Source organism: Buteo buteo, chromosome 17, assembly GCF_964188355.1.
Source record: "Buteo buteo chromosome 17, bButBut1.hap1.1, whole genome shotgun sequence".
NCBI lineage: Eukaryota > Metazoa > Chordata > Aves > Accipitriformes > Accipitridae > Buteo > Buteo buteo.
In genome coordinates this window covers 14,906,983-14,979,071 of record NC_134187.1, presented here as the reverse complement: position 1 = coordinate 14,979,071, position 72,089 = coordinate 14,906,983, and the positions used below count along the sequence as shown (strand labels likewise).

The 72,089-nt window shown below is 41.6% G+C and overlaps 1 protein-coding gene across 1 annotated transcript; it reads left to right on the top strand.

The window, feature by feature from the left end:
• Nucleotides 1–19,349: 19,349 nt before the first annotated feature.
• Nucleotides 19,350–40,692, top strand: TRIB2 (tribbles pseudokinase 2). Its single transcript, XM_075049118.1, has 4 exons — nt 19,350–19,451; nt 20,421–20,833; nt 24,842–25,134; nt 38,323–40,692. The coding sequence occupies exons 2-4, from the start codon at nt 20,564–20,566 to the stop codon at nt 38,789–38,791; spliced, it is 1,032 nt and encodes a 343-aa protein (XP_074905219.1). The 5' UTR covers nt 19,350–19,451; nt 20,421–20,563; the 3' UTR covers nt 38,792–40,692.
• The last annotated feature ends 31,397 nt before the right edge of the window (nt 40,693–72,089 follow it).

The following is a 72,089-nucleotide window of genomic DNA, read 5'->3' as shown; positions in this document are numbered from 1 at the left end:
GCCAGGTTGGATGGGGCTTTGAGCAACCTGGTCTAGTGGAAAGTGTCCCTGCCCATGGCAGGGGGGTTGGAACTAGATGATCTTTAAGGACCCTTTCAACCCAAACCATTCTATGATTCTATGAAATGACAGCCCTTACATGGCTTGTTTATGCCTGTAATGTGGGTGAGAATTTTACCTATGGGAATACATTCCTTTTTGGTACTATTAAATATGGGTCTGTAAAACCAGGGATCACTCCATAATTTCTTTCTAGAAGATTGTAATAGTCCACATTTATGCACCCTGAATTGGCATGAATGCACTCAGTGTGAGGCCAGATGAACCCTGCTACTTATGCAAAAGCGTTTTTAGAAAGTGTGTGCCTGGTTTCTAGGGCTATGGCCCAGCCGTGCATTCCCTAGGACACAGCAAAAGTAATACAGCTATTTGCAAGGTGTGTTATCTCTCCTAAGACACTGGTCTTCCTGTTCTTTCTTCTGTTTCCGAAAATTTTCAAACAGGGATATTATGTCTATTCCTCTGTAAGAGGCATGACTAGCAGTGCATTGGTGACAGCAGTGGTAATGGTGGTGATAGCAACCGATGTTGACTCTGAAATAGTTGCTTATATTTGCTGGAAAATCCTACGCTGTAAAGCCTTACAATCTTAATATCTGGCAGTTTCAATGTTTTGATAGGAGTCAGAAGTGCTCAGAGCTTCTGAGGGTCAGGTTTCTCAGTGAGGTGTCATGTATGACTTGGGTAATCTGTATTTGAACACCTTGCTTTGAAAGGTTTGGCCTCATCACTTACTGTTGTACTCTAATGAAAATAAGAAAGGCTTTTTGACTGTTATGTACAGCTCTAATGAAGGTATGTGTAAGCCTGTAAATTTTTTTTCTGGTCTCAAGAGACAAACAATTTAACTGCAACAGGGTAAGGTCGTTTTTATGATCCCAGCTTTCTGGATGCAGTTAGTTTCCTTCTCTGTACATCACCAACTTCTTGCAATACCTTTGATAAGACAGGGACAGAAAAAGGGCCAGATCCACAAGAGTAAATAAGTTCCATCTTCCACAAGATGAAGTAAAGATACATACATGAGAGTGATGGTCTCGTAGAATATAAACAGAGAAGAACTCAAAACCTCCAGTGTGTTTAATATGTTTACTTTTGTTAAGGAAACACCGTGTGCTTGTTTGCAAGAGAAACCTTCATTCAAACATACAAGGGGTAATGATCTTACTGGTGTGAGTAGACTCTGTTTATATAGGATTGTAGGAATAGGCTCTTAAACAGCATCTTTTTCAATTTTTTAAAAATCTAAGTTTCTTTTAAGAACAACTTTAAGGTATTACTAAGTATTACATTTTCACAAGAAGGCATAATTCTGCTCTCCATTAAAACTATAAAGCTGCTGAAAAAAAAATATTATTTCATAACTTTTTTTACTTTTTAATCTAGTTTTCTAAGGAATAGGGGCCAACATAACCACAATGCACTTACCTGTCCATCAGTTTCACTATCATTCTGTCTGCCTGGCTCCACAGATAGGTTTTGGACCTCTTGAAAAATTTCAGAGAAATAGAAATTTCAAAGGTATCGTATTGCTAAAAGTGTTTTGAAAATATGGAACTGTGTAGGACAGAGATATGATGTTAGCTGTCCCCAGTGGTAGTAAGGATGCAATGTGAGCTCACTCCTGATTATACATCACAGCATCCACACAACAAAACAGAAGTGTTGCAACCATTACAAAAAATTCACCATGAGTTTGTGCCTTAGTCAATGTTGGAGAATCTATTTATTAGTTATAGTGTCCCACTGGTGTGGTTTCACTGAGTTGTAGCAAGAGCTGAACTGGTCCTCCAATTTTAGTGGAACTCAATTAAAAGTTTTACCTCTGTTTCCTGTTTATTGTCAGAAAATATTCCACAATTTTGTAAAGATGCTAATTTTAAGTCCATTTTGATTGTCTACAACTTTGTCTATGATACATTTCTGTCCCATGAGCGTGATGGACATTGTTTGAAGGATTTGAGGTTCTCCTGCAACTGCATGTGCTAGCAAAACCTCAATTTTTTCAATACTCAGGTAGGCTGTCACCCACCCCTAAGGGGACATAGGCACCACTCCAGCTTTGAGCTCCATCCAGGTGAAGGGTATGGCTGAACTGAGACTTCAGTTGACGGTTCTGTGATCACCATGGCTTGTAACACCATTCAGTGGAAACTATAAAAAAGGCACTTAAATCATCCTTTACAAATAGGTCTTCTAAAATCCAAGGGAGCATCCAAGGGAGATATTTTCATGACGTTGGGTTTCTGCTCCTACTGGGAGAGACAACGTTTCCTTTGGAGAGAAGCAGGGACCAGATGGGAGTTGTGTTTTTCCAGATCTTGTCCAATTCACTTCAAAACCCTGAGTATACAGTGAGGTACTGCTGACTCTTAAGATGAAGTAAGTCTCATCTCAATTACTGGTCAAATTTTACCAGGAAACTATTAAAATAATTTCAAGCCAATTCTAGAAATATTAATTGATACAGAAAACTAAGGATAAACCTAGAAGAAGTGGGAACTTATTCTTAGGCCTTATAGTGTTTGTAGATATTTAGCATTCCTCAATCTGTGCAGCTACTATTTCATGAAAATGAGACACACTTTGCAGTTGAATTGCTCTTTAAGCAGAGGAAGTTCCCAGTAGCTGCATGTCTAACACAGAGGTTGAAATCAAGGTGGTGGCTCCGCTGACTCAAATGAAAGAAGACGGTGGCTCCCATGACAAGAAGAAAGGCAGTGATCCCTTCTTCTCCGGGACTCTAACTCACCAACCCAATCCTGAATAATGATAGTCTTGGGATGACAACACTTTAAAACCACTGCCTTTCATTTACATACACTTAAAATACACCTAAATTAAAACAGGACCCCCCCCAGGTTTTTCTAAAGATTTAACTATCATGCTTGTGAACACATATTTTCCATTTCAAATATAATTTGATATATGTAATACATGGGATAATTTGTCAAGAAGATTGCAGGGGTTATTTTAACTTTTTCCATAATTTGCAACTCAATTTATTTGGCTTCTTCAAGGGTTAAGACTTTCAGGGGCATGACTTTCTGTTAAATGCTACCTGTGCCACATTAGCCAGGAAAGCCTCTGTCCTTCAGTGGGTCTGATTCCTGCAAGACAATCCACTATACAAACAGTCCCAGACCCTGCAGACACGTAACCAGGTCTACTCTTAACAACATCAACGTGAAGTTACATATGTGAGTAAAATATGTGGATATGGGCCAGGGTAACGTCAAGGGACATTTGCCAGATCCTAATTGAGCAATAAGACAGGGTGTAGACTCTGATCCCATGCTTTGGTATGCTGCTAGGCAAAGGGCAACAGCTCTGCACTATCACTCAACAAGGTGTGCTGTCATTGCACAATAACTCCGTACTGTGTGCTGGGATGATTATAGAGTGCTATTTTCAGTGTATAGAAGATATTTTATTTATGTATATTTTATTCTGCTGACATGCAGAGGAAATAGCTGCTTGGTGAATGTCACATTATAGTAAGTACATAGTCTATTTTTAGCTAGACAATAATGTGAAAGGTACTGTTGTTTATAGGCCACCGTAGGTGTGCATGGTCTTACATACAAAGGCTGGATGGAAGACTTAAAAAAACCAGTGCCTTGTTTCTGCAATGAGTCCTGGGCATGCGGAATCCTACCTATGTGTGACACTGTGGAGAGGAGTTCAGTGCCTTGCTACCTCCAACACTAAAAGTATACCTATAGCAAAAAATTCCCAATGCATTTTGTGAGGAAATCCAGGATATCTAAAAAGATAGCTCTGCTCCTTGGAAAACAATTTCTCATAGGAAGTAGCATGAAATTGTTTTCGGCTTCACAGTTATCTTGTTTATTTTGCTAATCCTCACAAAGATTAATAAAGGAATGATGAGACAACAGCAAACTGTAAGCACAGGAAGAGACTATTGCCTAAAGCATCTGGATATGATTATGTAAACATGATGTAATAAGAAAGCTGAGAGATTTAAATTGTGAAATCTCTTTTATTCCCTCCTAAAAAAACCACTCTCTTAGAACATTTACCTTATTCCCCAAGTATCCTGAGTAGTTAAAGCACTGCAATTTTCACTGCAAGTTCCTTGTTACTATTGATCAATCTGCCTTAGATTTGATCTTTCACTCAAAATTTTCCCGGCATGTATTCTGGTATCTGACCCTTTAATTTTGAGAGAGAGAGGCAATTATAAGTTGAAGGGGATGTTATGTATCTAACTGCTATAGGTACTATTTTCCTCTTACCTGCTGGTAAATACAATCAATATTTTGAACATTTATTATATGGTATGTTTTCTTTTTTTCTGTCACTAAAACAGTGACCTCTTCTTTAAGAGCAAGAAGCTGAATATTGTTCAGAGTGAGCTAGGCTACTCACCCCAGCCGACAACTGTGCTACTCACTAAAATTTCCAAGAGATAAAACTTTTAAGAATACTGTTCTATCATATATAAATATTAGTAATTTTAATATTCATCCTACTAGTTTTTAGCTTTTTCCTCCCTCAGCAATTCCATTTTGTACAGAGTGCTAGCTGTACAGATTAATTTTTTTTAGCCTTTTTGTTCAAAGCAAGGACTCCAGTTTTATTAACAAATCACCTTAAATCTGTACTTTGTATAAAATATATATTAAACTCATTTTGACTTCTTTGTGGTTCTCTCTCCATGGATAATCATTACAGAGCTTGTCTGCATAAGGCTCCTGCGAAATTCTGTGATATTACTATCTGGCAACTGATGCAGAGACACCTGATAATGTCTAAATTTGATCCTTATCTCCAATCAAGTGATTCAGGTAAACAGAGGCAATAGGAAGTGTTTTGCATCTCCTAAAGCTGACCCACAAAACGCAACATGCTGAAGGAGGCTGTCCAGAGTGAGTCAAAAGGAATCCTCACCCATCCTCACCCTGCGGCATGTAGTCCCTGGAGCTAGGGGTATATCAGGGATGTGTGCGTAATTGAGCAAGCCTTACATCTTTCAGGCTTTACCTGAGACAAGTTCTTAGACAGCCAAAGAAATGGTGCTATTCACTATGGTTTCTATAGCAATCTACTGGGCTTGGGTGCATACTTGGGAAGGGGGGGACCGGCATTCAGTCTGAACACATGCAGACCCAAAGGTTCCGTAGGTCAGGACAGTGCCGTGCCCAGGTCATACACAGCACATGCTCATCGTCGACCTTCTCTTGAAGCCAAGCCACCGGGAAACCCCAAACTGATATTGAGAAAGATGCAAAGGGAGACCAATGGCTCAGTAACTTGGATACTTTATTAAAGCAAGAGAAATATGCACCTATTCTGTCATTTTGTGCCCATCTAATAACGTAGAATGGCTGGAGAGTCCAGAAGAGAGAAGGAGCTGGACTGGTTCCTGTTTGGCACTTCTGCAGCATCCCCTGTAATGCATAGAAAATCCTGCTTAGCCTCAGTAGCTCTTGGCAGAACATGGTTATTGCAGAGGCCTCTTCTGTGAACTTGGGTCACATCTCTACTAAGCACATGCAAAAGGAGAATATTTTGGTGGTAGGAGGCTAATGATTTGGCCAGGTAGGTTTGTTTCCTGGGGCCACAAAAACATTTCTCTGGTGGTAGGACAAAAAAACCCCCTCTCTTTTCCTCTAGCTTTTGCTGCTTAAGCACAGGGCTGAAAAAGCCTACCAATGACATATGTGAGGCCAAACATAGACTCCATTGTCCCTTTTTTTTTTCCTCAAATGCCATTTTAGCTGAAATTTTCCAAAAGGAAACACATAAAAAGAGGCTGAGACAGATGTCTGGCAGGGGTATTTTCAGTTCAGTTGGTTGGAGTCTGATAAAGTTATAAACAACAAAAAACAACATTCCTCTTGACTAACACAGTTAGTCAACCTTAACAACAGACAGTCAACTAACTTTGCTCATAATCGTAATAAGGAACTACTGAATGCCAGACTATTACAATTTTGCCCATAATATTAAGATATAATAGATAATTACAGGTATCAAGATGGGCAGCTGTTTCTCTGAATTAATATTGTACTTTCATTTTTTTTTCATTTAGATAAGACACCAAAAATATTAAAAATGAGTAGTCATTCATTATATAATGCAGCAGCTGAGCGGTAGGTGGAGGAATAGTTGTTTGTTCCTACTCCTAAGCAAACACACATACAGTTTAATTTTTTAAATTCATTTTATTTTGATGGCAAAAAAGTGATCTCTAATGACACAGAGTTTTGACTTCTTTGCAGTTTTTCCTGTTTAATCTCTGAAAGCTGATGTAGCTCATTCCAATTGCCCACAGCATCAGCTTTATTCTCTTGAAAGAACTTGCTCTCTTTTTAGTTTTCCCTTAATGTTTTGAGCCCTTACCAGAAATGGTAATCTTCTTAAGGTGTTGGCAGGAGCCATAAAATTCACCAAAAACAAAGCTCATATCTAACCAAGTATCCCATTATCAGGACCACCCAAGAGATCCAGATTTGTCACACAGTATATTCCTTTATATGATTTTCTAGGACTAGCAAGGAAAAAGAATTTGGGGTGTTGATTAGTCAGGTTATGAAAAGATTATGAAGATCACCCTACTTAAATAACACAGTCTTTTGGCTGTTTTGGAGCAAATACATTCAGGTCTGTCTGTTTATTATTACAGCCAGTCCATTTATCAGGGTTATTTGATTGCACGCAGCCATCCTGGTGCTCAGTCCCATGCCTTGCACTGAGGAACTTCCCTTGGTAATTTATGACCAGCCTTTGCCCAAACTCCCCTCTCTCTGTGTGTGCTGGCCCTGGGTCCTGTGCCAGATGGAAACCCCACAGGACCTGCGAGGTGCTACTGCACCTCTTGGTTATAAACCTTTCTCCTGAACACAGCTTTGCCAGCCGAAGCCTTGATTACTGCAACACGTTTCCCGGACTAAGCCACATAGGTGCGTAGCTGTTACCCCGTGATGGGATGGGGAGGGCAGAGCATTCCCAAGGAACTGGTCTGAGGATGCCTGGTCTGTCCTGCATGCAGTAAGAGCCCAAAAATCAGTTACGAGCATCAGTTTCACTGTTTATTTCTCTTTTTTTAGAGAAGTGAAAGCCCAGCATGGGGATGGCTCTGGAAACTCTGAAGTATTTTGATTGTTTCAGCACAGGTTGGGAGTTGCCGCTGTAGCACCTATTGAAAAAACAGTGGTTTGCATCACAAGACCAGGATGAGACATAGTGATACTTGAGCTAAGTCACTGCCGCTTCCCAGCACAGTTCAAGGTGATGACTAGTCCCAGAGCAGCTGGCATCCCGCTATAGGAAAGATCACTTCTTTCACTGTCTTGTACAGTAGTGATTATAATCTGCCAGATCAATCTTTCCTTTCCTGGAGCTGAAATCTCTGTGACTGACAGAAGATCATATTTGGAGGCTCCACAGTTCTGAAATTGGCTTATTCTGGAAATCTGCCAGTGTCACAGCCTGGCAAAGGAGAGGGATCAGAATTACACTTGGCTATTCAGTCTTGCAAACTGTTGCATCACCGCTGCAGGATGTTACAAGCTTTTGAGTTTAAAGGACAGCTCTTTACTTTAGTCTTAGGTTCATTTCCATTAATTTCCACATACCTAAAACCTGGAAAAAATATACAGTTCTCAAGTCCATTGCACTTTGAAAACATAAAGTTTCTCTGTTCAGTATTCCTTTGTCCATCTTAGCTGAGGAAACAAGGAAAATAAGTAATGTGAAATGCCTGTAAGTAGCAGACTGGGGACCCACATCGAAAGATTAGATGACAACAGTTATTCATTCATGCCTCGTGAGACAGAAGTAAAATGACTTTATGTTCATTTCCTCCCCACACCTCCACCCTTTTCTAAGGTTAACAGAAAGGATTCCTGTAGTACATAAGTTATTTTAAGATCTTGAACAACTTACAGATCTAACATCTTTTTCCATGTGTATAAATAACCCCACCTGTTGCAGTATCATATATATGTGATCATTAAAATAGATGCAAGTAAAAAATAGTAGTATACTACATTTCAATCTAAAAATTATTCTAGGAACAAAGCACAGATATGAGACACAGGCTTTTCCTATTTCAAAATTATAAAGGGGATTCTCCAGTCTGAGGTGGATTTTCCAGTGTCAAAAACCTATTATACACTCATCAAAATTTTAAAAGTTACTGAAAATTGAAAAAACCAGAATTTTTTCTTGGCCAAGCTGTTGAAGTTCATAAACAATGTTGTGTCACTGTGCAAAGTAGGGGTTGCCACAGTGGTGCCAGGGACGTGTCAAATTTTTCTCAGCTTCACAAATTCATGTGTCCTCTTTTACTGTTGCATCTGAAACAACCGCAGTTCTCCAGGAGTTAATGAAGTGCTTTTTCCCCATTTTTTCAATAGAGATCTGAAACACAAACTGAGAAAGCTCAAAGATATTTTGTGATAAAGTAGGCACAAGACACAAGAAGACACAAAATCTGCTCCAAACTGTTTGCAGGCTGATCCTAAGTACAGCGGAACAGCCACACTTCAGATAAGAAAGAGATCTGAGACCAAACTTCCTGCAACTTGTTCCCAGTGAACTAAAAAGCCATGGTGCGAAGGTGGTTATTTTTAAAGTGATATTTTGGCTTCTTTGTTTGGTGGTCATATCACATTTTCAGCACCTAGAAATCCTCCACTTATGACAGTGTCTGAATGAAATGTTGTTACTGACATAACAATTACCTCCTCACGATGTAGCTTTCAAGTTATGACTTAATGTTGAGAAAAATGTGGGCTAAATGAGTGAAATAACTCCAGTACCTTCAAAGGATGTGGTTAGAATAGTCTGTAGGGGTGGGAAGAGAGTTTTCCTTTGCAGTTGGTAGAGCAGCAACAGCAGAGTGGCTGTACTGCAGCTTCTGTACTGCAGCTTCTGTACTGCAGCTTAGGGCTTTTAGCCCCTGTCTGCTGCACCCACACACGATCTGGTGCAGTCACTTAAAAAGCATATAGCAACCTCTCAGCTCAAGAAGTCCTTTCAAAGCAAGCTTCAGTCACCCAGGGGGCCAGCAATCTGTAGAGGCTGCTTTTTCTATCCCTGAGATAGAGTATCACATTGGCTCTGCTGCACTGGGACCACCCTATGCCTATGGTGGAGAAATAGGATTTGCTTTTCATTAATTCTGTTACCATAAAAAATTCCTGTAGGATATTCTGTAGCTAGAACACTGAATCATTTCTGAAACCTCCTATTCAAATATTTGTTTTATATGGCAATGGTATTAGTAATGTGCAAGTTTTATGCACTGCTATTTCCTCCCACACCCATTGAAAACTAACAAGAGCCAGCCTGTCAAAATAAGCATGTGAATTATAGATCAGCTATAACATGCTTCAAATAGCCAGTGTTCCAGCCTAGGTGATACCATGTAACTCTGCTCTCCCTGTGCTTGTAAAATCGCACAGTCTACAATTCACCAGAAAAAGCCTACAAACCGAAGTCTGGATTTATCCCATCTCATTGGAGATACTTCAGTTGGGTGCTTAAGAATGGAGAATTTTCTCCTATGGTTGATGGAAAGAGACAGAAACCATCCTTCTAGCTCACCTAGGATTTAACTGGTCCTTAAAGAGGGCCATTGCCGGCTACCGATGGAGCCCGAGGTGTCTCTGATTTCAACTTAGGTACCTCAGTTATATACTTCATTTTCAAGAAGAAGAAAAGGAGCCAAGGCTACCTCTGAAGTTCCCAAAAGCTTGCAAGAAGGCTGAGCTCCCTCTTTCCAGATTGGCCCCTTTTCACAGACTGCATCCATATGTTGCCTTGGAGGTTGGCTCTGGCATTACTCTGTGGTGCGAGCTGCTCCCAATACTGAGCACCTAGTATGTGTATTGTCCTGTAGGCTATATTCAAAACGATCAGGAAATGGGAGCAAGTAATGTGTCTGCAATGTTTGCTCATGTGGGGTAATAAAAATGAAAGCTGACTCTGAGGAGCTGCAGAGGGGCCTTATGCTACAGAATGACTGGGTAATAAAATGGCAGAGGAAATCCAATGTTGATAAATGCAAAGCAGTTCACAAGGGGGAAAAATAACCTTAACTGCATGACCCAGCAACTGGCTCTGCTCTGGTCTTAATCACTGAGGGGACACAGAAACCTTGGAGTCATGAATACAGCAGCCATAGTCACAGGCTGTCACATTCAGCATAGCAATTAGCAGTGGTCAGAAAAGCAAGTCAGTATCAGCAACTATTAGAAAGAAATACAGAACAAACCAGAAGCCAACAGTGTGTCACTATAAATCCATACCGCTGCTGTATCCTGAATATTGAGTGGGATTCTGGTTTCCCATCCCAAAGGGTATAGCAGAAGCAGAAAACTAACAGTGAAATGAGATCTTTTTATAAAAGGAATTATTAAATAGACTGAGATTCTTCAGCTGGGAAAAGAGATGGGATATAATACAGGGTCTATAAAATCATGAATGGCAGGGAGAAAGTAAGTACAGAATTACTGTTTGCTGTCTCCTCTAACACAGTAACGAGGGGGTATCAAATGAAATTAGGAGGCTTGAATGACACAAGTTCAAACAAAGAGTTACTTTTTCGTATATACAATTAAGTTATGGAATGCCTGGCCACAGGATGCTGCGGTTGCTAAGAGCACATGATGGCTCAAAAGCAAATCAGAAGAAATCGCTGAAGAAAAATTCGCTGATGGATATCAAATAGAAAGGCACTGCTGCTGGTTCAGCGAACAAATGGGCTGCAAATCACTGGGAGAGGGGCCCGAGAGACTGGTATGAGAGTGTGTCATTATATGCTTGCACTGTTCTTGTCCTCTCCCACGGATATTTGCTGTTGCCCCGTGTCAGAGGAGATCCTGCGCTAGATGGACCACTGGTCTGACTTTGCGTGACCATTGTTACGTTTTTAGTGTACCTACAAAACTCCTATGCCTGAAGATGAGAAAAGATCATTCTAAGTAAGATCATATACCTCTTTGTCTGGTTGATGTCATCACTTAAGCAAATGGAGTGTGAAAAAATGCTCATGGAAATCCAAACAGGAAGCACTTTGCAAACAAAAAGGCACAGGCTGGTGCCTGCAGAGCTGCTACTCTTCATGCTCCATGGGACCTGAAAGAGACCTCTGCTACCTGCAGCCAGGGCACAGATGCAGAAGGACAATGAAATGAGCTGATTCTTTTTTTTTTTCCTTCTCCAGTTTATAGCAGATCTGACACGTATCATTTGAAAGCTAGGACACACCTGAGCAGTAGCAGCACAGCACTGAGCCAGAATCATGACAGTAACTCTCCCTGGCTAATATGTTCTGATGAAACCCAGGCCAACACTCAAGGAAAATTCTCCGGTTTTAGTGCTCTCACAGACTTCAGTCTTCAGTGCCAGCAGCATGGTAACACTGACAGTGTATCATGAAATAAGGCTTTTTTCCAAACAACCCAGAACTGGCTCATCTAACCAGCCCTACCTCTGGGTGTAGGATGACCTTCCCCATTAGCCTTTTAAAAGCCTTTCACTATATATGGCACTTTCAGTCTTGGCAAGATAATTCTGAAGGGAGAGCAAAGGGATGTCTCATGATGCAAGTACTAAAGCATTCTTGGATTTTCAAGAACAAATACACAAAACAACTTCCTGACTCAGAAAGAGCTGTATCTTGCATGGGAAACTTCTGCATTAGACCTTATCCTGACAAGGAAATATTAATCACAAAATTTAGAGTTTGTATAGGTAGAAGTGATAATGACTTGGTTTTATGTTTTATGTGCTTTTAAAATGCATTTTACATGTTTTACATGTCAGCAGGATAAAGTCCTAACCAGTAAAATTTATATTCATTGCCTTAAAAGATCCTGTTCCACAAAGCTGAAAAAATGAAGAGATGTATCAGTCAGCCTAGAGGAGAAAATTTAAACGAACAAAAATGTGAATAATAATTTACAGCATCTCAGAAAAACTTCATTAGATCTTCAAAAAGCCACAATTAAGAAAGACGTGCACACTGGCTGAAACCAACGTCCTTCTGAGGAAGGACTGGAAGAAAGTTAGTATTTTGCCAATACTTCTGCAGACAAAATAGAGCAACCAGGTAACTATAGGCCTGTCAGTTTGACATCTATTCCAGGCAGAGTGATGGAGTTGCTGATAGGAAAGTAGTCAATTAACAAAGTATTAAAACAGTGCAATTGAATTAATGGCAATCAACACAGATTAATGGAAGAAAGATCTTATCAAATTAATGTGCTATTTTCATAAGACTACAAATTTGGTGGATAAAAGCAATTGTGGTAATATTGTATACTTTGACTTTGGATGCATTTGCCATACAGTATTACAAGAGATTCTGACAGAAATCGGAACTAATATGCTGAACACACCTGGCCAACCAAATTGTTTTAAAGCTGGCTAGCACTGGATCTAACAGCCTCATGTGATGTTGGGCTATCAGAGAGTGCATTCTGCCGGGACTGCTTATCAGCCTTGTGCTTATTAATAATGCTATCGGCAACGCGAAAGAAAGCAGTGCCTTTGCTAACAATATTTTTCAATGAACCAAAATTCGGAAATGGCAGAAGCGGATAATGCCTTTTCAGCATTGCTGAGAAGCAGGTGCAAAAGAAATAACAGGTGTTTTGCATGTAACCCAACAGAAAGGATCTATTTAAGAACAAGTATCTCAGGCCTTACTCAGATAAGAAGAGTTCTTCTTTGTGAAGCTGAGACTGAAAAACAAACTGGGGGTCTAGGCAGACAACCAGCTGAGCCCCAGAGTCCTCTGAAATCACGTTGTCAGAAGGGCCAATGCAATCTTTTTCTGTGTGCGGAGGATAGCATCAAAGGTGAGTAAAGAGGTTGTATTACTGATGCATTTGGCATTGGTAAAAGCTATTAGAATAATGTCAGTCCTGATGTCAGCAGCTCAAGAAGGATGTTGGCAAATTGGAGGTAGTTCAGAGAAGAACCACAAGAGTATGAAAGAAAAGAAAAAAAAGGCTGTAAAATGGAGTGACTCCACAGGGTAAGTCTATTTAGACTTAGTGTATCAAAGTAAAAGCTAAGGAATAACTTGATCACAGTGTAAGTGCTTTCATGTGGAACAGACACTGTCTAATAGGGGAGTTTTCACTCTGGTAGAAAAGTATACAAGGAAATCCAATGGAAAGCCGAAGGTGTATAACTTCAGTTAGATTAAGGATAGGCACCTACTGCAACCATTTACCTTTCAATGTGATAGAGCTGGATGTCTCTTCTGTCTAGTCCTTCTCAAGTCCTGCTCTTGTTCAACAGGAATCAACTCCAGGTGAGCTGATGACCCATGTTGAAGAGTCAGAAATGGTCATAAGATGGTTTATGCCCTTAACACCTGTGAATGCAACTGTGCAAAACTATTTCAACATACATTTTTAAGTAAATAAAACAAAGATGTTTCTGAATGAAGAATGGGATCCAAATTTAGCTAATGGGAGTTTCTTGCATACATCAAGAAGTTCTTTGTGAGTGATGGGGGTGGTGTTTCTTTCTAGATCTGCTTTGGGAACCTGCTCATTTTTCGGTGCTACACAGAAAGCTGGCAATGCAAGATTGCAATGAGGTTTTGGAGAACAACTCCTAAAAGCACATCCAGTTGTCTTGTTTCCATCTCACATTTGCCTCCACCAGCATGATGCTGATGGGTGCAACTGAGGTAGCAAAACCTGCCTAAGAGGGTTCTGGTTCAGGTTATGTGTTTGTCTGGAAAATAACTTCCCAAGGCAACTTATTACTAAAGTGAAAAATGGATGTTATAGCTCCCTGAAAGGAAAGAGACATTCCTGGCAACTGGCTTGAGTGTGTTCAATCCCAAAAGGTTAGGAATAACTGGTCATAAATATTCCATAGTTTCTCTTGCATATAAGAGTTTCCCTGGAATGTGCCAACATAGCGCTTCTCTTCCTGATCTTACACCCATGGGTGTGCTCTACTCACCTGGCCTATTTCAAAGAAATAAGCCCACCCTTTTTCTTCTCTTAGCTATACTAGTGTAAGTTAAAATGCAGGGAAATATAAAAGACATGCTACTTACATCTGACCAGTAAGGGAGTGCTTTTCCTCAGGCAATTTCATGAAGCTAAAAGAGGGGGCCGTTCAGAAGAGGATTCCACCACGTAAGATTGATTTCAATTAGTGAGGGATAACATTGATATGGATATACATAACACAACCACATTTTAGCTTCTATGAATGGTACCATCTATGAATAATGAGAGCTAGTGGTAACAGAGAAATGGAAGGTCTGACTGGGGTAGCCAACAGCCCACAGTCTTGACAGTCTGATTTGGAGCGCAATGTTGTGATTTAGAAGGTCAATTTTCTTTTGCTCATGCTATCCGACACCCATCAGCAATGCATCCGACATGAAGATGGAGATTTCTAAACTACCAGGAGTAGCTAGGCTGGGAACGTACTGTGGTCATAGCCACAGCTAAAACCTGGGTATGTAACACATTCACTTTGAAAAATCTAATACATTACTGGGATCCAGAACCAGAGACAAAGATCACTGATTCTTGAGCCAAGCACTGCTTTGCCTCTTAGCAGAACAGAGGCAGAGATTTGTCCTGCAGACCACTAAGACAATTCTTAGGTCCCAGGTGAGTAAACATATGAAGGCAAACCTCACACCATGTCAGTTAACAGCTTTTTTTTCTTTACAATATCTGTACAATATAACAAGAAGGCAGCTTGCAGAAATGTTGGACCTGCTTCTCTCTACCTTATTTAACTGGCTTCTGTACATAAATTACTTTCTGGAGTGTTTTTTTTATTGCACTGTAGTCAGTTGTAAATCTTGCACTGAGTTATTCAATAACACCTTTTTTTTTTTATTGTTTGAGTGAAGAATGAAGCCTAAGGCTTGATTCTGACTACAGATATGGCACATAGGTATTTATCCTTACATACTTTGTTGTATCCTTATTGCACATGCATGTAAGCCCCACACATGCAGTTCATGCAAATGGCTACATTTCTTGTCAAGTTACCTTTTGACAGCAGCTTATTTAATAAAAAATGGACTCACATACCAAAAGTCAAAATCACACCTCTTTTTAAAGAACAGATGCTCGTCTCCATGTCTTTGAATTGCCCTTTTTGATGTATGGAGAAAATATTTGTCTGTTTACTCTCCCATGATTTACCATTTTTCTTAGCCTTCCTTACTAACTTACTGAAGTTCTAGTGTAAATTATTACAAAAAATGATTACAAAAAATAGAAAACCATATCCAAGTTGGCATGGGGATCCAGCCTTGACAACTGGTGGGGAGGTACTTGCAAGCATATTTTGAGCTAGCTACTTGGAATAATTTTGCTGGAATGAGACTGTCTTCTCAATATGACAGTTCTCAACACTTAATAGCTGTTTAATGTTCCCAACAGGCTCAGCCCTGCACTCTGTAAATCAGCAAAAAATAAAATGAAGGTCTTTATTTTACCACTTCAAATATGATTATCCTTTTTGTTCTGGCTTGTGTTTGTATGCTGATAATATATTTTCTGTAAAGGGACAAGGAGCAGACTGACCTGGAAAAGGAAGTCTTTTTTATGTAGAAGTGTCTTTGATCACTCACAAGACTTGTGCTCTGATCTAAGCTCATTGACATCAATGGAAGAAAGGCTGCTATTGGCTTGGAGGGGAGGGTTGGCTCCTGTCCACATGGAGTCCATATATGCAAAAGCAGATGCTAAAAGATAAAATATATTGAAAGTCAGAGTTACAGAAATAATACTTTTCTTTGCACGAGGTTAGATTTATAATGCACTTTTCACTTAGTATTTTTTTCTTAGTCCCTGACACAGGAAACTCCCATTTCTACATCTATCGTTGCTGTTTACCTGCAGATAAACCTTGGATACAGAAAAGGGGAGAGCTTGGTGGATGCTTTCCATAGCATGAAAATGGAAGGCCTTCTCCATAGACTCTCCTGGGACACTGAAGAATAGAAAAATGAAAATAAGGCTTCTTATTAACCACCCCCCCCCGCCCCCAGCTGCATTTCCCTCAGGAAGAGCCATTCCAGAGAGGGAACTCAGCACTATAGTAATGGAGACGGTCATCAAAGAAGTGGATAATTGCAGAGTCTGTTTAAAAGATAAAGAAATTTCTAATGGGATTGTGTCTCTTGGTGAGAGTTTCCAGACAAGGTAGATCAGCACAATGAAGTCCAAAGATGAAAAGTCAGTCAGTAAACAGTCCTGAAATGAATCCTCCCCAGCTCACTTGGGGGAAAGAAGGCAACCTTCATTCTGACATGTATCAGTATCTTCAGCAAGGTCATGGGGAGCTCGTGACAGTTTTGTCATATGCCATTCTGCTGGCTACTTCTTTCGTACCATTGATTCAGTAACTGGTTTATATTCAGAAAATTTTTCTCATTCAATTGAATAAGAAAATTTAATGAAATTATATTTGCCACTACCAACACAGTTTATTTCAAACAAGAGTCTCCAAGTACTGTGAACATGACATTTAGGTTTGGGCCAGCCAACGGCATCCCTCCAGCCCAGATATTCTGGCCAATATGTTTCAAGTCAAGCATCTCTCTCCCATTTGGTTAATGCCTCCTATGTAAGCACCACAGCTATGCAAGACAGGCAGCAGTTAGACAAAACCTCACTGCTGACTTGGTCTTCAGACTTTGATCTGACTTTTAGGACCTGATTCCTTTTCACATGTTACATGTTATGGGCTGACGTTGCTCTACAATTCCAACTGACTGACGTAGACTTAGATCAATAAAAACAGGCTCAGGATTTTGTACACCTAACGTCTCTATGAGGCATATAAAGATTTGCTCATTCAGAGCTTATTCCTTTAACATTGGACTGAAATGGTAATATTTTCATCCACGTATCTGAGAGCAGAAGCAATGTTTACGAAGTGTTAGGTTTGGGGAAAGATGCCATAGAAAAGGAAAGTAAGATTATTCAAATATACTGGAAGAGCAAAATTCATCCCATGGATAGATAACTGTGTCATTCCCACTACATGTATCCTTCCATGCCTCTTATGGTAGTAGAATTAAATCCAGAAACCAAAATTTATAACCTCTTCCTTCCAAACTTGCATATTTATGGCAAGTGTATCCCATTCCACCCTGAATCACTTCTTCAGTTTCTATTAAAAATCAGGAGTTTCCAACTAGAGGCTTAGGATGGACTAGTTTTTTCACCCCTTTCTCTTTCACTCCTTCCTCCTGCTGGGCTTGGAGTCTCTGGGTAGCCTTTCCAGAGTTGCTAGGGACTGTGGCTCCAGCTGATGCTGGGTAACTAAGAAAGTTAAACAGAAAACATTGGTCTAGAGAACAAAGGTTGATGCAAGAGCCTAGGTCTCTCATGCTTTGTCATAATCAGAAGGAGTATGTAGGGGGAGAGGAAGGGAGAAATTGTGTAAAAAGCCATCTACTAAGAAAGAATGTTTGATTTGGATCACAGGATGTGAGACTGGAGAATGTATTGCATAACTTCATGGCTTGTCCTTATTTGCAATGATTCAGTATCCGGCACTGCTCATCCCATTTCTAAAAATGGTATTGAAAAGTTACAGAATACTCAGAGGTGATGGGAATAAGTGAGGGATGGGAGGAAAACACCTTTTCATTTTTCAGCAAATAGCAAAGACCGGGTCTGAGGTCATCCTACAGGTCATTGCAGATCACTGATTCTGTGTCCTTCCCCACTACCCAGGGGATATTCACCGGGTCAAATCCCCTCTGTTGCCAGAGGCTCATCTTCTCCATGGCAAACTTAAGAGCATGACAATCCTTTCTCAGTGGTATTTATCTTATAACTGCATAACAGGGCACGTACAGCATTTAGTGTGGAGGACAAGAGATGAGGCAGGTGCAATGCTGTGGAGGGATGGCTACCCCTCACCACGGCCATTTCTGAAGGCTCCCCTGTCAAGACTAGCCTCTGATGGAAGAATCCCTACAGCCTCTTTGGAGCCCCGTTCAGAGGTATTTCTCTCTACCCCAAAGCTGGCACCTCCGGGACAGCCTTCTCTATCAGGGTTATTTCATTATTAGCATGCTCATTTCTCCCTACCCCTTGAAAACAAGCATCATCCAAACCCTTAGGTCCTCACCCCAAAACAACTCTTCTCCCATTTCTGACCCTCCCCTGTGCTGATGTTGCAAAAGGGGAGCCAGGACACGGCCAGCCCCTTGGCATCGCCCTGCAAAGGCTGCAGCTCTGGGACAGAGCCCTGCTCCCCCCCTCCGCCCCCTTCTCTTCTCACTGTTGTTGGGTTTTGGTTGGTTTGGGGGTTTTGTTGCTTTCTTTTTTTTTTGGGGGGGGGAAGGTTTTTTGGGGTGGTGGTGGTTTTATTTTTACAGTTAAAGGGATTCACAACCAACACCCAGACGAAAACTAGGGAGTAAATGCCAGGCTCCTTAGGAGTTCAGGGAGCCACTCATCAAACTTTAATATATATCCAAACTCCTGTTATTTAAACAATGAAAGGGCAGCGGATGAAAAAACCTAGCAGACCGCAGTGGTGCTGGGCGGGGACAGACCAACCTCATTCATGGCTTTCTCTGTGCAGGGAGAAAGGGTTTACGTTTTCCCTCTACCCCCCCCCCCCCCGCCTTGTCTTAATTTTGGGACGGATTAAGACAAACCCGGAGCCGGGAGAACTCCTCCCACCCGACTGCACCGGGAAGCAACCGCTTTTGCTCCCGTAAGTACGCGGAGACCCACGCTGCCCGGAAAAAACCCGATTTCTTCATTGAGAAAAAAAAGCACGCCCGCCTCGAGCTCCGGCGCCAGCCCGTGTAATAATTAATAACGCACCCGGCGTCCGCGTCCGGGCCGTGGGGGCCGGGCTCCTCTTTTAGGGGCGTTCATGCCATTATTAGTGCTGTTGTTATTTATTAATTTGCTATTCTATTGAAACTAATCAGTTAACACCTCGCCCCCGACCCCAAGGGCAATCAATCCCCCGAGAGGCTGGACCTGCCGGAGCTCGGGCGACGGGGGCGGGGCGGGGAAGCCGCGGTCGGCATCCCACTGGTGCATACTGGTGCCCACTGGTGCAAGGGGTCCCGGCTCGGCGGGCCGCCCCCAGAGCCCCCCCGGTGCAGCCCGGCGGGGCTGCGGAAGGACGGCTCACCTTGTTTACCCCGTGCGCGGCGGCGCCGGCGGGGAGGGGGGGGGGGGCGGCGGCGGGGGGGGCCGGGGCGGGGCGGGGCGGGCGGCCGGGGCGGGGCGCGGCGCGGTGGGCGGCGGGGCCGGGCCGGGCCGGGCCGGGCCGGGGCGGGCGGTGGCGGCGGGGCAGTCAGCCTGCGCGCTGGGCACCGTGCGGGCGTGCGGCGGCCGGCAGCGAGGCACGGAGGCAGCCAGCGTCCCCGCCACGTAAGTAGCTATTAATACGCCGGGGGGAGACGATGCCTTGCTGAAGGGGAGCGGCGCGGCCATCCCTTTCCTCCCCCTTGTCCTACCCCCAAGGGGGAGAAAAAAGAAAAAAAAAAAGCCAAAAAAAACCGAAGCAGCAAAATCTGCTCCCTGCAATTTCTTTTTTTTTAAACGATTCCAATTTATTCCGCACTCCCGGCCTTTCGCTTATTGCCCTTCCAGCCCCTGCAGCAAGAAGTCAGCCCCCTTCTCGCCGTGCTGGTTTTTCTTTTCTTTTCTTTGTGCGTGAACTACACTAAAACCGCCGCGAAGGCAACGAGCCCGCAAACAAAAATCCCGCTGCGCAGTGGAAACGTGCGAGCGTTCCTCTTCCCTCGCCCGTGGTTGCACTTTTTGTTCTGTCGAGGCGGCCACGACAACGACAGCGCGTTTCTTTTCGCCAGCGCGGAGCGGTGCGCGCTGCCCCGCGTTCCGCTGCCGTTCCCCGTGCCTGCGCGGCTGCCGCCGCCGGGGCCGGGGCGGCTCTGCCGAGCCTCCCGCCGAGCCGAGCCCTCTTTTGTCGGCCCGGCCGCTGCCCGCTCCAAGTTAAATGCTCCCTCGGTATTTCGCGGGGCATTTTCGGAGCGCCCCGGGCGCCAGCGGCGAGGCTCACGCGCCATCTACAGCCCGGCGGCGGCAGCGCGGCTCTGCCTCGCCGTAGGAGAGAGAAAGGACGATCCCCGCTGCGCGCAGCGCGTTACCTAACCTTTTGTTTTCGCCCGCCCTGCGCGCCCCGCGGGAGCAGCGGCGGCCGCCGAGGCCCGGCCGCGCCGCTCCGCGCCGCCGCCGCCCCCCCCCAGGCACCGGCCGCCGCCGCCCCCCCCCCCGCTGCCGCTGCCGCCGCCGCTCTGTTCCGCGCCGCTCCGCTCCGCGCCCGGCCGCCGGCGGGAACAAAGGGCCGCGGGCTGAGCGCTCTCTCCCTGTGCCCAGGACGCGGCGCTGAGGCTGGTCGCCCGCCGCCGCCGCGCTCCCGCCCCCCCCGCCACACAAAGGCAGCCGCAGCTGGACGGGCGAGGGACCGCGCTCCACGCCAGGGCTCCGGTGCAGCGTCTCGGCTGGTCTTCTCCATACTCATGAACATACAAAGGTCAACCCCTATCACGATAGCACGGTATGGGAGACCGCGGAATAAAACCCAGGATTTCGAGGAGCTCTCGTCCATACGGTCCATCGAGCCAAGCCAGAGTTTTAGCCCGAATCTAGGGTCGCCGAGCCCGCCGGAGACCCCGAACTTGTCGCATTGCGTTTCTTGCATCGGGAAATACTTATTGTTGGAGCCTCTCGAGGGAGACCACGTTTTCCGAGCCGTACATCTGCACAGTGGCGAGGAGCTGGTTTGCAAGGTAATACCTCTCCTCCTTGTTCTCCCCCCGGGTTAGCCTGCTGTCGCGTGTTGGTTTCCCGTGTCTTGCAGGAGGGCCGAGCTCAATTATTAAACAGTTGAGAAACAAAAGGCAGGGAGACAGCGTTAAAGGCGCATCCTGTAACTTTTCCCTCTCTCTAGACAATGGCCACGTTATAGCGGTGGCCCGGAGCCAGTTCTGCCTTTTCCCCGGAGGATATTGTTCTGGAAAGAGCCGTCCTTTAAGTAGGTCTTAACGTGAGTTCAGATCAGGAGAAAGCCTCATCTTCCCCACTCTCACTTTTCAAAATGGAGTAGGGAATCCCCAGCTAATTTTAAGGTGTTGGGACCTGCTGGCTTCCTCGATTTTTCCTCTCCCTTGTTCTGTGAGTTGGGGTACCGAAGAGGATGGAGAAGCGGGGCGGGGGGAGATTGCCAGCAGCTTTGTCTTAGAAGTGATTTAAAAAAACATCCACGTCGAATTAAGCAGCCTGAGCTCCCTCACTGTGGAGGTTGTTTGCAAACAGCATCCTCCCCCATTGCACAACCGAGCAAGAATAAAACCTGCACACCTACGGTTTTTAGAAGAGCAGACAAAATAGCTATCCCACTCCTCGTAGCCTGCCCGCTTTTCTCTGCCTCCTCCCAATTTGCTCCTACTATTCAAAGGTGAGCTATGGGAAAAAGAAACCCCTGTGTGTGCACATCTGTGGAGGGATGTTTTTCTCTTTTCGGGCTGAGGGAGTATTTTCCTTTGTTCCTAAATTCTGATTCTCATTGTCTGTAGTGACAGACTTATGCCCGGCAAACGGAGGCAGTACCCAGTAGTTGTTTTTATAACTACGTAGCAAATTGCAACCTTGCAAGGCACGCTGCAGTGTTTGTATTGTTCCCAAAATATGGAGTTGTGCCATTTGGCTGTCTTGGGCAAATTTCTGGTGTCAAACTAACTGCGAAACGGAAAAGTAGACTTATTACGGCTTATTTGTGTTTTGGGGATTAATGGTGGTATTACTGACTGTTTCATACTTTCTCATACTTGATTCATAAGAAGTTATGAACTAGCCTGTAGCAGGGAAGTGAAAATAATTGCTTCTGTTCGCTATTTGTAAAGGTTGGAGTTCAGAGGACAATTTAAATATGCTTACTGATCGAGTTATGAAACCTGATGTTAAGGCAAGCTAGGACTTTGTGTGATTATTTAGGGGGAAAAAAGGGCCCGTGACACTGCAAAGGACTAATATTGCATGCTGAACTGAATGCTTTTGTTACTAAACTGAAACAGAACATGAGAATTTCTAGAATGAAAGCCCTGCTCGGTGCAGTAGTACAGTAGTACAGCACTCTAGGACATTGGCATCTTTTCATGAAATAAACAGAGCCCACAAAGCTGCTGCTCTGCCTGAAATTATAGGTGAACTTGCATAGCAAGTAGTAACGCGGGGGCTATGCTCTTCTTTGTTTCCTGTTTGGTTTGCAGGATTAAGGCACTGTTTTGATAACAGTATGAACAGCGTAACTGCAGCTCACAAAGGGTGGACTTTATTTTTTTTTTTCCTTCCCTTTAAGCTGTATGTTTTTGAGCCGGTCCTGACATTTGAATAGTATCAGTTTTTCCATATGTGCGAGGCACTACTAGCTGTGCTCCAAAAATACGATCTCAGCCTGAATTGCTAGTTTGTGAATACGCAGTTGTCAGTCCTGAACTCGGCTTAATTTAATGCGGGCTTTAAAATGCCTGCAGTATCGTGACTACTATTTGTCAAGTAGCCTTCCGGCTAAGAGACCTGCTATCTGGTATCTTATTGAAGATGCTCTTAGAGATTGCTTGCAGAAACATTGGTTTGGATAACAGACACATACTGATGATTCTCAAGATTCATTTGGCTGCACCCACTGACTATACAGATGCCGTTATTTGCTTCAAGGCTCTGTGGCATCCAAACAATGGTAACTTCTCGCTTCCAATTCCCAGCAAGAACTAAATCAAACTGCAGCTTATTGGACATTTGCTGAATTGAGGCCAGGGATCTTAAAAGCTGTGATACAAAGAAGCCCTTTATAAAAGGTATGGTAGACTGTGGCAGTATGATAGCTTCCCATCTCCCCCCTTTCAAATGTAGTGCTGGTACATATCCAGACCTACTTACTTAACGTAGTCTGAGAACCACAAAATGTAACTAATTTATATCAGGATAATCTGGTTAGGAGAGAATTCCGGAAAGGCTTTTTTTTCACATGAGGGTTTGAGCTGCGTGAACGTTTCTACTTAAATTTTATTTTATAGCAGCCGCTTATACAAGAACCATTCACTTACAATGCAGTAGTTACAAGTTTTGAGATCCAAATGTCAATGAATTCTCCTCTGGAATGAATTACACACCAGGGATTTTAGCAACACTCCCTCCCCACCCCGGTTCTGCTTCCCTGGTGCACTGTGTCGCCAAAATGCCTCAGTGCTAATCTCCCCCCGTCACGTAAAATGTGTTGGATCTGTTTGGCAGTCTGCCTTTAAGGTTGGTTTTGCCTGTGCCAGAGTATAGCAGCACAGGTGTGGGGTGGGGTGAGAAAGAGGTGTGCGAGGAGGGGGTGTCCCAGTTTCTTGGGGTTTGGGTCCTTTTCTGCGGAAGGAATTTGTTAGGATTGTGCTCTGTAGCGTTAAATGACTCGGGTTTTGAAGCCTCAGGTAGAATTTTGATCGAATGGTATCTCTCTCACTCAGTTTTGAAAGCTTTTTAAAGCTTCAAAGAAAGCAGGGAGATGTGCTTCTTGGAGAGGATACAGATACCCGCTATTGGAATACAAATACTAGAATAGAAAAAGAAGAAAAACAATTGCAGTTTAAACCAGTTGGGTAGAGACCTATACCAGTTCTTCATTTTTATGTTCAGTTAGAATGACACGTGACTACCTTAAATTCTTTTTACCAAAGTAACAAAACACCCAAGAGTAAGTTACATATTAATCGAATCTTTATGCTGGTGGAAATGCTAATTCCTTGCTTTGTAGTACCTCTGGAGCAGGTATGATTAAGAATAACAATCACTCCTATGAATACTTTGCTCATATTCTCTTTTAGCACACTGACTTCTGTTATTCTCAATGAAGTCTTTATTTTTTCTTGTAATGCGGGCATTTCTCAATTGACTCAAATACTGAATCATTTGTCATCACTAGATTATAGTAACTTTTTATATTTGGGTTTCCCAGCAGCCGTCTTTAATTCTTACAGCTCATTCATAAGATCAGTGATAACACACTTACTAGTAAAGGGACACTTTGCTTTTAGTGGAGCACTTGATTGAAATGCAGAGAGTTCAGGGTAGTTTTGTCTTTGCCTTTTGAAGGATGTTTGTCTGCACTCCAACAGGCAGGGCTATTTCCCGGGTTGTCCTTCTGATCTTATAAACAGCCATTGTAAAACTGAGACTTTGAAAGTGAAAGTGACTTTGCTGTTTGTCGGAGATGAAAGAAAGACAGGAAGTAAATATGAATAGCAATAGATGATATTCTAAACCTGAAAATCCTTAAGGCTTTAATGGGTTAATAAAATCAAGAGAGAGAGGCATTTGTATCAGGGTGCATTTAATATGATGGCTTCTCTCAATACAAAGCTACTGGCTGTATTCTCTATGAGTTTATTTGGATGGAAAATAGAAGATAAACACATTTCCTGAGTACTGCCCTTATACGTCGCTGGTCTTCACAGTTTAATTCAGATTACGTTCTCAATTTGATGAGCTATTAGCTAATGAAACTATATTCTTGCTACAAGTTTTGAAGACTAGCCTTTCCTGTCAAGGTTACTCGTATCTTCTGGCTGCGGCTGTGTAGTCTGTTTTGTTTTGTCCTCAGTGCCTTGAGCTTGTGACATCCTGTTTACATCGGTGCAGCTTCAACAGCAGCATAAATTGTACTCAGAGATGGTTCTGTTAACAGAATTAGATGTACCATAACTTCACCGTCCTCCGTGTCGCTAACCCTGGCTTTACTGTCATTATTTCTGCAGGTGTTTGATATTGGCTGCTACCAGGAGTTATTAGCACCATGTTTTTGTCTGCCTGCACATAAAAATATCAACCAAATTACTGAAATAATTCTTGGGGAGACAAAAGCGTATGTGTTCTTTGAAAGGAGCTATGGGGACATGCATTCATTTGTTCGTACCTGCAAGAAGCTTAAAGAAGAGGAGGCAGCCAAACTCTTCTATCAAATAGCTTCTGCTGTTGCACACTGCCATGATGGTGGACTGGTACTGCGAGATCTCAAGCTGCGAAAGTTTATTTTCAAGGATGAAGAAAGGTAAGAGTCTCCTTTACTTTACAGGTGGGGGTGCCTGAGGTCAGGTATTCAGTTACAGGATGCTGTGCCCTTCATTGTCACCGTACCATTCGTTTGTGGTACGCAAGGTGTTACACCTTCTTTATTTTCCTCTGCAACCTGATCACAGGATGGATGTGCCATTTTACCTTCTGGCTTAGGCTTTAAAGTAAGTATGGAGTGTGGTTTGCATCTGTGCCTGGCCTCTGCATCTCCACCTAGAGGAGCACCCTCATTCCTGAGGAGGGGACATCTCTGGGAGGAAGGCGCTGCAGAGATGGCTGGTGTAAGAGCTCCGCTGTCATGAATGCTTGCTGGTGTTAAAAGAGGAAAGGAGCAAAAGATCCAGTATGTTAAAGAGGGTTGGGGACTGAAATAGCTCATTCCAGTGAGGAGGCTTGAAGAGGAAGAACAGCTAAGTGGTTAATGCTGACGCAGGTTGGAGGGAAGGGCCATCAGTGCTTCGAAGGACTGCTTTGAGGACAGCTGCTTGCTTTCTGTGCTGGAAGGGTCTGGAGGCTGCTTCTGAGAGTATTATGTGGTCACTACTCAGACTAAAACTGCCCTGCTGAGTGGGTGCCTGTTTTTAGTATGAGCTGTTGTGGTACTTGGGGAACTGCTTCTTTTCTTTTCTTTTTTTTTTTTTTCTTTTTTTTTTTTTTTTTTTTATTATAATCTCCTCCCTGCACACCCTCCTCTCAATAACTGAGTGGTAAATGATTTGGGGAAGGAGTATGGGAGGACAGGGAATGCAGTAATGCTGGATGCTCTGGGTATATTGTTGAAGTGATATTCCTGATGTTACATCATGTGTTTGCTTGCAACTTCCACATAAGGCACCGGAGTAGTAAACACTGCCAGAGTAATGTCAGGCTTTCAGAGAGGGATTAAATTGGAAGATGACCATTATGAAAAAAAATGAAACTAAATGGGGACAGGGCCTGCCTTTGTGCTTCTTCATGTCTTGGTAGAGGATGGGGAGATGTTTTTCCCTTTTAGTTAAATCCTATAAATTGTCTGAAAGCTTGTTCAAACTGTTGCAGAGTGAAATGGATGTTCTGGAGAACTTTGTTAAAAATAACCGGTGCATATCAATTCTATTTGGGGCTGTTTGGGGAAGTTATAAGCAACAGCTGAGGCACATAAGTTTTCTACAGGCTCAGTAAGTCCATGATCTGAGAATTAGAAAAAACTAATACACAATTCAGTCAGGAAAGAGAAGTTCCCCTGGCCATAAAATAAGTGACATCCATCTACCCTGTTTTAACTATTCTCTACTGAAATTTTATCACAAGCTGAGTTTTGCAAAATAAACTTCTCCTTTTAATCTCCTTACAAACTGAAAAATAAAAGACATCTTTTCACTTCTTAATTCAGTTCAGCAAATAGCTATTCCTTATTTTTCTACCACAGCCCCAATATATATGGTTACCCTTTTCTTATCTTCAAATAAAAAAGCCTAAAATGAAACTAGCTTAATGTCCATTCAGGCGAGTAATGCAAAGCTGAGAGATGTAAACTGCACTTTCACAACTTTTACTCCGAGTTTAATAATTAAACACCATTATAGCACCTCTGATGCAGATAAGAAGGAAACTTGTAGAAAATAGTTGAGGGAGGGATAGTTTTCTGTCATAGCTGATAACGTCCTAACGTTAAAATGGATTTTTTTTTTCTTTTCCTGGGGATATATGCAAACTTCTGTGGTTTTGCATGAAGGACAGGACTTGGAAAAGCCGCTGCAAGTGAAGGCAGTGTGAGCTGAGGGCAGTGCAGTGGGAGCAGCTGTGGGCCTGTGCTGAATGCTTTTGAACTCCTACCCTGCCGCTTACTAGGAACTGAATGCAACGTGAGGCACAGGGCCAAATCCTTTAGCCACCCAAGAAGAGTGGTGCGTACTATAATAGCAGTGTTTGCTTTTATGAATGTTTTTAACGTAACTGTCATCTGCAAAATCATACAGTTACTCACTTTTGAACAGTGTCTTCTAATTATACAATAAGTCACTTTAAAGGTCAAAGAGGACTTGCAGGTTATTTTTAAGATAATCGGAGTGCGGTTTTCTCTGGATGTAATGTTGATTTGTAAGTAGAGAGGTATTGTAATCCTTTCTCTGCTAAATAAACAGAGATGAAATTGTGCGAGATAGTTGCTGTTTGGTTCTGTTTCTGTCTTTTTTCACATGCTCAGATCATCAGAATGTAATCAGTCATCATTTTCAATCTGCTGCTATACTTAGGCTGAAAAATCTTCCTGGTCCTTCCGGGTTCACGGAGATGTTTGTGTGTTGCTCGCACCCCTCCAAGCTCACATTTCTGTGAGGATGCCGGCGTGCCGAGCAGCTTGCTTTTCAGAAGCTGCCATCGCTGGCAGTGCCTGGGAGACGGGTGCTGCACAATCTCTTGCTCTTTGATACTGGTAATGAACCAAGGGGGAAGAAAAGAGGTGAAAATGATGCTTTGAGAAGTATGTGTGAACTCCACTGCTGCGTGTCGCCTGTTCTTCAGAGCTCTTTCTCAGTAGTTCTTTTCTGAACTATTTCTTCAGGTCTGTTTTTCTGCAGTTCACCTTTAGTACCTACTGCTTTGAAAGTTTCTCTTCTCAGAGACTCTCACAGCTTTTATTTTGGTAGAAGAAAAGATGGGAAATATCCGGCATGCAGGCAACACATGAATGGAAAACTCGCTGCTTCCTTTTTTTTTTTTTTTTTTTTTCAGTAAGATACTTGTCTGCTCTTAGCTGAGAGCTGCCAGACTGGAGGAGCTAGAGAGAATGTGAATAATACATGGAAGCAGTTCCATTCGTTCAAAAAAGAAAATCAATTAAAGCATTTCTTAGTACATATTCCTTCCATTGATCCTAATGGTACCTGGTAGTTCGATATGAAATTGGTGCTCCTGGAGTTTTGCAGACAGGTGCATACTGCATTGAAACTCTTTCCACCCCACTCCCATTATCTAAATTACAGCTGGAATTTGCAAAGATTCAGTCTCCTGACCAAGCAGTGTCATGAGTGCTCTTTGCTCCTACTGATGTCGCTGCTAAGAATGCATGTGATGTTCTCATGATGTACTAAGTCAAAGGTAGACTGTGATGGTGCGTTAAGTCTTACTCCTGCATGTGTGTAAATACATCAGCACTTAAAATGAAATCCAAAATCCCACAGTGTGGAAACAAACAAAACCAATTTGTCTGTGTTTCAAGGTACTTTACCTATAGCTTCTTTTAATCCTGAACTGCAGAAATTTTGAAGATACGGTAAATTGCATTCCATGAAAATGATGTGTGCTGTTGCCAAGCACCTTGGGTCTTTTATGGTGGTTTTTTGTTTTGTATAAAAGAAGGTTAGGGGGTTGTGTTTTGGGGGGGGAGGTGTGTCTGTGGTTCCATTTGTAAACAATAGGTGAAATAGCCAGTCTTGTAGTATTGAAATTTCAGAGTTAAGCTTCTTAAACCTGCAGCTGATCTTGATGAAGCAGAACTTCTAAGGCATTACAGCATGGCTGGAAATGTTTTGTAAGACTGGATTAGCAAGCAGCAGCACATCCATTAAATGAGGGCAGTGACTTTCAGAGCACTGAAAATATGGAAAACAACACTGACTTGCCATGCTGAGTCTCACCAGACTTTCTAAATTAGCTGTAAGATTCTTGAATACTTTAAAAATTGGGTCCTTAACCTTCTAAATAAAACTTGAATCCAAAACAGTGGAGGTGAGCTAAGGTAAAAATTGTGGGTTTGTACGTTTTCTGCCTCCGTCCATGTTGGTAATTTTTTCTTGTCCTAGCTATTAAGCCAGGTCAGTGTTGATGTTGTGAGGCTCTTGCTTTTGATTATTTTTGCTGTGGTCATGTCATGGTATTTACAGTTTTCCTTGTACAGCCTGTCCTCATAGTAGGCCCTTGGGCAGAGCGACTGTGCCCTTCTAGCTGGTGTCCCACAACGATGTTGCAGAATGGGCAGGTCTTTTTGGGTTTTGCTAAAAATAGCACTATATGCAGTATATAGCTAATAAAACAGTTCATCAGTCTGATATATAGCAGATGCTTTGAGAAAGAGCCACCTCAAAGATCTCAGAATTAAATCAAGCATTTCTGTGTTGGTTGTTCCAATGGTTTTCTTAATACAAGAACATTTCTGCTGTCAGGGAATTATTAATTTCTTTAGTGCGTTTTTAAGCCTTTAATTATATTAAAATACTAGCTGTCGTAATATTTGAAGCTTAAAGACCTTGTACATTCATCATACTTGTTGAAGGGAAAATTAAAATAATTTTGGTATTTAGATATTGTAATTTTCCTGTATTCTTTGAGTAAATATGAGGCAGGTGGGATTCAATAAAAATAAATAGAATTTGACAGTTTTTGCTCTGCACCGGGAGAATGCGGCCAGTACAATACACTAATCTAGAAAGCCTGTGTTAGCATAACATATTTATTTGGTGCTCTTAGAATGCTTTTTTTTCTTTTTTCCCTCTAGAATTTCTCAGCTTTGAGTGGATGATGCTTTAAGGTGACCTAGTTATGTTGTTTGCAATCCTAGTGATACAAACTTGATCCCACAAAAAAATACGGAATGCATATACCGACCTTTTTCCAAGTAGACCTTTCATTTTCTTATAATTGGTAGTAAGTTTCCTTCCCAGCATTTGTCAAATTTTAATGCGGTCAGCTGCTTTTTCCCTGTGGTGTTAGAACTTGCTGTTTTACTTACAATTCTATAGAGAACAGGTAAGTTAACGCTTTCCCTAAGTCCTAGAAAGAGAGTGGAAGGAAATCAAACAAAATAGGAGTGCTCTTTAAATACCAGAAGATTTAGAAATAAAACCAGTCTTCATCTGTTTTTGTCATTTAAGTACTTCACAGTACCCTGAATGGGGCCACAGGACCAAAGAACATAACTTCTTCAATAGTGGAGAACCATAGGTCAGATTTCAACCCAGAAATTACTATTCCTAGAATATGGGGAGGAAGGCAGATTTCTTCACTGGCAGCAAATCTCTGCTGTCAAACTTAGGACAGAGGATGAAGCAGTTGCACAACTGTTTTCCGCAGAAGGGTTCGTGCTTCCTTTTGCCTTCATGTGGTTTGGCTACTGAGCCTCTGTTTTCTCCCGGTGTTTCTGGGAGCAGTGCACTCTGGATTTCTTGGGTATGTGGTACCCTTCCCAGCGGGGCATGGGAGGCTATCTGCAGATGTCGAACATCACAGCGGCCCTGTGAAGTGATAAATCTTCCGAGGGCATAGATGGTCATAGAGGTTAAGTGCTGCACCTAAGGTCATAAATGAAAGCAAGAGCCGGGGAAAAGTTGGCTGCTGGCTGGCCCCGGGATGAGAGCAGGAGCTCCAATGGACCTTGAGTCAGCTTAAGGCCCTTCAGTGAGACCTGAGTGGTGAGAGCCTTTGCTGTAGTACCCAGCTGTGGAGTTTGCAAAGGTTTCCTTGGGCCCTGCTATATTTTGGTATTTGGCTCATAGTTTGACCTGTATCTTTTCTTCTTCACACTGTCTTCACTCTTTTCCCTTTGCAGCTTCATGCACTCGCTCTGCTGAAGGGTGCTGTTGAGGTGCAGCCCAGTGCCATGCTTGGAGCAGGAGGGGAGTCCTGCCTGGGGGCCTGCGCTTAGGCTGGCCTGCACTGCTGCAGGTTGTCCCCATGTCCTGCCCAGCCTCCCCAGCCACGCTGTCTTGACTTTCTGAGAGGTGCCTCTGGCTGAACAGTGTGTTACCTGTTGGCTGCGATGCCTGCCATGGGTGGGTGCCCATCATGAGATGCCCATCACAGGATTGATCTTTCCACTGATAGATGCTTTGCAGTCCCTGGAAGTAGATGTCTCTTGAGACATCTTGCATTAAGAGTTCAACGGCTGGTCATTTTGAAGACCTGAAAGCCTCCATCCGTAGACTCGGTGCAAAATACTGCATGTTGACTTTTGAGCAGAGATTGAGGACGTCTGCAGATGTCTGTGCTGGGCGTGAGGGGGGGAGGCAGGGAGCCTGGCTAGCAGCAGCTGCAGTGAACGGTCATGGGGAAATTCTTCTGCTGCCTTTTCTTCTAATTGTCTTTATTATCACACTGTGAGATTACTTCAGGCTTGGGAGGGAGAGGAAAAGTGGAGATTGTAAACAGGAGCCAACCTGGGGCATATTTAGTCTTAAGCACCTGCTCTTTGGTAGATGTATATTGCTTGGAGGCAGGTTTACAGACATCTAAGCAAAAGGTTTCCAGTGGGGTTGTGAAATAATGGCCCTGCTTTATCTTAGAGGTGCTGAGCACCCACTGCGGGCTCAGAAAGTGTAGGGCTTTTTTCACAATATGCAGTTATGTTAACAAAATAAAATTTTGGTCTCCTTTCCCTGTGCAGCTTCACTGTGCATCGTATGAAAAGACCTAGAAAAGATGGCGAACACAGCATACAGTTGGCAGCAGAGCCTTTTAAAACTCTGACCTTCAATGTGATCTAAAAAGCTAAAAGTGAGGTGAAGTAGCTGCTCTGAGCCAGATGCTCATCAAATAATGGACTCCTCGCAGTATTGTAACCGAGCCCCTCTGTGGAAGGGTCTGCATCAGATTTCAGATCCTGCACCCCAACACATACGTTGCTACCTACCTACCTACTTTTTGGGTTACGTGTTGTCTCCTTAGGCAATACGGGCATGGAAGAAGCTAAGCACATGGCATACAGGACAGGCTGTTGCCAGCAACCCTATTTGAGTGTTGTAAAGCTGAGGTCTTTGGGGCCCCAGCCCTTCCTGGAGGTGCGTGAGGGGGTGATCTTGGACCATTTTTTTGATGTGGAATTCTGCAGGAAAAAAGCCAGCTTAAAACAAGTTAAAAGCCCTAAGTTGCTGGGTCCTGCATGTCAGGAGGGGGGTACGCAGCAGGGCTGAGTGTGCTGGTAGCATCCCTGTGGAGGAAGGGTGGGGGATATGTAATTTTTAGAGGCTTCCTCATTCTGCGGAAGTACCAATGAGGGAATCTTCCCTTAGGAACAAGGTTCATCCTGTAAACCAGTGCTGCCTGCGAGTCCCAGTTGTCTTTTGAAACATATCCTTGAGCCTGTTTCATTATGCAAGAGATGGTTTGTCTGACAGCCTTTGTGCAGGGTTTGGGGTTTTTTTTTCCCCTGAAGTTGTGTAGGATGTTGTGTGGTGAACTCCCAGGCTGTGTGCTGTTACGCACTGGAAGGGATCTTACAGTGAAAGGAGCAGGATTTAAATTGATGGCATAACATTTCCCCTCTGATCCCATATGCCTCGCTGCCCTCGGAGGAGATAGGGTAGTTCTGAGTTCAGAATGAGTCTTTGCACCAAGCTGCAAATCATCTGCACGGAGTTTCATTAGCCGCCTTCCCCATCTCAGTGTCTCCATGACGGCAGCCTACTTCTGCATTATTTAGGAGAGATTCCCTTAGTTAAAAAAAAAGGCAATTGGCAAAAGATAACTGTTTCCAATGTCAAGCTTCCCTTTTATTTTTTTTTCCTCTTCTTGTGACTCTAATAGCATGATTGCATTCATGCTTGTCTCTCTTTATGATGGGGTGCTAGCAACTGACCTTCATTAAATGACCTGTAAATTATTGGCCACATAGGAGCAATCCCTGATCTGCTGGACAGTTGATGGCTTGAGTGCCTCTACCTAGGGAAAGGCTTTCCTGGCCTCAGTCAGAGTCATGTTGAAATATGAGATAGCATTGCTTGGGTGCCTTCACTTTTTTTTTTTGTGTGTGTGTAGGGAGGAATATTGTGAGGCACCTCTTTCCTTTAGAAGTTGCTGGTTTATATTTACCTGCAGACATATTAATAAAATGGCAATTCAGATGGCAGCAACAGTTGTTTTCTGATCTCTGGAGGTATGAGGCTGCTATATAGAATCTGTAAATCTGGATCATCTAACTTGGACCCACCCTGAATAGCAAGTTGATGGTGTACCTGGAGTGGCCATAGCAGGATGGCTCCTTCCATCTTCTCCCAAAGCAGCTGATGTGCCTGTCATCTGGGGGTGGTGCCGTACTAAAATTGTGGGTCTGGTCTGCAGTTAGGGTTTCCAAAATGGTAGTGGTGGCTCAGCTGTGGTTCAGGTGTTATTTCCCATACAGATGGCTTTGGGGACAGACTAGAAGCAACTGCTTTCATTGACTCGGGCATGGGCTCCTTTACTACTGACTGTTTATTCACTGCAGTGGAGATATTTTCCTCTGAAATACTCAGACTTTCAGTCAGTATTTCTGCTTTAAATGTTCCAGACTTTTTTTTTTCTTCTCCTGCCTTATGAGCTTAGAGCCCTCTGAATAATTCCACTGATTTTGGTATGGAAATTGTGTTTGCTTTTGGAGAGCAAGTGTGAATGCCGGGTTCTTACAGCCCTGGCTTCTGTGTCAAAAGGCAGGATAGCAATTTGCCAGTAGCCCCTAAGCTCTGCAGTGAGGAATAATGCGAATCACTCTGGAAAAAAAGTGTAGGATGTGCAACAAAGCTGTCTGCTAGAGACGGGTGCTAACTCAGGAGGTTGCGTTGAAGAATCTTCTGGAAGACGTTTAATTGATTAGGTTTTGTTACATTACTGAAGAGCAAAGTCTGAATGCAGTCAAGTAATGAATGGCATATTGATAAGAAATTCAGAGTGGTATTGTTTTTCATGGGTTTCCCTGACGGTTTCTATGGGGACAAAGACGCATTTCCCGTCTGAGTGCTGCTGCTGCCCTCTGATTGCACTTCTGTGGTTTCATTCACCAGTAATGGGGAAGCATTCATAGGCAGAATAGCTTCCCCTTTTTAAATAGCCATGATTCAGGGTTGTATTTTTTTTTTAATGCATTAGACTAATGCAGTGTTTTATCAATGATCTGATAGATGCATAATGCTCTTTTTCCAAGTGCTTATTCAGGGTCTGCATTAAAACTTGAAATTATGTACTGTAATTACGTAAGCCTTGACAAAAGTCTTTGTTGCCCTACAGTATGTGTACAAAGTGATTCTCATCCGGCTTTGGCAGTAGTTTACATTTGAACTTTAGGGATTAATTTTGTTGCAAACATTTCAATGGTTGAACTCGAGTGCTGATGCTTTTGGAAAACTTTTTTTCTCTTGTGGGGGTCCTTCAGTTGACTGATGTGAGTTAATTATTTAGAGAATAAGAGTTTTTTTAGAAATGTGACTTAAAAGAGAGAATGATTTTTGTTTGTCCTTTTTCTGCTCTGTGATGGGAGGGCACTTCAAAGCTGATTGTGATTTCACATCTCAGTGTTTGGTTTTGAGTCTGTCCCTTGCCTGCCAAGTGTCGAATTTATCGTTGTCCGGTTACTCTGCAATTGGATTCACTCCCCACCCTTTGCTGTGGACGTTTTGTATTCTCAGAAACTACTTGCAATTTTGAGGGTCTGTTTGTTGTTGTTGGCTTCTATTCTTTTTCCTGGATATTTGATTTCAGTGTTTCCTCTGAGAGAGAGTGTGTGGGGGAGAGAGAGATTGCTTCTCATCCAGTGTGTCTCTGCATTTCTGTGTATTTAGACTCCCCTCTTTCCTGTTCCCCTCCACCCCCCTTCCCCCCCCCCCCCAAAAAAAAAAAAAATATCTCTGGCTTGCAGAAAACAGAGCTCTTTTAGGCAATGCTTGAAAAGTGGAGGAAGGGAAAGCCAGCCAGAGCTGGAAGCTGTTTCTCGCAGAGATGGGGTGCTGCGTGCTGGGAAATAGCAGTTCCTGAGCCAGGCTGCTCCTTTTTGATTGCCTGAAAAAAACCAAACGTGAAATGACTGCGAAAGGGGAGTGAGACTTGCCATTTACACCTGTGCATTACCCAATTGTAGTGGGATTACAGACTGTTCTGTATGGGAGGCTGAGGCTCGTGAAGTCATCCGTCACTGGTGAAAAGAGGCTGGAGTGGGTCTCGCCAGCCCCGGTGCTGGCTCGCGGTGAGGGGTGCTGGCAGAGCCGAGCCAGGGCCCTTGGCAGCAGCAGCTCGTGGGCACTTCTGTGCGTTGGCTGTGCCGAGCCGGCGAGCCCTTCCCTTACTCCTGCACTCTCCTTGCTGTCAGGATGGAAAACCTGCGTTGTCACCTTCTGCAAAGACGCCCAGCCTTACAAATGAAAATGGGAACCCCCGAGTTGCTTCTGGTGGTAACTGGGAGGGGGAGAAAGTCACGCTGAGGCTGTGTGTCTGGCACTACGTGCTCAAGAGGTGCGGCTCCTGGAGTTCGCGAGGGAAACGCGTGCCTGCGCAGAGTGCTGTGGCCGGTGCCCTACCTGCGCTGGAGCACCGCCTCGTTGCAGAGGAGCCATTTCACCACTCGCACCTTGTATGCGAGGGTGTTACTGGTTGAGGGTTTGGGGGCTGGCAAGGAGGGAGGAGGAGGACTGAAGGTTGTGCTTTTGTTTAATTTGGGACCTTTTGTTTCCTCAAAGCCTGTCAACTCAGCAGGATGAAAAACCTGGTTAGAGTGTTTGCTTCATTTGGCCACAGCTTATGGAGGAGCAGGCAGATAAGGGCCAGCTGTTGTTCCATTTGCTTACTTAAACAAAACCTGCTGTAGCATGCACGGAGGGCTGCAGGCTGCAGCACCTTGCAAGAAAAGCAAGACAGAGATAAGGCTTTTGTATGCTGCTTCTGTTTTATTATCAAGAAACGATTTCTCTTGTTGGAGAACAAGGTGATTTTTTTTTGACACACCTTGCAGTCTGCTCTTTGTTGTTTTGTACTGCGACCATTGTAGAAAATAAGAGATTAGGGAATTCCAATAATTTTCTGTAATATAAAAGCTTCTCGTTGAACTGTTTCTCTAAATTCTTCGGCAGCTCTCAGAAATGTAAAATAGGATGGGACAGTAAACAGCGTTTCCCTGCGCTGTTGACCCTGGGATGGCAGGAAAGCATGTGGGGGGGGTGAATTCCCTCCTGTAAGTTGTTTATAAATAGCATGCTCTGCCCTGCTCCCTGTGTGTGTGTGTTCTGCTTCTGTTAGCAGGAGTGAGTCGATGCTTTCCTGCCTGGCAGTTCAGTGACTTAATGCATGTTTGAGTAGCTGGCCTCACTGTTTTATTGCTACACATACTTTTCTATGGAAAAACTGAGGTGGGCTATGCAAATGGAACCACAACTCATGTCCCTGCCTTCCCTTTCATTTCCTCCTCTCTGTTCCCGGCCCTCCTAGGTGTGTTTTTTCTCTCTGGGCATTCCTCCTCGCTGCTCTTCCCATGCTGTGCAGGTGCAGTAACGTGTCGAAGCTGAGCGCCATGAAAGGACTCTTCTCTAGTCACTCTCCTGTTTTGGACCCTCTGAGCTCTGTACCGAGGGAAATTGCTGTGGTCTTGATAATGGTAGTTAAATTTCTCCTTGCAGCCAGCTTCCTGTGTGAGGTATTGCTGCTGTAAAGTATTGTTTGAGTGCTAATGAGGGGTTGTCCATTGCCAGGAGAAGTGCTGTTAGGCTGGCAATGGGTAATTAATCAGGAAGCAGGTGTGTTGTGCAAAGCCCGTCAGCATCCGCACTGGAGGAGAAAACACTGGCCTATTTAAGAAGAGAAGGAGCTGCCTTGACGCACCGTGCTTGGAAGCCAGGTATTCTGAATTCTGTATTTATGACTTCCTGATTCGAGGCACGTTGCCAAAGGGGCTTTCACCTCTGCTGGTAAACGTCTCTAGCTGTTGAAAAGGTCCAAGTGTCATTATGAGAGTTTATGGCACAGTTGCCTCGGGAGTACTCCGCGGAGTAAAATGCTCTTCTGTTGGTTCAAAGAAGATAGTGCTGAGCTGCCCTGGAACCCGGTCTAAGCCAGAGCTGGCCCAACTGTCTTTTGCAACTCGGGCCTGAGCAATGTTGTCTTCTGTAAACATTTAAGAAACAGGGCTCTCCTTGTCTGTTTTAATGCCTGTTAAATGATGTGCTTTAGTCAAGAGATGCGAGTTCTGCTTTCTGGGATGAAGTTCAGTCCCTGCCTGTGAATGTCTGCGGTATGGGAACGTGGCCATGACACAGGGATAAGAGTGATCCTACAGACCGGTGAGGCTGAGGGACGAGGACAGTAGTGCCTAAAGTTGAGTTATGATCCTGAGTTGTTGAAAAGAAAGCCTGCACTACTGCTAGGTCGCTCTTCCATCCAGATGCACGGGACAAGGCCTGCTGCGTTGTAGTGATTCTGCTCTCAAAACTAGTCATTGCCAGGAAATAGTCGAAAGGCTAATCAGTAATCCTTTTGGATGCCTTTAACAGGGACAGATTTTTAAATATACTTACAGATGATAGCAGTGAGAATTTAAAAGGAAAGAAAGGTAATGTTCATCTAGTGCTATGACAAGCAACTCAGCATCATTTTCTATGCTCCTATGTGATATCAATAAGGGAAGAAAATTCTCTTGCAGCGATAATTACTGCAGCACGATGACAAGTTCACGGTGCTTTGCAGGCAGAAGGAGTTTGCAATCTAGGTAAGGCATCCCTGTCATCTCTCTACAAGCCCTTTTCTAGCCTTCTCTGTTCATTCCAACGAGAGGATCTCCTTTGGTTCATCTGGGTAGATAAGCTTGCTGTTAATCTTGGCAGCATTCAGCTCACCTGACCTCCCTTTGCCCAGAGGTCTATTTAGGAAGACTGAAATCTGTTAAAATTGCTCTTCCTTAATGCTGGGATAAAGAAAAATGTTGGTTGGTCAGAGGGATCATTTAGGGTCAGAGTGACCATTTTATTCCTGTTGGACCTTGTGGAGTTACAGGTGCAAGTAACTGCTCAGCAGTGTGAAGGTGTCAAAATAACCTTGTCTAGTTAGGGTTAGGCTTGTATTTGGGCATGCGTCCTACACTAGAGTGCAGCCAACACAGAAAAAATCTTGAGGTTTAGGTCTCCTTTTGGAAATCATGTCTATGTAAAATTTACCAAACACATGAATATGGCAATTATTTTTAAGACCTTGCTAGTGAGTTTACCGGACATAACTGTATTTGAAATCTTGTAGCTGTGTGTGTGACAATATTCCCTATATGTCTCTAATATCTCTAACCAGTATAGAAGAGACAGTATTGCTTATCTGTAACAAGTGCTGTGAGTGGGACTTTAAACTCAGGCACTCCTGCGGTTGTTGAGTTTTGTAGAGTATTACTATTATAACCATGTAACTGTAACAGCCAGGAATTTGTGTTTTGATGTTTACTTACCTTGATGGTTTTGGTCTTTTTTGCCTGCAGGACTAGAGTGAAATTGGAAAGCCTAGAAGATGCTTATATTTTAAGAGGAAATGATGACTCTCTTTCTGATAAGCATGGATGCCCAGCCTATGTGAGTCCAGAGATCTTGAACACAAATGGCAGCTACTCTGGCAAAGCAGCGGACGTATGGAGTCTAGGTGTCATGCTTTATACCATGCTAGTTGGACGCTATCCTTTCCATGACATTGAGCCTAGTTCCCTCTTCAGCAAGATCCGTCGTGGGCAGTTTAACATTCCAGAAACTCTATCCCCCAAGGCGAAATGCCTCATACGTAGCATACTGCGTCGGGAGCCATCGGAAAGGCTGACTTCACAGGAAATTCTGGACCATCCGTGGTTTTCTACAGATTTTAATGTATCGAATTCAGGATATGGTGCTAAGGAAGTATCAGATCAGCTGGTGCCTGATGTCAACATGGAAGAAGACTTGGACCCATTCTTTAACTGAGCACAAAGACTGGTGTTCAGAAGGTACACAACCTGGAGATGGACACATGAAGGAGCCCTTCCTGACCGTGTTAAATCACATCCTACATCAGCCTAGCTTGGTAGCAAAAGACACTCAGAGGTCCTCGGATTGAGAAGGAACCTCCACAAGGAGCTAATATAACAAATGTAGCATGGGGACAGATTGGGGGGGCGGGGGGAGCTTGCTATCAGGTTAGATTGATTTGGAGGAGAAAAGGCAGCATGGAGCAATTGTAGCTTCTCACCTTTTTGGAGCCAAGGAGACTGCACATGCCGATTCTGGTGCAGCTGTATCACTCCTGTTTCTGTTCCATTAAAAATAGTGGTAACTCACAACAAATAGAAACTTTTTTGCCTCAGCTCACATCTTGGCATCGCACTGTTAGATATTTAACTTCAGCCATTATTCAGGGAAAGTACAATTGGCTAACATTTTTTTAATCAGATGTCTAATAATTAATGGGATTAATTTAAGAAAAAAATTAGGTGCACAAAGACGGACATGAAAAGTGGGTGCTAAAACCAAACAAAATTTCAGTTCATGTCTCTTGATAGCTATTTTCAACTCATTTCTTCTAAATAAACTACTTAATATTCTTGTCAGGAAATGACATTTTAATGCTTTGTTCCCTTAAGGGGAAGTAACTGTCATTTAACAAGCTGTTCTGTTTTGTGTCAAATGGTTTGTTGCAGGAAGCTATTATAACTCAAACTTCCAGATGCATTACTGCTATAATAGGGAAAAAAAAAAGAAGAAAACTGTATAATTATTTTTTTTTTTAAGATATGAGATACTGGCTTCCATATCTGCCATGCTGCACGTATATGACTAGAGGGGGCAGAAAGCCCTTAATCGTGTCTTTATCTGAGAACCGATCTCTTCTTTAACTGACTGGCCCACGTGTAAATAGAGGGCTCTTTATTATTGAGGAAGAGTATTGTGGGTTTTTTCTTTGAATTCCTCTCAACTTGGGAAAAGAATTGTTTGGGTTTGATTTTTGTTTATGTCCAGAATAAGAAATAAGAGGGTATTAATAAGCTGAACATTTATATTACAGATATTCCTCTTGAAACATACACAGTAATATGCACCTTTTGTATTGTCAAGACTTATTCTATTTATTGAAGAAAATGTCACAGTAGTGATGTATTAAGCCAGTACTTCAATTACGGGTTGACTTGGGATGACATGTTACATGCTGTAGTTAACACACTTCTTTTCTGTTCAGGTATTTCTGTCCCTAAATAACTTTTTATTTAGCTTCTTTTTCTAGATAGCTTTATTTGATTTAGACTGGCAAATGTTTTTATTACTGCTTTTATATTGCTGTATGATATTGAAATCTCTTGGCATAAATATTTGTGTTTCCAGTACCTCAGTTGTTCTGATATTACTGCCTGTATACGTTTTGTGAAGTGGTCATGTTTTTTGGGTAGGTACATGTGGACTCTGTAGTATGTAAATGTTACTTGAATTTGTGCTTAATTATAGTATGTGGCATGTGCGTACAGCTACTTGGCATTTGACGTATGGATGCTATTTGCCTGCCTTGCAGGAAAGTTATGGTCCCACTCTCAAGAGGATGATGTTTCACAGTTCTTATCAAGAGACAAAGCTAGCTGCAGCTGACCTGCCTTGGTTCTATTTTGGTAACTAAGAATATAAAGGAGTAATGTTTTTACACTCTGAAGATGGTGCTGTGTCAAGAAGGACTTTTTTTTATTTTATAAGTACCTTATAGGAGGAAAGATTGGTGATGTGCATGGTGGGGTTTTACTGCCTCTGGTGCTTTGTCATGTATTTGGTTTAATGTTTTTGTCCTAATCTCTTCAATAAATAAAATTGTGCATATTTAACTAAACTTCACTGGTGAACGATGTTCTTACTGAATGTCTGAGGTGCTGCAGGAGTTTGTTTTGTTAGGATCATTTAGCTGGTATTTTTTGTGCTGCTAACAAGCTCTTGCCAGACCTGTGAGCTGAGAAAGCTTAGCACTTATATTTACAAGGTAACACTGTAAGCCTTTTCATCAAAAATTTTACTGTTTGCTATGAATGAAACTGTCTTTTATTTTGTTTGTTTTCTTTTGGCTTGTCCCTACCACTTATCAAGCCCATTTACCTTTTTCAAGGAGGGTATTGAAATGCAGTGAGAACTATGTCTTTTTGGTGATGGAGGCTCTTTGGCTGATGAAGAAAGAGACCAAAATGGAGCAAGCTGGCACTTGCACTTTCCAAAGTCCTAGAAAAATGTGCATCTTGCATTTGCACCTCAATTCTAGAAAGGATGGATCTGGAATAGCACCTCCTAATTTACTGTCTTTTATTTAAGGCCAGGTTCTATTTCTGTCGTTCATCTTGAATACTAATTTATAGATGCAGATAGTGAGATGACAGAAGTGCATGTGGAGTAATGAGGTGCTTTGTGAACACAGCAGGACAGATGAATCCTGATCTATTAAGAAAAGACCACTTGAATTGGGCTTTGATTTGAAACAGGATGCAGTCTGTTTTCAGCAGTTCTATAGTTTGAAAAAGCTATAAGCGGCTCATGATCACCCCTAAAGAAACCCCCAGCCCCAAATCTCTCCACCTGAAAATAAGAGTATAGCACCAAAACTGCTAGCAGAGGGATTACTGTTGGGCTGGCTAACTTTGTACTACATGATTTCATCCTAGGTAATTCCTGGCATGTGTTGAATATTTCAGTTGGTAGGTTGAGAATTAAAACCGTTGATTATAGCACCAACCAGAAATGTTATTAACATGTAGAAAACACTTGAAGATCAGTTTTTAAATGATCTGTATGCCTGCAGCCAAAGTTTAAATTACTTGAAACTCTTTCAAATCAAACTCCCACAATAAATGTGCTTTATAGAAAAAAGCAGATTGTAATCAGTCATAGAGAGAAGGGGAGGGGGAGCAGTGAGGATTTCCCTCTCCCCCACTAAAACTTATGTGAGCGGCTTCTGTTCTGTTTGGGTGGAAGTAGTTAGACCTTATTTTACAGCAACCAGCACGCTTGCTTTTTCACTGCCAGTAATTACATGAAAAATGTGGCTGACTAATGATTGCTCGTTTGCAGTGAATTTTTTATTCAAGGCAAAAGGTTTCTTGGTGTTGCTGTGGAAGAATCCTTTGGCAGCTGAAGTCAGCTTTATAAAATCCTAAAGGGGTGCCTTGATTTTGCAGCTTCCTTGTCCCCAAAGTGAAACCTGAGAGGGGGATCTGTGATTCAAACAGCTGATTTCTGGCTCTTTTTTTAATTCCTGCTTCATGGGTGCTGTTAGTGGAGTATGGGTATAGCACCGCTTGCTGCAGAAATGCCTCAACAGCTTTCTTAGTAGTGCTCAGCCGTCGATTTGGATGGCAACTGCAGTGAGATGCAGGATTTTGCTGAGCCGAGACTGTCAGATGGGCTTAGCTCCTCCCCAGTCCTGGGGAAAGGAATGATCTTCTCACAACTGTGCAGGGTGGAAAGCTATGTCTACAAACAAAACCATTTCACAGAAGGTGACCCGATGGCAGACTTTGGGAGCAGAGACCCCCCAGCCCCTCTGTCTCCTCTACCCCTCCCAATTAAAAAGAAAAAAAAAAATGTATTTTGTTATTTACCACAACATTTATTTTTTCAGTGCAGCACTGTTGTGATTTCAAACTACAGGCTTTTCCTCAGGACTGCACAAACAAGTGAGAATTATTCCTTTGGCACCATGATGTTATAGAACCTGATCCCTTAACCTTATCGAGGTGTGCACGTGTTACGGGGATAAACAAGTCAATTAAAAATGCATTCTCTTAAAGATTAAATAACCTTGGTAAACCTGTGTTTCTGGAAAGAAAAAATTGGAAAAAAAAGCCCAACCCAAGCCCCTAAAACCCCAAACTGCACTTTCCTGGCAGTCAGAGAGGAAGGGTATGAAATGTGATGCCAAGGAAAAATTATTGGGAAGGGGAAAAAATAATACTCCTCATCCTGAAATGATTATGTTGAGATTTGGAAATGTATGAGTGAGCTCTGTGACTAATAGCATAATGAATACCAAAAGAATTAGTAATGATCAGTTCTTTATTCTTAAAGTTTTGTCTAAGGTTTCTATGAAAAACTTGCTAATTTAATAAGTGACAGTACAGCTAACAACTTAACTAGCTTGTAACTTTCCTATTCTTTCAGTAGAAGCAAATGTTGAAAATTGGTAACACGATGAGACAAATTGAAATCAAAGTGTAAGTAAAGCGGGGTATAAATGACCTGTAATATGGTGTAATTCCACTGGAACATGAAAAATGACTGAGGAAAATTTCTTTCAAAAAAGTAAAAAAAAAAACCACCAAATTTAAATCAGGCCAGTTCTGGCACTGACTTTTGACTTTCCCAATGTCCTTGAGAGTTACATTCTTGGTACCAGTTACCATGCCTCCATTTCTGCTTTTTTGACTTCTGAATTAAGCCAGTTGAGGCTATTTGCTCGAAATTGTGATCCTCCTGAGATGCCTCCCCAAAGGCCTCTTATACAAGTTTGAAACTCTAGGCCATATTTGGCTTGGAAATTTTTAAGTATATTGGTGAGTGTATGTAAATGTGAGGAAAAACGTGTTTACAGTGATGATTGTGCAAATCCTGAGAAATTAATCAGATATTATTTGAGCTGATGTAAATGAGTGGAATCCATTTCTTAAAGGTCTAAATGAGCCTGAGTTGTGTGCTGAGAGGTGTCTTTTATTCCAGTTATTATTCAGTTTAAATTCGTTTAGACTCCTCACACAAAATGGCTCACTACAGGAGTGGATCGCATTGTTCTGGTTCTCCTGCCTCCTTCGCACAACATCCATAGCCTGCAGGGGAAGAATAGGATAATCTTGGTGTGGCAGCTTGTGGAAAGTAATAGGTTAGCTGCTGCATTTATTTCTGCTCAAGAGATTAAGGCGTAGTTGCAAAGCTGGTGCTGACATCATTCCAAGCACACAAAAAGCTGACGTCAGTTATACAGTATATTGCAAGGTGTTTATCTGCATCTGATTAGGTTAGCAAAACGCATACTGCAAAGGCAGCACACAAAGAAGTGTGTTAGTCCATGCTTCCTACTTGCCCTCTGACACCGGCGTTGGTCCTGGAAAGACTGAAACACTTTGTGCTCGATAAGGCCCCTGTAAAAAACCTGTGGAGGTGCCATTGGTCTTGACTTTTTCCCATCCTAATCTCCAAACATCAGTGTTAAGCACAGAGTTTGTTTGAGGTGGGTGTTAGGCAGCCCCTCCTCGCAGGGAAGTCCAGATCTGAACTTTTGGCCTCCACGAAGCCAATCAAAGTGACAAAGTGACAAGGGATGCTGTGACACGGCAACGCAAATGCCAGTCTTCTCTTCTGCGTGCTCGTCAGAGTGTGTGTAATCGGTCAGCGAGGAAGGCAGGAGAGCTGCCGCTGGCCGGCGAGTAGCAGGGTGGGAGGCTGCCGCCCCTACCTGCCGCCCCTGCCTGCTGCCTGGAGCATGCAGGCAGCACTGGCTGCTGCCACGGGAGTCCGAGTTATGCTGCCTTTGCTCCTCCCGACTGCAGCAGTGTGCTGGAGACGTGGAGGGAAGCAACAGAAAACAGGTATCTTCCTCCCTTCAGTTGTGACCAAGTGTACCCTTAAAACCAGACGCTTTCACCTGTAACTGTAAATACCTGCACTAAGAGGACACCTAGACTAGTGTGCTCTACGGGTCAAGCCAAATTCTTCAAGACATGGGGCAGAGGTGGATAAGTGTCTGGTTTCTGCTTATACTGAGACCTGACTAAAGAACCCACATGCATTGTGCTATACAAAGAGGTCATTAAGTGTACACTTATGCTCTATGCTTACCCTTAAAAGGGCAATTTCAGCGTTTGATCTGAGTACCTGGCTTGGATATTTGTGTGTGCTTCCACAAGAGGAGTCTCATTGCTCCGTAAGGACCACTGGTCCCAACTAGTGACCGCTTGTCTGATGCAATCCAGTCGTTACTTCAGTCTTCTTTTTTCTTCCGAGTTAGTTAATTCATTGTTTCTCTCATAACAGTTTATGGTTAAAATTTGATCTAATTCAGTCACTAGAAATAAGGATAAAATTTAGGCATGCATTTTAGTTAGAATTAGAATATCATGGGTTGGAAAAAAAAAAGTTCAATCCCATGCAGTTACGGTTTAATTTTAAAAGCTCAATATCAGCCTGCTAGAAGAGGGGAGTTCATGCTTACTGGTCACCAATGGGCATTTTATTACTTCATATTTTGTTGTATTCTACTCCCTCCTATGCGTAATCACCATAACTGCAGATTATTTGTAATTTCTAAGTATTTGTAATTGCTAAGTAGTCAGTTTAGTTTTCACATTAGCAAGAAATGTGCCTCATCCGCGTGAACAGCCTTTAGAGCAGCTGTAAGATGGAGTGTATCTGTGGGTAAAAATTGCAGCTCTTCTAGGTACCGAGTTTCTGTCAGGGTTCCAGCTGCGTTAGGGCAAAAAGATTTTACTACATACAAACTTTTTATTAGAATAAACGTTGCTTCAAAAATTACATAACATGCCTACTGTCCTTGGTAGCTCAAATCAAGGCCAATCAAATCAACATGCTCAAGATGAGTAAGTACATGCATATTTTACCAGTTGTTACTTTTTACAAACTCTATAATTCAGTCAAAGGAACATATCTTGGAAGAGCAATAGCATGATTGCAACAGAGATTTTATGGCAGAGAAAGAAAAAACATCTTTTTTTTTTTCTTTTCAACATGATGAGAAATGTCAACAAATCTGTTTTCTTGGTACTGTGTAGAATATCGAGTCTTTGCTCTGTCTGAGGAGCTGCTAACATGAATAACCAGTGATCTCATGTAACCTCAGGACAGCAGCGAGATTTGTCAGAAAGTTAGCAATGTGCTGTCTTTAATTTAAAAAGGAACATCAGGCAGGATGAAATGCATGATTCAGAGAAATCCACTGACACTTTGCTATTGACTGCAGCTGATAAAACTGAGTAGTCAAATCATCTGATTCCAACCCTACTGATTGATCAGGCCATGACTATAACCCACATTTTACTGCAGGATGAAATTTTTCCAGGATAAATTTAGCTGTTTGTGGTAAGCCAGGACAAGGTCATTTTTGCATTTATGTCTTCAGAGCACAGGAGATGCAGAGTGATTGTGTCTTTCCTCTCTTTTTTTCATCTTGGAGTAGTCTGTCTGCATAGGTAAAGGTAAGGAAGATACTGCCCTTTGCCGGTTGCGTAGGAGAAACATTGCTGAGCTATTCCAGAATAACTCTGCATGCTGACCTGTCAAGGGCCAAGTGGTATTTTGAGTTCTACTTATTTGCTAGTTGAGCAAGGGAAAGCCTGTGCCTTTATTTTTCCATCAAGTAAGCTGGGATTGTACAACTGATTTTGCAAAATGCCTTGAAATCTATTGATAACATACTTCCATCATTTAACAAGCATATAGTTCTGCTCCTTCTTCTACAGTTCTCCTTCAACAACATCATCACCATTTCTGTAGTTAGTAACACTTAGAGAAATTAAGTTTTTAGGTTTTGGATAGTCTTGCCTATAAATAAGTCCCAAAGATAAGAAAAGTAGCAGATATAGGGTATTGTATGCAAGCAATCATAGACTTCTAGTAATCTGTTTTCCTAAATTGCAGATCAAAGAAATCCCTTGGTCATTGTGTTTAAACAGTTTTATGTTCAGACTTTTTCTTTTCTGCCAATACACTTTGCTTTTATTTAGGACAACTGCAATTGTAAGTGATGCTTGCTACCTTGGGGTTTGTGCTGCTAGGTCACTCGGAGTGCATTTGGAGGCCACGGAGGTGAGCACACCATAAAAGTAAGGGAGAAAGGTGTGTATTATATCCAAAGGCTCTCTGTCTCAGAAGCACCAGACTTTTCTAAAGGGTAGAAGGCTTCTCATCCTCTTTCTAATGGTAAGTGGGATTAAGAGACTCTAAATATTGCTGCTCCCATCCATAAGTAATGTTTCTACTATTGTATCTGTTGGATGTCAATTGTTCAGAGAAGTGGCAAAAAAGTGTCTAAACCACATCTTCCAATATTTCTTTGCAACTTCTTGACACCATCAATTTACTGTTGAGTTCCAGTTAGCTGAATCAATAACAGGTATAATCCCTGGAGACACAGGGAAGTCCTTCTTTCAGAAGGTTAGTAGACAGGCTGTAGGCTTCATTGTCTGGGGTGGCATCACCGTGCTTTTGCTGCAGAACTAGACTGAAGACTGTGATATTTAGGGCAATTTCAAAGCTTGTTCCAAGATTGTTTTCACAACGAAAGGTTACCCTGTCAGAGCACAGCAGGGGAGGCTGACCGCACTTCTGGAGTCAGTATAGACAAGCCCAAGCTTTGTTCTGCCTCTCATCTCTTAAATCAAGTTCCTCGCAGAGGGGCAGAGAAACCCATTGCCAGCTTTACATGTACAGGGAGGACAAGGGCAAGATTCACACCATCTAATGCTATTGAAGCTGGGAGTTAGGGCTTACACAAGTGGAATCTGGGTGTGGGATTTGTCCAGCTAAATGTTGACAACTATATTTCTCTCTGCTGACTATAAAAGGAGCTCAGTATGACTAGCTCAGGCATAGATGTCTAAAGTTAGATGGGATTAATCCTCCCTGCTTGCCAGAGCCCCAATTCATTTGCATACACAGAAATGTCTTTTTCCTTTTGAGATACACCAGTTATCCAAGACTTCTAGACAAGGCTTGCAGATGTGACACAGGAGCTATGGAAGAAGGACCTCTTGTGAAGAGAGAGGTGGAGGTGTGGTGCCCTGGAGCATCTCAGATGGCAGTGGGTGGGCACATCTATATAGGCATCGATGTAGGGTGGTCCAGAACACCTTAACTTTTGAAAACCTAAGGTTCAGAACACTATTCTCTCATTATCTTGAGAGTTTCCTAGGTGTCAACAATTGGGTACCTTTAAAAATGTAAATACATGTCTAATTTATGTGGGAAAAGGCTTTCCTTCCCTCTTACGAATTGGCCACTTGTGAAACAAGCTTGCAAACGTTGTTGGCCCAGAAGGGTTTCAGGCCAAAGGAGACCCGACCCTTATGTAATATGTGAGTAAGGGCTCAGCCATGGGCATATGTGGGCTGCTCTAAGCCTTTTACATCAAGCAGTCGCTGGACAAAACCCAGAAATAAACCCAACTGTAGAGAGACAGCATAAATCGTCATAATAAAAAATAGTAATGATGAATGTTGATATATCAAGATATACCGGGGGACTGAATAAAAGATGAAGAGGAAATGCATTTATGTACTTTTTATAACATGTCACTATTTTATTTTTCTCTTGTTACACCTCCCTGTAGGATGTGCACCTAATGAAATCAAAACCCACCACCTGTTAAGCAGAGAAATTAAAAGCTTTAGAAAAGCATTTCCCATTTCTTTCCTTTAGTGTCCACCAGAGGATGTGCTCTCTGGCTCCAGAAGCAGCTGGTGTAATTCAGATAGCTCATTAAAGGTGCCTTGTGATCCTTTCTGTTGTGTACATAGCACTTTAACCTGTTTGCTCTTAGACTTTCTCCCCTTACCACTTCCCTCAAAAACAAGTCGTTTTTTATTTTGGAGAGAGATCTGCGTGTTGTCAGAGAGGAAGATTCAGATTGGGCACATCACAATAAACACAACACTTGCAAATCTCTCTGGTTTTAGGCAGTAGGAAAATGAGTTCCTAGCATTTGCTAATACTTCTCCAGACAAGTGTGTTCATTAAACAATGTTAATGTTTTTCTTCTCTTAAAAGCCAAGCTATGGTATGAGGCAGCCTTGTGTTTAGCAGTTGCTCACTGAGTAAAAATCCTATGGCAACCAATAAATGGAAGCCAAAAAATGTTGCAATATTGTTTTAGAGGACTCATCTGCTTATTTTTACAGTTAGCCTTGCATAACCTTCTGCATTTTTGGACTCTGCCTTATGTAGAATATTTCTTAAATTTTCCATTTATTTCAATTGTACACTGCACATTAGGAAAACTAAAAAAATTAGAAAAAATGAGTCACAAATACTTTCTCTTTACGATGTTATTCTGCCCTTCTATAACCTCTTTATGTACTGCCCTTGCATAATATTTATTTGGTGTTATAGTTTTGCTGAGGATCTAACACTAATTTTTTAGTCTGCAAAGCAAAGACGAAAACAGTGTCATGATGGTAGCTTGAAATGTGTCTGCTTCCTGGGATTTAAACAGGCAGACACAACAAATGACAAGCGTGGCTCCCAGCTGACGATCAGAGCTGGGTTTGCAGCTTGAGCCATCCCATATCTATCACAAAAGCTTGTGGGGTTTGGCAAGGGTCTTTTTGTTTTTTTCTTTCATTGTGGAAATGCATATTTATAAACAACGAAAAAAAGTCTAACGGTAGATTTAAAATTACATATAAAAAAATCCATTTAGTATCAGTGCAGCTCAGGCATTTGGTGTATGCCCATCTCTGCATTACCCTGGCATAACTAACGGTTATCACTGGAGTATCAAAGACTATATCTGTAAGATTCGGCCTTGATACAGATATGATGTCCGAGCAGTGATATATTTCACTCTCTCCTCTCCCTAAAATAGCAACAAAATCATGGCAGTCTGTTCATCTTTAGCTAACAGTATTGCAGTACATGAATTGCTTCAAGACAGCTCGCTATAGATCAGCTGGTTCATGCCTGATGTTGTAACCCCATCACCCATGAGGAATTACACACGTAACTGTTGCAAAATTATATTCTGAATGAATAAAGGCTTGGAACTTTGTCTTTCTTCAGCAAACAGGACCTTATGTAAAAGTGGAGATGGATGAGTTTGCGTGCCTGCATGTGTGCATAAGGGGGGGTGTGTGTGCACACATAAATGAACAAGCCTAAATAAGAGGGGGGGTGGGGACAGTACCATCCTGCTTCTCGCATGTCGCTGCACCAAGCTGGATGAGAAGCTGAAACAGGAAATAGGGATGTATTCCCCAGTTGCTTCAGAGCATCACAGCTTATTTCTTCAGCAAGAAGAGCTGGGGAAAGGTTTGGCATTTCTCTAGGCTGGAGGTTTGCAACATGCTGTGCCTGCTGTTTGAGAGGGAAGCTGATGGGAGCTGGCAGGAGCCTTTCCTTCACCTTTTCAGGAAATCCTTGCCCATGCAAATATACAAGTTTTGTAACTGAAAATTTGTGTTACCTACTGCATATGTATAAATATAATGGGAACCAACTAATTCAGTCCTTGGATTCCTTAAATACTCTCAGGTGGGTTTCAGGCCCCTGAGCTTTAGGCCTCTGCAGGAAGGATGTCTCAGTTCCTGTACAGTTCATGGAGACCTGGTCAGCACAGCCCGTAGAGCCTAGAGAGCGATTCATCTCATCCCAGAGTAGACATCGACATTTGAGCAGATGAGTGGCACCCTACACCCACTGCCTGGGAACTCTTTTGGTTTTTAAAACAGGAGCCAAAACATCTAGCTCAAGTACAGATGGCAACCTTGTAGTCACCAGAAATCATGAGCTGTATCTTACTTCTAGCCTGACACAAAGTCTAAGATAGTCAATGTAAAAATTTACATTCCTGTTGGTTTCCATGGGCCTTGAACAAGAATATTAAGCATAGGAAAGAAAAGAAGTATGTGTACAAACAGGTATTTTTCTACATACAAGTATGCATTTATAGATAATAAGGTACAGTATAACTATTCATATGCTAAGCCTATTAAAATGTGTACTTGGATTGCAAGTTCTTTGGGACAAGGACAGTTTTTTTTCTCTATGTTTGTATATAGCGGCATAATAAAGCCTGGATATGCGTAGGACTGGGGGTCCTTCTGACTACTGAAGTAAAACTAATATATTAGAATGGTTGAATAGTTTTAGGATCAAATACAATATGTCCTATCTTAGGAGATCATCAGCATCCTATTCTTCAGACAAGGCATCTGCTCTGTTCTAATTTAATTCTTTTGGGTTTTTTTTTTGTATGAAGAGAACAAATTTTATGTATGAATTTTAGCTGCAACTGACCTAATATTGCAAAACCCATTTCTCACAGAACCTAAGCAGGTTTTAACCCAGCTTTTGAAAGGAAAGCAAAATATAATAATCTACTTCAGCAACTGTATTCAGAAGATAATCTATTAAGGGTAAATGAAAACAATGGAATAATTTTCTTTTTATGGTCTTGCTCTGAAAAAAGGTCACATAAAAATCTCATACACTGAGGTATTGTTTGTCATTGTAGATGCTCTGAGTATGCCTTGTAATAACAGTCCAAGGAAAACCATCCAGTATATTTTCTGAAAATTTTTTTTAAAGCAATAATATTTTTAGCTATATCCAACACTATATTACATTATATATTATATTACTACACTTAAGAGCAAGCAATCACCTTCTTCAGATTTATGAGAGAAAAGAAATAGCAGAAGATTTTTGAAAAGTTTAAATTTACTGGTTTGATAAGAGTGGTTTACTGGTTTATAAAACCAAACAAGGTGTGACAGTGTCAACAGTGATCCTTCCTGATCCACACTGACGCTTCATGGAGCTCTGTTGGGTTTATTGCTGTTGTTCATTTTGTGAATATATTTATTTATGCTCAGTCCTGACTAGCAGTGGAAATACTGCCAGGAACAAGGCTTTTGTCATGATAGTCATGGTCACGAAGCTCTAGCTGCAAGATGCCTATGCCGCCCTAATGAGCTGCCCACATCGCTTCATCTCCGACATTTGGACCCAATTTCAAACACTCCAAAGAAAGAATTCTCCGAAGGTGTCCTGCAGGGCTGCAGGCAGCCTGCAAAGCGCCTGCTTGGGGTCTCAGAGTATCTTCTCCCCTGAAGCCAGCACTGGCAGACCCGGGTGGGCATCAGGCTGGAGTTGCTACGGGGGTCTCCAGAGCTGCACTGCGACCGCAGTAGCGGGCAGGGTGTGCAGGTCTGTGTCGTTTAGGAGAGCCCAGAGAGGCAGTGCTGTGGCATGGCTCACTTTTGCTACACAGACCCCATCCAACCTCTAGATAGTTTCATGCAAAAAAAAGCGTTGCGAGGGCAAACTCTGTATCTTCATAAGGTGAAGGTATGTGGTGCTCTCCTTTATAAACCAGTATGATGTTTCTTGCAATAGGAAATGCTATCATAAAGGTATACTCTTGCAAATTGCCTGTACTTAGCACTTGCTGGAGGTTAATGCAATACATATTTACCTATCTATTAATTACAGTAGGTTAATTATAATCCCCCTTCCTTCTGGGGTTTCTTTCACTTCATATTTCTACTTAAAATGAACAGCCTTCATGAAGGGGAGGTTGTGAATTAGGGTGGGAAGAGTAAAGGTTATTTATTTTTTTAAAAGGTTAATTTAATTTTTATTTTAAATTAAAATGTGAAATTAGACAGAGAGGCATGCAGAGCACTCTCTCCTCTCCTCTCACAGCTGGATACGTTCCATGGTCCCTTTTTTTTGTTGTTACTGTGTCACTTTTCTCACCTCCCATAGCAATGCACTATTCCCAGGCAGTAGTCAACACATACAAGAGTTTCATAGATTCACCCATGACATCTTTCCAGCTTGTATTGTAGTGCTGTCTCCTCTTATCTTTTAACAGAAGTTTTGTAGTTTTAGTATTTTTCTTAAGACCTCATCTTCTGGAGTTTTTTTTCTTCTCTCCCTGGTTTAAACTTTGTATTTATGTCTCTTATGATTGTAAAGTAAAGCTAAAATGGCAGAAATGCATAATGTATCCTCAGATGTGTTACTTTTTTAAAAGTTCGCAGTTTTTAAACACCCAATGTGTGTTTTGGAGGCCTGACTTGTTTGTTATTTTTAGTGTGAAGCTGAACCGAACTGCAAAAGCCAAGAAATTTTATAAGCACTACTCTCTAACTACTGTGTTGTAATCTTATTTCATTCAACTGCTGAGGGCTTATATGGAAACTGAAATGACTGCAGCCCTGGCCAGGTACTTTTCTTGTCTAAAGATGTTCATTTTTTCCATACCGTCACCATTTTTGGGGGTATCTATGTCCAAGGCCAACTTTTACTGGTCACTCCAGGTGAGATACAGAAGGACAGAACAGGAGACGAAGCTTCCCTGTAATTTCTAGACCTCTCAGAAATTATATCCTTGAAGAGCAGTGGCTTTTAAAAGTTTTGTGGTTTAGTGGTTTTAATAATACACATTATTGCTTTGCAACTCAGTATTCCTTTGCAAAATATCCCAAATATCATAAATAAATATAATAAAAATGATGCACATTACCAGGGCAATTTGAAAAATACTTAGATGGCCATTTCACATTGGGGACTTTCAGGAGTAATGGTGTTTCACTCCCCCAAACTTGTGATCCTGTTTCTGGCCCATGATATGTTGGAGCTAGTTGTCTGTCAAATTCCACACGTGTGTTTGGAAATAACTCTGCCTGATGCTGAGTTTTGCTATCATTTGGGCCACGGTACTGAATAACTAACCACATGGTTATTTAATATTTAATTTCCTTTGTAAGTATTTTGTATTGTTATTTAGATTTATAAACAAGATATTATTGAAATATATTACATATATGTAAGTTTTACATATAATTAATAGTATATAATATACATAAAACTATATATTTATGTATGAGTGTAATTTGAAATTACGTATGCATTTATATAAATGTATTTATATAGAGAAAAAAACAGAGTCCATTCTGTGGTCTCTTCTGTTGAGCTAGGTGAAGAACAAGTTGTTCTCATGCTGCATTACACAGGGCTATTTCATCAGCCTGCACTGTGTAGCCCTTTCATATAAAAAGGGCTAAGCAGAGTCACTAGTGAGAAAGGAGCAGGTTGCAAATGCCTTATCGCACAGATTTTCCTTTCACACTGAGGAGCTGCCGGGGCAGAATGACTCAGGTGACTGATGGTATTAATGCCAACAGGAAAAAAGATAAAAATTTGGATGGAAGGAATGCAGCAAACTGATAGAAAGAACTTCAGTCTCCATAGTCATCCAGCTACCTTCCTGATCTGAATCTAATCATTTTGCTTTTCCCTTCCCTTCCCTTCCCTTCCCTTCCCTTCCCTTCCCTTCCCTTCCCTTCCCTTCCCTTCCCTTCCCTTCCTTTCCCTTCCCTTCCCTTCCCACACTTGCTCTTTGTGCTGCCTGCTGTCCTGTGAATGGTGCTGTGGCTCCTGAATCATGAATTGAGGGGTGCTGTGATCTGAGGAAGAAAATTATTGCTATAGAAAAGCCACTATTGCACAGTTTCTCCTCTTCAAAATCCATGGTCTGAAAGGGATATATCCCCCCTCTTCTATTCCCCACATATTTGGAGAGTCACACAGAAACTGGAAACAGAGGGCAACTTTTAATTTTCGTAATTGTTGCATGACAGTTAAGCTATAGCACAACCAGTACCCCCAACTCTTATTACATTCAAACAAACTTGAATGCACTGTAGCAGAACTTCATTTAGACTTTGTAAGATTTGGCCTTTTGAAATCAGCATAAATTGTAATGTTCCAGTCAATAGTTTGTCCAGCAGACAGCAAGTCACTTGATTTTGCTTTAGTATGTCTCAGTCATTTAAACAATAAGGCTTTTCTTTGCTAAAGTAGGACTGGTGTGCCTGCAGTAAGAATAAGGTCATTCTAACAGTTTTGCTTTGCTTTTTTGTTCTATATAGCAGTAGTTTGTAAATGTATTAAAGCTTGTTTGGTAGCAAAATGTGAACCACGCTGATAAAAGAATTGACCCAAACTACTCAACCTCAATCTAATAGGAGCAAAACACATCAGGGAATTTTTGCTTATCTGTTTGGGGGTTTTGTAGGTTATTGTTTCACAGCTGTTTAGGTTTTGTTTTGAAGAATGTCTGAAAGCAGGACTGTGAAATGCTGTATGACAGGGAATTCTTATGATATTTTTCTACCTGAGCATGAGCCAGAAAGCTCACAAGAAAGGTTGTTTTCATCTTTCCTTGCCAACATAGTGTCCTGGTTTCATCTGGGATAGAGTTAATTCTCTTCTTGGTAGCTGGTACAGTGTGTTTTGGATTTCATGTGAGAATAACATTGATAACACATTGATGTTTTAGTTGTGGCTAAGCAGCGCTTGCCCTAAGTTAAGGATTTTTCAGTTTCCCATGCTCTGCCAGCAATCAGGTGCACAACAAGCTGGGAGGGAGCATGGCCAGGACAGCTGACCTGAACTAGCCAAAGGGGTATTCCATACCATAGAACGTCGTGCTTAGTATATAAACTGGGGGGAGTTGTCCAGGAGGTGTGGGTCACTGCTAGGGCATCGGTCAGTGGGTGATGAGCAAGTGCATTGTGCATCACTTGTCTTTTCTTGGGTTTTTTGTTTGGTTTTTGTTGTTGTTATATTTCTTTTCATTACTGCTACTATTATTATTATTATATTTTATCATTATTATTGTTAGTATTATAGTTTGTTTTACTTTAGTTATTAAATCGTTCTTAACTCAACCCATGAGTTTTGCTTTTTTTTCCAGTTCTCCTCCCCATCCCATTGGGAGGGTGGAATAATGAGCAAGTGGCAGCATGGTGTTTAGTTCCTGGCTGGAGTTAAACCACGACATAGAGTTAAGTACTAACTTCTTTACGTGGTTATCTGAATAAGATGTTGTTAATTATTAATCAGCATCAGAAAAGGGATTAAATATGAAGCCATACATATCCAAGATACTTTTTAGGTGGAGGGATGGGTTTGCTGACATTAACCTTTTGTATCTTGATTTTCTCAGTCCTGTTTCTCTTCAACATACTGCAGACCAGATGCTGTAAGAGAACATACATACACTTTAAAGGAGAAATGGTCTTTGGCACAAAGCTCCTTCCTAAACCAGCATCAGGATATCCCAGCTATTCCAGATTAAAATCAGGCTGATTCCTCTGTTTTTAGGAGTATTCTCCATTACTTGCAATTTTATGTTTTACATACAGTACTATGGCAATCACAAAAATCAACTTACTAACATAAACCATAGGCATATATTCTGCTTCTTACTCCTAGTTAATTCTAATCAGTTACATATTTTCTGAGAACTAGAGACTCTTTTGGTTGAATATCGTAAGCGAATTAGCCAAATATTTGCCGACATTGAGAAAAACTAAGGCTGAACCTGCCATCTAGGTTCTACTTGGATTTTTGAAAAGTTCTGTGGTGGAAATCTTGCACCTGTTGAAGGGAATAAAAGCCCAGTCATTAATCTCACTGGGACCAGAATTTAATTTTAGATGTTCTATAGGTCCACTGAATGACTTTTCTTTCCAATTCCTATATGAAAATCTTTAGATTTTCAAACACTTTAAAACTACTTAGTGCTCATCAAAAGTAACAACCATCTGCTCTCTCAAAATTTGGTTCATTATTGAGCAAAATGGTTGGAATAAATCTTTTAGGTGTTTTTTTCGGACAAAGTGAAAAAAAAAAGGAGGACGTTGATAATTTTTTTTCCCTGTTGTCTTTCTATATGGTTGCCATATCTCATTCCCTCTGAATACTGTGGTATGCATACAGATGGGTGTGTGTGTTGCAGTCCTCAGGATGCCATTCTCTTTAGTACCAGTGGATATTGAGATGAGATACTTCATATTCAGCTTAAGTCTTGCTTTCATTTAAAGTCATCCCACGCTCTTAATTATGCCCATTTGGCAGAAGCTGAATCTCTGCAAACCAGGACCTCGGGTCTGGAGTTTCTGTGGTCTGTATCTGCGTAGTTTTTGTGGTTTGGTTTTTTTTAGAAGAGAAGAATGGATGAAAGAAAGGTCCTGTTTTTCCCTCTCATTTCTAAAGGGAAATTAAATAACAGCCATGGCTCTATATTATGGCCTTCCTTTCTGCCTTGCTTTAATTTTAGCCATCTTTTGCTGGTTCCTGTTATATTTAGTTCCTGAACTCTTAGCACAATAAATGTTATTGTTCATGGGGAGAATGAGTTGTATAAATGTCAAGTCATCAACAATCAGCTGGCCAATTGCCTGAAGCCTTTTTTGTTTTCTTCATGGGACATAACTGCAAGTACTTATTTGTACGAATGAGTCTTACACACCTAAGTAGACTTATTGACAGTAGTGGTGAATTGAATGAAAAAAAAAAAAAGGGTTGTGCAATGTCTTTGAAACCTATGACTGCAGTTCTAGTTGTCACAAGTCTTTAGCTGATGGTATAAATTCACTTGCTTCTGGCTACATATACATCCTTATACAATTTTTACTTTTTACGAAGGCAGATAGAAGAAATCAAATTCTGAATTAGAAAATTGTTATGCAAGTAATTTCAAAAGCAAGGAATGATGTGGTTAGGGCAAAGATAGAGGCTTTTGAAATGTTTAGTGAAAACATAAAATGGGATCTGTCTTGTCCTATTAGCATCTTGCTGATTGTTGATTTCTTCGGAAGAACATATCAGTGTAGAGAAATTGTTATCTTTCTTGAGACACCAAACCCCAAGTTCAAGACTATGGAAGACAGACATGACAAAACTGACAATGTTCACACCATCTAAAGATGAGGAAGGAAGCTGAGAAGTAAAAACTAGTTATTACAGAGCGATATTATGAAAGGGAATAAATATTATGCTTCCTGCAGTAGCAGGAACAAGCATTAGTATTAATTTGTTCAATAATAATGAATAAAACCAGTAGTAATAAATATATGTACAATACTTTCCAAGCAAACATTCTAGGAGTCTCAAAATAAAATCAAATTAAAAATCGGTAAACACATTTTGAAATTGATTAAAGTTGCACTTTTAGGCAATAATTATTTATTTTTAGAGATGCAACAAGATCACAGCAGGGGAATTATCAGCATGAAATGACTGGTATCTGGGGAAGTCTCATGTGCTGATTCCCGAATTTACTGTCATGAAAGATCATCTGCACTTCCATAGCTGTCATTACATGGGATACTTTCCCCATCTTGTTTGATATGGCATGTTTCCCTTCTTCTCAGTAATATTAATGCCTCTTGGCTGCAGGGTCCCTTTCTGAAGCCACTGAGCAACACCTATGTTCCTCACCCAAGGTGGGATTCAGTTACCTAAACATAGGTGTCTGGCACTGTTTGGGACACCGTAGACTAGCCTGCCTAGCCTTCAGCTGCTGATTGAGAAAATGCAGGTCTTCTGTAAGGTCTGTGTCATGTCTGTCACACTAGTACATCTTGTGCATCTCAAATGTCATAAGACACTTGCTTAGGTCTCTGATAGTGTGGGTGTTCACATGTGAGCTAGGTGTCTAGGCTACCAGTGGAGTCCAAAGAGCCACTCATCTTGTTCTAGGCACCTCCACGTGGCCCCATGAAATGCCTCACAAGCCCTACTGACATCTTCAGCTTTACTTCACCAGGATGTAACCCCTCACTTCAGTCCTATATACTTGCCCCCAGGCTACCTGCTCCTTGGCTCAGCAGCCAGCGCCCACCCATCAGCACCCTGGTACCCTACAGGGTCTGTTTTTTCCAGCCTAGTGCAGTCTGAGTGCAGCACGTTCTGTAGAGAGAGGGGGGTTTTGGCTAGGTGTTGACTAATAGCTTGGTAACTGTCAATGACAGTCCCTCCACCTCATTGTAGAAGGATGAAAGTGCTTTGTTGAAAAGAAGCTGATTGTTATTTCTGTTTCAGCCCTCCAAAATCTGTACAGAGGACACACTACAGCATATGGAGAAGAAAATCACTCATGCAGGAATTTTGAAATGCCATGAGATTTGTTTTTCTTGTCTAATATCAGTTCAATAATTCTGCCTTTCTGATGTAAAGTTGGAACTCTCATCTCCATTTTGTGAATCAATTATATTGGGGACACTGTAAGAGGTCTGTGCAGTGACTGGAACTATGTGAATACTGAACAGAAGATTTGTTTCCCAAAAGTTAACTTGACATTTCCTCATCTTCTCATCTTGTTGTTTAGCTTTGGTGCCTTATAAGAATATATTTCTTCTTTTTCCTTCTTCTAGCAGCTGGAACTGGTAGCTACTTCTCACAGAGGGGATTTTTTTTCCCCTTTACATCCTCTTTCAAGGTGAATTTTAATAATAACTCATACGATATGAACAATTTGTCTCAGTAATTTTAGTATTTTGTAAAATATCCTTGCGTTTTTACATTTAAAAAACCCCCAACCTATCAGGAAAACCATATTCAGTTTTTTTCCACCGTGGAAACTGTGAATTATTTATAACAGTAGTTTGATTATATTAAAAAGCACAATCCCAAGTCTGCAGTACATTACTGGCTCCATTCCTTGCCTAAAACAGGCGTGTTTATATTTTTCCTCAGTAAATATGTGATAATTAAATGCAAATAGACCATATTTTTCAAACGAATTCCCAACCCTGGAAACTTGGATGATGATAATCTTGCCTAATAAATGCACAACTGCAAGTGAAATCAAAGTTTACTGAAGCAGAACATTCTCAGCCGTCAGTAGCAGCCATCACTTAGTGAAAAAAACCCCAGGATTAATATAGACACGTCACTGAAAAATGGATAGCCCTAAGGTATTTTATAATCATGGTATACACCTAAGTATTAATTGAAAACACTGTGCACTCTTTATGGGATGTTCTCAGCTAATCCATTCCTGTGAATTATTAGGCTATATTGAAGTCATGCCTAAGGCTGTCATCAGTTCTCTTGCATGTTCCCCATTGTGTGTGTTACCCTCTGTTTCTAGGTCAGCTTTTCAGCCTTTTCCTCTCCCCTTGTGAAAGAAAGCAATTTCTCCCATGTATCTCCTTTATGAAGAGAGACACTTATGTTCCTTGGCTGGCAATACCTGGTCTTCTCCCGCTCCCGTACGATCTGAGGTCCTGAGTCTCCCTTGGGGCTAATGGAAGGGCTTTTGTATTGCTCTGCTAGTTGCATCCCAAGAAGTGGCTCTGTTTCCCCCTCCTTTTTGATGGATTGGGTCCCTCTGCCTTCTGTCTCCCAATCTGCTGGGCTAAAGGGGGAATATCAAATCCTAGAGAAGAGACGATCAAAGAAGGGACTATCTCCTGTCCAGCCTGCAATGAGAAACTGAAACCCCCTCTGCAACCCTCATTCCCTCATTCTTTGCTCATTCTTCTCAGCATGCTCTACTTCTACACAGCTGTTTTCTAACATCTGGAAATAAATTATTTTATACCCTTAAGAAGAGCCTTGAAGTGTGGGATCTCATCTCAGTGGCAGAATGCTGGCAAGAAGCCGAGCATTGTCTTTGTATTACCTGGCTGGATGCCCTCCCTGTCCCAAATAACTCAGTTTTCCTTGCTGGGATTCCTGTAGCTGCATCCCCCAAGACTATATTCCTGAGATATTTGGAGAAAGGCCTAAGAATATCTCCCTTTCTTTACTTATGACTTCCCCACATGAAAGTATTTTTTTCCCCCTTTATCTAATTCTCCTTACAAGCTACAGAAAGAGGCTGTGTTTCATTCACTCTTAATGACCTTAGGAATGGGCAAGAATATAATACAGTGCACAGGAAGCATGAATTTAAGGTCTGATGGCTATTCCTTCTGCAGCTCTATCCTTTTCATGCATCACTGTTTTCTTGCCTGAACCTGGAGAAAGAGAGCAGTTGTGGGGGAGGAAAAGGCAGGTTCCTGGAAGAAGGAGTAGCTGACAGGATGTTGCTTTTGTTGGACAAGATCCGTCCTGTTGACAACAAGGAGGACCCAATAAGGCTGAGGGTTAGCTACCAACCAAGCAGCATGCTGCCAATCAGAGTTCGGAGGCCAAACTTTCATTCTTCCTGCCAAGAAAAGGCATTTAAATAGGGACTGAAGTATGATTTCAATTTCACTCCAGTTTAATGCAGACAGCAGAAAAACACGGTGACTCACAATACATTCTTGCCCCTACAATAAATAAAATTTCCTCTCAGAAGTCTGCAATTTTGAATCAGTAGAGAAGCATGGTGAACACTCGGTCCTAGGATGTACACGACACACCAGCTGGATTTTCATTCTAGGAAAGGCCAAGAACTGAATGTGTTGGAAGTTTGCGAGAAAGGCCACAATTTACGTTAATATTCTGTTTCCTTCACAGATGAAGAAATAACTGCTTTTAAAAAATATTAAAGGGAAATAGCTGATCCTATTCCCGCAATGATAAATCTTAAAACAACCAACCTATGCCACAAAGCAGCCACCTCCTTACCCCCATAGCTTGTAGCTCTCTCCATGACATGTGGTGAGGGGAGGGGGGTAAGGGGGAACAGCTGAAGGATGTACTGCCACAGACAAGGCTGTAAAAGTTACTGGGTAAACTACAAATTCATTCCATAGCATTACTACACTAAACAGTGATGGGTAGGGGGAGATTGTTTCCTTTCTCTGTCCTCCCTTTCTTGTGTTCCTAATGCCTGATCAGCTTCTCAGTCACATAGCCAAGGCCAGAAGACTACCCAAAAGTTGGCAAGTGTATTGGCCAGTGGCATTGTTTGTTCTTTATCTGTCTCTGAAGGTGACCAGGAGATATGAATAACAGCTTAATTTTGGATTTTAGATGCAAGCCTGAGGTTCTCACTTTATGTAATGCTTTCTGAAATGTCCTGAAAAGAACTGAAGAGTTAGGCTGAAGTCCAGGAAAGGAAATGAATGGCAGAAATGGTACATAATCTCCCCTGACATCCTGTTAACAGGGCCTCGTGCTTAGCCCATGAGCTCTGCCTTGCAGAGCTGGCAGGGTGAACAAGACTCTGCCTACAAATGTGTTTTTGCAGCCTTATCCTGGTTTGCTGTGTACCAAACCCTTTGCTACATGCTGGGGTCTCTGGGCTTTGTTGCTCTGACACTGGGCTGGGAAAGCCACATGCAGTGCCCCACATCCCATCCTCCAGTGCTGACTTTCTCTGCACTGGAGCGTGGTGGCCTGTACTGGCATGTGTTCAAGTCATATAGGCTCATGTCTCTTCTCAGGCATTTAGAGCCTGGTTCAAAGTCCACTAAATGCAAAAGAAAGGTTTTAACTGATGTCAGGAAGTTTTGATGGAGCTCTTCGGGAAGAGTTGGGATGAAGGACAGGAAGTACAATTTAACGTTTGGGGTTTTTTTTCCAAATTATTATTTATTTATGAATATATTTATTGACTTCTTTGATGTTTTAATCATTGTGGAAACACAGCAACCTGATGGATCCCTATTAACATACATTTAAATACAAAAGGGGCAGTTTATTTTTCAGCAGTTTGAGCACCTGCAATTCACATTAGCTTCAGCTGGAATTCTGTGTGCTCAGCAAATTAAACGTTCAGTAAACAATGTTATAACAGCATTGACTTCAAGATGAAATCATAAATGCATGAAAATAGGACGAGGCCTATAGCTATTTGTAGCTATATTCAATCTGTTATGCCTCTCAGCCCTGGAATAGAAGGTTGGAAAAGATCTCAGCGGCTGTGAATTAGCTCAGCTCTGCAATTATAGCACCTGAGAAGATGAGAGCTGGTACTTTACTTATATTAGATACACAACCCAAAATTGTCACATAAAAGGAGGATTAAATTTTTATTACAATACTAAAATCAAGTTCATCTTAGAGCTGAATTAGTCTGATTTGCTGAGTCCTGCAGGCCACCACCTTTCTTGTTTGATATGCTGAGACTACTGATTCTCCATTTCTGGTGGGAAGAATTGAGAAGGTGTGATTTCATGCAACCTCATTTTGTTTCTGCAATATGCCATTCCCCAGAGATTTCCATTTGTGGTGTCTACCATCTAATATCCATGCATTTCTAGCAAAATCATAGTGCAAAAAAGAGCAGATATGCTTAATAGACAAACTCAGCCTAAGTATTTGTGCATAGTGAGTAACTTGATCTACTGAAGGCCAAGTTGGTCCATTAAGAGAGACTCCAAGGACCTCTTAGGCCCTGTTTTCAGGTCAGTCCCAAAGTGTATTAACCTGCCTTGAAATGCCTGGGAGCTGTGGGAGATGCCCACTGAATATGCTAACAAAGGGAAACTGGAGAGCTTAAATGCAGCCAGAAAAGAAACAAAGCCAATTTTCTATCTACTTGGGAAGATATTACTGACTCAAGAGATTATACATACCAGGAATGAGATTTTGACTCCTGCTCTTGGAAATTCCCCCAACAGGAAAAGGCTACATCCTTCCTTGGATTTAAAAAGTGTTGTGAGAAAATCCCGTCATTGTGCCTGCCTTCCCAACCTCATGCAGAGAGTACCAGGGAGTCATCAGAAATATTTCAGTGTACTGACACAGGTCTCTGACCTTTTGGAACATTATGGAAGTGTATGATAAGAGCTAGTGACCAGTTTGGAGCACTCTTTCTTGGCTTCCTACACAGACACAACAGCATCTTTTTCCTTTTTTATGACACTTCACAGAACAGTGGACTTTGCGGCAGAGAGGAGCTGAAGATGCCCCAAACTGCCCCATTATCTACTTCAGAGGAGTAAGAAAGCTAGAGGATGGAGAGCATATAGGATGTCTGCGTAAAAAAACATAAATGTACACAATATAGAGGAATAAGGTTCAAAACTACCACCCTGTAAGTTTGCAGAAATTAACAACACAAAAGTTACTTAGAAATGGGGACAAGTGCAGATATAACATTGGCTGGGTTGGCACAGAGTGTCCTGGCTAAAGTGGCCAGGCTCCAGATGAAGCCCTTCCTGCTCAGCTGGGACCCAGTATGCATTTATGCCCTTCACTGACCGAAGGGCAGTCCCTCCTACGTTTGGAGCAATCAGTTTGTTTATCCAGTGCTGGGAGCACTTGCTATCACATCTCTTTCAAAGGGAATTTTTCTGACTCATGAAAATTAGGGAAGTGCTCAAATGAAACTCTACTATTTATTATGAGTGCCTCCCTCAGAGTCCCCTGCTTCAGGGCCTGTGGTAGGACCCCATTTCTCTTTTGCAATCTCTTTTCTAATACTTCTTTCAGTAAACAACAGCTGACCCTCATAAGTGCGTGGAACTGACTGGCCCCAGGCCCTCTCATCTCTAAAAAGAGTAAGCTGTGCTGTTGCACAGATAGATGCATGTTCTTTAACATGTTTTATGGTTGTGCTTTGGGGGGGTTGGGTGTACAGATAGTTTAGGGTGGAGGGGAACCTCATGAGACTCTCAAAGCAGGCAAGTCTTGAGCTTCTGCAGCTGGTAGTTCTGCTGTTGTTTCCCTGAAATGAAACAGTCTTGCTGGGATTTTGCAGGAACCAGGAGTGAGGGTCAGATGGACAGTCAGAGAGGTTGTAGTTTTACTACAGAAAACAAAGAATAGGGAAAATCTGTAAAGTGCTATCTGCTTGTGATTCACCTCTACTACACAAGAGAGAGTATTTCTGAGACCCTAGGCTCTTTAGCCTGATTTTCTGCTCTAGAGAACTCAATGTGATCATTTACTTGGGACAGGAAAAAGCGGATGTGGCAGAGTCTGATTGATTTTCCACCAAAGAAAGGAAGAAGACGACCACACATGCTGCTGGATAAATAAGGCACCAACATGCCATTAGATATCTAACTGGCTTCAGAACTACAAAGATGTGTTTATTATTTACAAGTTTTGCTGTTTGCACAATGCTTGCCCAAGGCCTTTGTGGCCAGGTTTGAATCCTTTTTTTCTTCCTCCCACTGAGCAGTGGTTTATTTTGTTACAATTCATTTCCATACCTCATGTGAGACGGATGTCATTGTTTGCTCATTTCCCTTCTATTTGAGATTTGGATAGTGATCAGAAGGGATCCTTGTACAAATCCTACAGAGCAGATCCTATCACCGAAATTGGGGACATTCAGATCTGGCAGAGCCTTGACAGTTCCTCATTGAATGCCATGTGCTTTCAAAGGAAATTCACTGGTATATTGGTCAGCACTGGTGGGCCTGCCGCTGGACAGAGGTCTCAAAAGTAACTTTCTTCAGTATGGTGTTTAAATCTGTGGTCTCAACCACTGATGCTAGAAATTCAGATGTCATTAGTATCATGCACAGTGCATGAGAAGGTATAAATGAGGCATAAGATGAAGATAGGCTCTATATACATTACCTGTTTCTAATATATAGCTCTAATGTTGCTAATGTATATTTAAATGTGCTCCTAGGTGAACCTTTTTACTTTATTTTGTAGGCAAGAACTAAGCCACTCTTTCCCTCTGCTTTTAGCTTCTATTTGTTTCCTATGTACTGAACTGTTCTGTATTATTTGGTGCTGGGAACTAAGGAGAAATGAGTAAATTCTCAAAATAAATCAAATATATAAAGATGGGGGTGATGCTAAGTCCTCTTATAGGTCTGTATGGAAAAACATGCTTGAATATGGAGAGCAATTGTACCCTTACTGTGCCTGGATATGGGAATATATTTTTAAATAAATGTTTTATCTGTCAGCTTCTGTAAGAAAGGAATTTACACCAGAATGGGTAGAGTACATGCTTGGAGGGATAAAGAGCTGTAGCTACACAAACATGCACACAATAAGGGTTAGGCACTTTTGCCTTGACTTTTAGGAGCTATTGGATCTGCCTGAGAAGATTCCTTGTATTCAGAGGCCAGCAAGTGTCCCACCAGTGGCCAAGGACTGCCTGTGTCTGAATTAAAGATGCAGATCTTTAACACTTATGTAGGACTTCATTCTGATTATTGACAAATGAAATTACTGTAGCATAAAAACATGTTATCTAGGAGTGATGCTGAATCAATATGACTCGAGAATAAACTGGACCACTTCACAGATAGCTCAGCCAAGACTTTTCAGCTCAATTTGAAGTCAAGATCAGAAACACAAACATAGTTAGTCAGCTCATTTTTTTTACACAATCCACATGGAGATCACTAAAGTACCCTTCTGTCAATCAGAAATGTCCTCATCTGCAATTTATATGCAGTAAAGATTATTGCCTTCTGAAGAAAATATTGTGAGGAGCTACTCAAAGCAAATTATCAGTGCTCAAGAAACTTGGAAACAGAACACCCATAGCAGGAGATGGACATGATAAAAATGTGCAAAGCAACAATTGAGATAGAGATAGGAGAAAATAATTTTTCAGCCAACCTGTAATTAGCTTGTGGAAGTCACAGCTACAGAGAGTCAAGGGCAAGAATATAATTAGATTCCAAAAGGGACTGGAAATGTATATTGATGTAATTAATTATAACTCTGGATATATTTCCTAAAGTTTTGTTGCAGCAATATTAAACCTCATTCTTGCCCCTGGAGGTCCTGTGTTTTTGCAGAAGGCCAAAGAACACGTGGACAGGAAACAGCCCTTAGGTAGTCTGCAGTGCACAAATGACACTCCTGAGGGAGAAACAAAGGTGCCGTTATGGCATTGAGCAGTAGGGCCAGTAAGGTGCTGGGTGGTCTGTGTGTGTGTAAGACTGACACAATAATGACTTAGACTAATACTCAAACATACAGTCACAGACGCCAGATGGTCACCAGCTGGGAGACAAGTCTCATTTTTGAAATTGTACATCCCTTGTGAAATATCTTTATCTCTATCAGCCTCTGTAAACTTTATTTTAACAGTCTGCTTTGTTGGCTGAATTTAACAGTACACTAAGTATGGCAATTATAGATACTGAAGTAAATTTAAGTTACAACTGGAAAGTTTTTCAAAGGCAACTATTATAATTAGTTTACATAAACTAAAGGGCTACTGTAGTGTGTATGCAAAGACCACATAGAGAAAAGCTCTCCAATGTTGCACATTCATTTTTCAGTGATATGATGCAAGCTTAGGTAGTGTTCTGGACTTGACAGTGTTTTATTGGGGGTTATTCTGTACTTTCTTATCACAGAGGAAACCAGCTAATACTTTCCTTACTACTTCAATACATAGCTTAGTAGCTAAAATATTAGGAAAAACAAAGTAATCAGGAATGGGGTGGTGCAATCCCAAAAGTAAAATAAAACCTACACTGGAATACTAATAAGCCATGTGATGGAAATACTAAAGGTTAGAAATTCTTTTGCAAATGGGGAATAATAACTTTCTGCAACTTCCGTTCTTGGCAGAAGAGACTTGTGATTACATTTGCTATGGGAGGTCAGGAACAGTCAGATGATGCCACCTGACCAGGTTACTTGATGCTCATAGCTAATTGGGCTCAGCTTCCTTGGGATCTGCTCTGCTTGGTTCCAAGGGTAGTTTTGACCCAGAAGACCTAATATGGAAGTGTAAAAGGTACTTATGAAAAGAATGAGAATGTGTAGCTGAGGTAATAAACACGGGCACACATGATCCCCTGACCTGCTCACTGAAACTTAGGCGTGCTTCAGGGCATTTGCTAGTTGTTTTGGGTGGGATTTCTGCTTGGCTAAGGTAGCAATTTTTTTTTTTTTTTTTTTTTTTGTGGTTGGAAAACACTGGAAAGATATTAATAGATGATCTCTGAGTAGTTCTGTTTCCATCTTTGGATTTTCCATGTATGATGAAGCAATTTAAACTAAAAAAAAAAAAAAGATATAGCAAAATAGACATCTTTTGTACCAGCTTGATATGGTTATCAAACTGTGAGTGAACCAGGTCTGACTGTAGTTACTTGTCCAAGCTGCAGAACAGTCCCATCTCATAAAAAGACTGTTAGAAGAAAAGAATAGGTATTGTAATACAGTACAGAAATACACTGGTAAACTATGTGAGGAACCTAGTATCTGCTTTCAATAGCAATATAGCCTTGAACCACATTAGGTAGCAGAAAGCTAGAAAGCTTTGTGTCTCAACAGTAAAATGTGCCTACTAACAAAGCACAGGCAGATAACTGTTTCAGTCTTACAATGCCTTTGGAATAACTGCTTTCCATCAATGATCACCAAATGAATGTTAGACTGGAGTGTGGTTTACCCCTTACAGATCTGGGCTACAACCTTCTTCTTCCTTTAAGGAACCATCACAATTGGAGTCACACCTTAACATGGACTTGCACAGATCTGATTCTTAGTGTGAAATACTTCAGTATTCTTCTAGAAAAGATGACTTGATTTATATTATCTGTTTCGTACTTCCAGCCTTAAAAAATATTGCTTGAACAAGGCTCAAAAAAAAAAAAAAAGGAAAAAAAAAAGAAAAAATTGTGCTTATTTCCAAAGGGGCTGTTTCATGAACATCCCTTTCCATCTCCTTCCTGGATCCATAGAGAATTTTGTATGCATTTTGCATCTCCTCTTTTACAACAAAACAGTCATCAGTTTGATTATTGCCATAGATTATTTGAAGTTGTTCATCAGAACACCTGTTTTATCAAAACCAAGCTGGTTTGCTTTCTTCAGCAGTGGCCTGAGCCTTTGTGGTAGTAACTCCTGATTTATGCATGTTGGAGTTGCCAGGGGCCAGCGTCTCACTGGCTTGTATCCTCATTTACTCTAAACTCAACTGGAGAGAAATATGCTTCCTCCTGTCACTCTTTCAGGCCCCAACTGGACATGTAGTTAATTTGACCTAATAGGAAAAAAATTTAGAAATGCTGAATGCACCTTTTGCCCATCCCCTTTTTCTCCTTCCTAGACTTGTACCTCCTCAGGGTAGACTTTAGTAGACTTGAAGGAAATAGAAAATGTTGGAGTTGACAGTCCTCGTTCCATTGAGAAAATTATGAAATTCCATTAACAGCATGAGCATAATGTCGGGCACGTGCAGTTCTAGCAAAGTACAGCTGGTGCTTAAATCCTCACCAAGCAATCAGATGCCTTCCTCTGTACATGCTGCTTTCAGAGAGATATTCATATTTCATGTATTTTGCCTAGCACTTATTAAAGGGATGACAGTGAAGTTCATTGCTTTCCTGGCTACCCACTCTCAAACTTACCATGCATTAAAAGAAATCTCTTAATTCTGTTAAAAGTTCTAGGCCAGAGCACCTGGGAACCAGGAATTATTGCTGAGAGCAGCAACTCACTAATGACATCATGGTAAGAACCTCACACTTGCAGAGAGCCACTAGCCACTCACGAAAACAATAAAAACCAAACAGCATCTCTTAAACTTTCTGGCACAACCTTGACTCAGGATGCAAAAGAATAGTTAAAATAGTTTTGCAGCTTGTGCTTCCAAGTTGTTTCTTTACAGACCCAAAAGCATATGCTAGACAGATGTGTGCTCAGTTTGATAAGTTTGCATATGGTATTGATGATCTGTAGGTATCAGAAAATTCTTCGATTTATGTAAGTAGATATGTCCAAGTAAAGGTCTGTGAATATTAAGGGAGTGTAATTCAGAACCGATGTAGCTTATGTGACTGGAATATTAGTATTCTGCCTTAGGCTTCAAATATGTAGGATATCAACAAGAAATAATTATTTTATCTGTGTCTTTTTAGATGTCTCATTAAGATGCAGTAATTAAGTGCTATTTTCAGCAACATTTTTACAACAAAGTAGCTTTAAAAAAATCTGTAATTTCTTCAGATTCTTTTTATTAATTATAGTGTTTTAGCCATTTCCATTGCTTGGGTTTATACGTTATGGGATTTTGAGTAGGGGGACGGAGTCTTCAATGGAAAACTGTACATTTTACTTTCAGAAGTATATGAGCCCTTGTACTAAAAAGGCACCTATTCTTATGATCTTCCAAAGGACAGTAAAACTTCCATCTGTAAATATAATAAAGAAAAAATCTGTAGGAAGTCTTTCATCATGCTTATCAGAGACCTCTCACGTTACACTGTTTTGCAGTCTGAACAGCATGCAAAATTCCAATGTGGGAGTATAGGAATTAGTTCATGTAAGAATTTGATTAACGTCTAACAGAGTTTCCATAAGTTCCACTCTAATGCTCCCTCAATTTTTATTTATCACAAAAATGTACTAAGAATTAACAAATTTTAAGTTTATTTTGCAAGCATCCCTATTGGTTACATTAAAGCTGAAAGAATGTCTTGCTCTTACTAAATACTATGGTTTTCCTTCCAACAGATCAAAGCAATGGTGAGCAAAACCTGAAGCACAGACTGTGTGCAGAGTATCTTCTTTTAAACAGTACTTGCCATTTCAAGGAGTCACTTCTGAGACAGGGAACTTCAGCCCTTTTCAAACAAAGTCTCTTTGGGACAGGAGTGTTACAGAGCTGTTAGTGACTAACATTGCTCTAATTCTCATGGTCTGCTGGGGGGGCAATAGCTACTTGGATTATTACCCTCATTTTACCAACAGGTACTGGAAGCCTATCAAACATTTTCAGCCCACATGCTTTTGAGGAGCTTGACCCAAACAATTTGCCCAGGGTCTGCCAGGATGTTTGGAGCAGAATATACTTGACTTGTAAATTAGCCAGTTAGGCTTCAGAAGAAGTCTTGACATTAACACAGGGCTAAAATTCCAGTTGCTTCCAGAGGGTGAGGTGCTATAGCTACAGATCTCCTCTGGAGTTCATCACTTCTTAAGGATATGAAGCAGCTCTGTAATGTGCATCAGCTGTTAATGGTTAGCTGAGGACTGCCCAGCGAGGACTACAGGAATGTGCTGTGCTCCAGCAGTGGCTGAAGCCCTGATACTTTTTCCAGTCCCTGACCTGCCTGTCTAGACTTTCTGCCATATAGCTGCTACCACTGCACATAAGCTGGCCATGCGTGTGTGGGTGAAGCACCCTGCTTCATTTTAGCAAAGATAAAATACACTGACACTTAAAACATGCAGCTCAGTACTCCTTCAGGCATTTTCCTTGACTTTGACCCATATAGAGAAATTCCTCAGGCTGCTTTCATTTTACTATTGTGGTTTCACACCTCTGCCCAACAGCAATGAAATTAAAAACAATTAAAGTAGAAATGTTAAGAGAGGGGTGAATAATTCACAATGAAAGAGGGACCTGCCAAAACTAGTCTGTCTCTCTGTTCATGGGAAGTCTGCAGGCTGGTCGTAATTTCCAAACATTTATTTATGACTTTGGTTTGCCTGATATTCTCCTGAGAATTTATTTTTACGCTGTAGGAGGTATCACACAGATTTTGCTTCAAGTATTTGAACTGAAAATCTGAGCTGTGTTAGTTAATTGTGGTTGCTCATATGTAGTTACATGAGATGGCAGGAGTTCAACAGCAGTGAAAGCAGATGAGAAGTGGAAAAGATTGCCTTGGGATGAAGTCTCTCTGGGATGGGCTGATGAACTGCATATATGGAATTATTTTAGATTTTCTAAAAACTATTTGGCCTGTAGGAATCATAGAATGGTTTGGGGTGGAAGAGGCCTTTAAAGATCATCTAAGAAATGTAGGCTTTACCTAGTGTAAAATGAGGACAGGATCAGACAACTGCAAATCTGTTGGCTACATGCAGAGTGTAAATGCAGTTTTCCATAGCTATGTTTCCATAAAAGAATTATATTTATATGGGAGGTCTTACTCTTCCTAATGGATATTTTTGTAGGACACTGTCAGATCATCTGAGTTTAACCGGCCTTAAGCTAGGGCTATAATAAGATGGTTTAGGGATTCTTCCCTGTTGTCTCAGGTGTAGGGGCATCTAACACAAATTCATTTTTACATTTGTGCAAATCCCCATCAAACAAGTTTGGGAGTATTTGCTTAGCTTCTCTGTTTTTCTTACAGGAGGAACATTTGCCTCATGTTACTGCCACTGATTCTTATTTGAGGCCAAATTATTTTTAGTAGAGATAAATCTTTTATGGAACTGAATTTTTTATTAGTCTAAGTACAAAATATTTATGTTCCATTACATATTTACAGTCCTATTCATGAAAAAATAATGGTCATCCTAAAGAAGTATTTCCATGGGAATTATTAAAAAGAAAAAAAAAAAAAAGAAAAAGACTATTCCACTGCAACTTTTTCCCTACAATAAATGAAACACTTGTAGATAAGAATTTACATGAGGCAGTTAGCAAGCAATAGTTATGCACTTGCCACTTTTAAGTTGTGCTTTGAAATTCACGTTATGTCAGACATGATCATAATGATTAACTTTAATGCTTAGGGTAGAGACTAACTTTCCCAGCCTTCTTCACCAGAAAATTTTTAAGAGAAGTAATTACTGCTTGCTGTTCTATGTCTACTGTTGCAGTGAAACCAGTGCTAAATTCTGTACCACACATGCCCAAATATCTGAAGCATTTCGTTAGAGGTTGAGCCAAATGGATTTCTGGAGCAACACTATTGAAATTCTGGTCAATGAGCCAAGCAAAGCACATAAAAAAGTGTTTAAGCAGTGGGGGTAATCCTGGGAGTTCAATGGGACTATTTTCATGGTGCAAGTTAAAGATGTGCTTACTTGGCCGGATAGGGGCCTTAGTGTATCTCAGTGCACAGCACCTACGGGCCTGAAAGCCAGCTGAAGTTAATAGAAGGGCAGACTCTGACTT

Bases quoted from the DNA above. Each gene is read 5' to 3' on its own strand.
- TRIB2 (XM_075049118.1), top strand. From the start codon at position 20,564: ATGAACATACAAAGGTCAACCCCTATCACGATAGCACGGTATGGGAGA. The intron at 20,834-24,841 runs GTAATACCTCTC...TTATTTCTGCAG, and splicing joins GCGAGGAGCTGGTTTGCAAG to GTGTTTGATATTGGCTGCTA. The intron at 25,135-38,322 runs GTAAGAGTCTCC...TTTTGCCTGCAG, and splicing joins ATTTTCAAGGATGAAGAAAG to GACTAGAGTGAAATTGGAAA.